General features: G+C 41.8%; 1 protein-coding gene across 1 annotated transcript; it reads right to left on the reverse strand.

Annotated features, from left to right (window-relative positions):
* Nucleotides 1-41,954: 41,954 nt before the first annotated feature.
* On the reverse strand, nucleotides 41,955-45,352 carry gdf5 (growth differentiation factor 5). The gene is made up of 2 exons (XM_021608266.2): nucleotides 44,286-45,352; nucleotides 41,955-42,958 (listed from the first exon to the last, which is right to left on the reverse strand). The coding sequence occupies exons 1-2, from the start codon at nucleotides 45,037-45,039 to the stop codon at nucleotides 42,096-42,098; spliced, it is 1,617 nt and encodes a 538-aa protein (XP_021463941.1). The 5' UTR covers nucleotides 45,040-45,352; the 3' UTR covers nucleotides 41,955-42,095.
* Between the last annotated feature and the right edge of the window lie 26,737 nt (nucleotides 45,353-72,089).

Below are 72,089 nucleotides of genomic sequence, written 5' to 3' on the forward strand. Positions count from 1 at the left end.
CTTCCTAGGAGTCACATGTATCCATTGTTCCAGGAGGAGACAGTAGTTATGGAGACATATGTTGCTCAAGCACTGGGACAGGGGTACATTCTGCCCTCCGCATTACCCGTCTCCTCAATCTTCTTTTTTTGTGAAGGAGGGAGGTCTGCATCCGTGCATTGATTATCGAGGTCTAAATTTCATCACAGTGGGGTTTAGTTACCCACTTCCTCTCATCGCTACGGTGGTGGAATCATTTCACGAGGTGCGGTTCTTCACAAAACTGCACCTGAGGAGTGCTTATAATCTGGTGCGTATCCGGGGAGGAGATGAGCGGGAAACCGAATTTAGTACTACATCTGGCCATTATGAGTACCGCGTCATTCCATATGGGTTGAAAAATGCTCCAGCCGTCTTCCAATCCTTCTTGGATGAGATTCTCTGAGACCTGCTCGGGCAGGGAGTGGTAGTGTACATCGACGACATCTTGATATATTCTGCCACACGTGCGGAGCATGTGTCTCTGGTGCGTAAGGTACTTGGGTGACTCCTGGAGCATGACCTGTATTGCAAGGCGGAGAAACAGGCCATTTCCTTCCTGGGTTATCGTATTTCCACCTCCGGGGTGGTGATGGAGTGTGACCGCGTTACAGCCGTGCGTAATTGGCCGGTGAAAGAGGTGCAGCGGTTTTTAGGGTTTGCCAATTACTACCAGAGGTTTATCCGGGGTTTTGGTCAGGTGGCTGCTCCCATTACCTCACTGCTGAAGGGAGGACCGGTGCGGTTTGGTCAGCAGAGGCGGGCAGAGCTTTCAGTCGTCTGAAGGAGCTGTTCACCAATGCGCCCGTGTTGGCGCATCCGGACCCCTCTTTAGCGTTCATAGTGGAGGTGGACACGTCTGAGGCGGGGGTTGGGGCCGTGCTGTCCCAGCGCTCGGGCGGGCCACCCAAGCTCCGACCTTATGCCTTCTTTTCGAGGAAGTTCGGCGGAGCGGAACTATGACGTGGGGGACCGGGAGTTGTTAGCTGTAGTCAAGGCTCTGAAGGTGTGGAGACATTGGCTTGAGGGGGCGAAACATCCTTTTCTCATCTGGACTGACCATCGTAATCTCGAGTATATCCGGGCAGCGAGGAGACTAAATCCGCGTCAAGCTAGATGGGCCATGTTTTTTTACCCGGTTTCGGTTCACCATCTCGTACCAGCCAGGCTCCCAAAACACCAAAGCTGACGCGCTGTCCCGCCTCTATGATACCGAGGAGCGGTCCGTTGAGCCAACTCCCATCATTCCACCTTCATGTCTCCTGGTACCGGTAGTATGGGAGGTGGACGCGGAGATAGAGAGGGCCTCACGGTTAGAGCCGGCCCCAGCCGGCTGTCCAGCGGGGGCTCAGTACGTGCCAAGGGGGGTCCGGGATAAGCTAATCCGTTGGGCTCATACTCTCCCCTCCTCGGATCATCCTGATATCGAGAGGAGAGTGCGGAGTCTTAGAAGAAGATACTGGTGGCCCACGTTGGCTAAAGATGTGAGATTTTGTCTCCTCCTGCTCGGTGTGCGCTCAGAGCAAGGCTCCTCGACACTTGCCTAGAGGGAAGTTTCAGCCCCTCCCCGTTCCACAAAGGCCGTGGACACACTTCGGTGGACCTTCTTACCGACCTACCCCCGTCCCAGGGAAGTTCTATGATCCTGGTCGTTGTGGATCGGTTTTCTAAGTCCTGCCGTCTCATCCCGTTGCCTGGTCTCCCTACGGCGCTGCAGACTGCGGAGGCCTCGTTTACCCATGTCTTCCGGTACTATGGGGTGCCTGAGGACATCGTTTCTGATCGGGGCCCCCAATTCACGTCCAGAGTTTGGAGGGCGTTTATGGAGAGACTGGGGTTCTCGGTCAGCTTGACCTCGGGTTTTAACCCCGAGAGTAAACCAGGATGTGGGCAGGTTTCTGCGGTCATATTGCTGGGACCGGCCTGGTGAGTGGGCAAGGTATGTTCCTTGGGCTGAGCTCGCTCACAACTCCCTCCGCCACTCCTCAACAAACATGTCCCCTTTTGAGTGTGTGTTGGGTTACCAGCCGGTCCTGGCCCCATGGCATCAGAGCCAGACCGAGGCTCCTGCGGTAGAAGAATGGGTACAGCGCTCAAAGGACACCTGGAAAGCCGTCCAGGAACCACTAAGACTAGCGGGAGAAAGGCAGAAGAGACCGCAGTGAGAGCCCCGTGTTCGTACCATGGGACCGGGTCTGGCTCTCGACCCGAAACCTGCCCCTCCGCCTGCCCTGTCGGAAGCTGGGGCCGCAGTGTGTGGGGCCGTTTAAAGTCCTGAGGAGAATAAACGAGGTGTGACAGGTTACAACTTCCTAGGTAGTACCGTATTAACCCCTCGTTTAATGTGTCTCTCCTCAGGTCGGTGGTGGCTGGTCCCCTGCAGGAAGGTAAGGTACCTGAGGTCCCTCCACCCCCTCTGGACATCGAGGGGTCCCTGGCGTACACAGTACGTGGCATTCTGGACTCGAGACGCCGGGTGAGGGGCCTATAGTACCTCGTGGACTGGTGGGGGTACGGTCCGGAGGAGAGATGCTGGGTTCCGGTGGGGGACATTTTGGATCCTTCTCTCCTGAGAGACTTCCACCGCCTCCACCCGGATCGCCCGGCGCCTCGCCCTTCAGGTCGTCCTCGAGGCTGGTGGCGGCGCACTACGGGAGCCGCGCATCAGGGGAGGTACTGTCACAACTTCCGCCGAAGTCGGCTCCCCTGCCTGTTCGGGCGGTGCTCGGCGGTCGTCATCACCGTCCTACTAGCCGCCACCGATCCCGTTTCCGTCTGTCTGTTTGTTTTGTCTTATTAGTTTCACCTGTGTGTCACGTTCTGACCTTTATTTCCTTTGTTTTGTCTTTATTTAGTATGGTCAGGGCGTGAGTTGGGGTGGGCAGTCTATGTTTGTGTTTCTATGTTTTTTCTATTTCTGTGTTTGGCCTGATATGGTTCTCAATCAGAGGCAGCCTTTTATCGTTGTCCCTGATTGAGAACCATATTTAGGTAGCCTGGGTTTCACTGTTGGATTGTGGGTGTTTGTTTCCATGTGAGTGTTTGTCGCCACATGGTACTGTTTCGGTTTGGTTATTTCACGTATTCGTTTATTGTTTTTGTATTTCATAGTGTTCAGTGCCCTTCTTATTAAAATCGTCATGAACACTTACCACGCCGCATCTTGGTCCGATCCTTCAGAAGAAGAGGAGGAAATCTGCCGTTACATTGTGTTCTGTTGTATGGCTTAATGATCTTCCCTATTTTAAATATGTGTACCCGCCCTTGTTTTGTGCGGGATTATCTTTATGTTACGTGTGTGCGTTTTAGGTAGAGGTGGATCTATTTTCGGAACTTGGCACCCTGTGTTTTTGGGTAGTCACTTTGTTGTCCGCGCCCTGTGTTGTTGGGCATATCATTTTTGTGTGCCGTATTAAAGAGCACTTTCCACAACTGGAACTCTCTGCGCCTGATTCCTTCACCCACCTAGTCCCGCGTGACACATATGACATCATGTTACACAATACATTTATGTTTTGTTCGATAATATGCATATTTATATCCACAAATCTCGGTTTACTTTGGCGCCATGTTCAGAAATGCCTCCAAAATATCCGGAGTAATTACAGAGAGCCACATCATATAACAGAAATACTCATCATAAACTTTGACGAAAGATACATGTTTTACATATAATTAAAGATACACTGGTTGTTAATGCAACCGCTGTGTCAGATTTTTTTTTTAAACGTTACGAAGAAAGCATACCATGCAATAATCTGAGACGGCGCTCAGAAGTAAATATATTTCTCCGCCATGTTGGAGTCAAGAGAAATACAAAATTATATCAAAAATATTCCCTTACCTCTGATCTTTCATCAGAATGCAGTGCAGGGAATCCTAGTTCCACAATAAATCGTTGTTTTGTTCCATAATGTCCATTACTAGTGTCCAATTAGCTATTTTTCCTAGCATGTTTAGTTCACATGTCCAAAAGCTGGCGCTGGTCCAGGCGAACTCGGACGAAAACTTCAAAAACTTATATTCCAGGTCGAATAAACTGGTCAAACTAAGTAGAGAATCAATCTTCAGGATGCTATTATCACATATATCCAATAACGTTCCAACCTGAGTATTAGTTTTTGTCTCCTGAGTAATGGAACGCAAGGCATATAATGACTACTGGGCGTAACCAGGAACTGGCATTCTGCCAGACCAGTGACTCAAATAGCTGCCATCCGGGCCCACATCACACTAGAGGCTTCATTCCACATTCTACTGACTGTTGACATCTAGTGGAAAGCGTAGGAAGTGCGAACAGATCCATATCTTATTTGGATGTGAATAGGCGATGAGTTGAAAATCAAGCAGCCCCAGAATTTCCACTTTCTGTTTGGAAGTTTGCCTGCCCTATGAGTTCTGTTATACTCACATACATAATTCAAACAGTTTTAGAAACTTCAGAGTGTTTTCTATCCAATAGTAATAATAATATGCATGTATTAGCATCTGGGACAGAGTAGCAGGCAGTTCACTATGGGCACGCAATTCATCCAAAGTGAAAATGCTGCCCCCTATCCCTATAAGGCTAAGTCAAAGGTTGTGAATACTTTATGAATCGACTGTAGTTTGTTTTACATGCAAACTGTAACGGTTAAACTAATAGAACAGGGTACATATACACATGACATAATTGTGTTCATGGACTTTAAGAAGTTACTCAACTACCAACGGGCAAGCATGGATTAAAATAGCATAACTCTCTATTTACCCCCTCGGCTTAAGTTTTATACTTCAGCCTAATGCAATAACATTTTACAAAACATACTGTATGAGCTCCAGTACAGTTCATTTGACAGTTGCTACTTTCCCGAGGAAGTCTATTTTCCCTGCTGACAATAAGTAATTGATCCCTGCTCTGCCATGGACTAGTTACTACAACAGGATCTATTACAGTGAGTACTCTATGGGTGCAATTGAACGTTTCTGTGTTATTGTTATGACCGGTGTCCCAAAGAATGTGGACTTCAAGGTTTAGGATGGGAAACTTGCCAGGCCTAAATAACCTAATTATTAACCTATGAGCACTGAAGCACATTTTATTTGCATTGTTATTGATGATTAGACAATTAGCTGATGTGAGACAAGTGATGCCATCTGCTCATCAATTAAGGGTGCCTAATATTCATTTAAACTTTAGTGCTGCAACCCATAACACAAACCCAACTATTCACGGCTTTCCCTATTTTGAGTTTGGCCAAAAGCAATCTATCATTTGTTCTGATGAACTGAAAAAGGCTCAAATTCTAGAAGAAAATAGTGCCATCCAGTAGCAAATAAGTAAACTTCACAACATTACAGTATTCATAGGCTGTGTCAAATAGAGAATGTCACCAATCACCCACATATCCACCAGTAGACCTACCTAGTGTTATTCTGCTTTCACTAAATGAGCTGACATGTTTGTTTTTTCCATTTATTTTCAAGGCAATATAGACTTGATGGTTTACGGAGTGGTCTTAGAATGGGGATTGAGAAACAAACGACTTGGCCGTGGTCATGACGAGTGTTACCCAGTTGCGTCCTTTTCTCATTATTACATTTGTTCTTTGAATACTGCAATTCTACTTTTAGCTGCCATTATGTACAAGATCAGATAATCCTTACTATACATGTAACACAAAATCCCAATTTTCCCATGAATGAGAAAAGGAGATATACAGTAGAAAGGGAAGGGAAAGGTGATGAGCCATCGGTGGAAGGTTCTTCAAAGGATTCTGAAGGCAATATCCACCTAATTGAATCCAACGTAGAAGTTGGTGGGTGAGGGGTTCTTGTTGTGGATGGTGCTGACGACGCAACTTAATAACACTCTTCATGACCAGAGCCTGACTATCATCTTGCAGTAGAGGGCAATTCACCCATTGTTAATTCACCCATTGCCTTTAGAGAGAAAAGTTTGGCTCCCTAACTCCCAGGATCAGAGAGTGGGTTCAGAGGAGATTTTCTACAGTATCAGTGCAGTACAGTAGCATTGGCTAGGTAGTGGTTGGTAGGATAAAGTGACTGGATTGGAACAGTAAACAATACAATAATAACAGAGTAGGTTGGGTGGGTACATTGCAGTTGAGTCAAGTACAGATGTAGGATCTTATTTTAAGCCAATTTGCTTCAAAAGGAAAACAATCCTGCAGCAACAGGAAATGTGAATTACTATGTGGATTATAATTAATAGACATACATGAAGACATACATCCAAGTTGGCCGTAACCGGTTTTGATTACCATTTGTGTGGTGGCTGTGATTAGCTAGCAGGAGCTCTCAGTGCCATTTTCCCACATCTGCATAAGATTTACACACTAAGTCTGCCATCCACCTCAAGCTCAACCTTGAAAAAAGGGAGCTCCTCCTCCTTCTGGGGATGGCCTGCCTGCTGAAAGACCTCTGCATCACGGTTGACAACTCCACAGTGTTGCCCTCCCAGAGTGCTAAGAACTTTGGCGTGACCCTGCACAACACCTTGTCTTTCTCTGCAAACATCAAAGCAGTGACTCACTCCTGCAGGTTCATGCTCTACAACATACTTAGAGTACAACCCTACCTCACACAGGAAGCGGCCCAGGTCCTAATCCAGCTGCAGCCCAACCTTCCCAAGTTCCCCCATGCCACCCCACTCCTCAGCACACTTGATTGGCTTCCAGTCAAAGCTTGCATTCACTACAAGACCATGGTGCTTGTCTACAGAGAAGCAAGAGGACCTGACCCTCCTTACCTTCAGCCTATCCTCAAACCTTACACCCCAACCCACTGCTGGTTTCTTTGCCCCTCCCTCTTCAAACAGTAACTTAAATAATCCCCCTCACCTCAACCCCCCCACCCCTAAATCTTACCCCCCCCCCCCCCCCCCCCCCCCAAAAAAAAAGCCAACACTTGCACTTGACCCTGTGATATGTCATTTATGGTGATTTGTGGTTACATCTGCAATTACACTGTAATAAGCATTGTAGTTCATTTTAATAGCACACAGTTACACTGTAATAACAACAGGTAACTGGTGGCAATTGCAGTCTGTAATTACAGAGGTGTAACAGCAAATGCTTTTTACCATGTGTTAGGTTCTTATTTTTCAGAGTAAATAACCCACGCACACTAGAGAAGCTTTAACAAAATGTAATTCTCCCCAAAGTTTCTGTACAGCTGTAATCAGGCAACCCAACATTTGTCCCATCCAGATATTTATATCCCACTTAAGACACTCCTCCTTCTCTCCAATCCTTACATTTTATGGCTCTACAAGAAGCTAATAAACCTCCTGACCTCAACCCCTCTTTCATCAATACACAGATGTCCATCTGTCTTTCCTGCATCAACACGTCGCTCTCCTCTCCTCCATCAAACACATTACACATTCCTTTTGGCTTTCTAGAGAGAACCCTTAACTTTCTCCTTAGATTCTATGCTTCTTCTCTATTTATTATCTCAATGGACCCAACACATGCTTGTTACAAATTTCTTCTCAGCTGCATCCGATTCAGTAATAACTGTCACAATTTTGTAATCTCTTGTGGACAGATGCGCTGGGTGTCCGAGATTGCAAAGGTTGGAAGATCAATAGGCTCTAATTACCTACCCATGCATGCGCACGCTTCAAAATCTCCACTCAATGTTGTTGCTAGCACTTGCTCCCAAAAAGTGTAACATTTGGGTTAACTTTGTTGAGTTTAAATAAACAGATCAGATACAGTATATCACAAAAGTGAGTACAGCGCTCACATTTTTGTAAATATTTGAGTATATCTTTTCATGTGACGCTTTGCTACAATGTAAAGTAGTGAGTGAACAGCTTGTATAACAGTGTAAATTAGCTTTCCCCTCTAAATAACTAAACACACAGCTAGTAATGTCTAAACCGCTGGCAACAAAAGTGAATATACCCCTAAGTGAAAATGTCCAAATAGGGCCCAATTAGCCATTTTCCCTCCCTGGTGTCATGTGACTCGTTAGTGTTACAAGGTCTCAGGTGTGAATGGGGAGCAGGTGTGCTAAATTTGGTGTCATCGCTCTCACACTCCCTCATACTGACGGGTCACTGGAAATTCAACATGGCACCTCATGGCAAAGAACTCTGAGGATCTGAAAAAAATAACTGTTGCTCTACATAAAGATGGCCTGGGCTATAAGAAGATTGCCAAGACCCTGAAACTGAGCTGCAGCACGGTGGCCAAGACCATACAGCGGTTTAACTGGACAGGTTCCACTCAGAACAGGCTTCGCCATGGTCGACCAAAGAAGTTGAGTGCACATGCTCAGCATCATATCCAGAGGTTGTCTTTGGGAAATAGACGTATGAGTGCTGCCAGCATTGCTGCAGAGGTTGAAGGGGTCAGCCTGTCAGTGCTCAGACCATACGCCGTACACTGCATCAAATTGGTCTGCATGGCTGTCATCCCAGAAGGAAGCCTCTTCTAAAGATGATGCACAAGCAAGCCCGCAAACAGTTTGCTGAAGACAAGCAGACCAAGGACATGGATTACTGGAACCATGTCCTGTGGTCTGATGAGACCAAGATACACTTATTTGGTTCAGATGGTGTCAAGCGTGTGTGGCGGCAACCATGTGAGGAGAACAAAGACAAGTGTGTCTTGCCTACAGTCAAGCATGGTGGTGGGAGTGTCATGGTCTGGTGCTGCATGAGTGCTGCCGGCACTGGGGAGCTACAGTTCATTGAGGGAACCATAAATGCCAACATGTACTGTGACATACTGAAGCAGAGCATGATCCCCTCCCTTCGGAGACTGGGCAGCAGGGCAGTATTCCAACATGATAACGGCCCCAAACACACCTCCAAGACGACCACTGCCTTGCTAAAGAAGCTGAGGGTAAAGGTGATGGACTGGCCAAGCTTGTCTCCAGACCTAAACCCTATTGAGCATCTGTGGGGCATCCTCAAATGGAAGGTGGAGGAGTGCAAGGTCTCTAACATCCACCAGCTCTGTGATGTCGTCATGAAGGAGTGGAAGAGGACTCCAGTGGCAACCTGTGAAGCTCTGGTGAACTCCATGCCCAAGAGTGTTAAGGCAGTGCTGGAAAGTGATGGTGGCACAAAATATTGACACTTTGGGCCCAATTTGGACATTTTCACTTAGGGGTGTACTCACTTTTGGTGCCAGCGGTTTAGACATTAATGGCTGTGTGTTGAGTTATTTTGAGGGGACAGCAAATTTACACTGTTATACAAGCTGTACACTCACTACTTTACATTGTAACAAAGTGTCATTTCTTCAGTGTTGTCACATGAAAAGATATACTCAAATATTTACAAAACTGTGAGTGGTATACTCACTTTTGTGATATACTGTGTAGGTCAAGCTCACTGACTGGGTCTACAGACGGGTGTAGAACATTACCCATCCTGACAACCTGGCACTCATTTTAAGGTTTCCGGAAGCACCGTCCAAGTGGGAGGATAAACACACTAGTTAGTACAAGACAGAGTACATGTAATATCTGCATAAGTACAATGCAATTACTAGGTGTTGTGCAGGATTTAGCTAGTTAAAATTAAGTGTATGTTGAGGGGTACTTACATGTGTACTTATATGTACATATATACATTATTACCTTACCCATGCTGACAACCTGGCCCTTTTTTTAAGGTTTCCAGAAAGGCCATCCAAGTACGAAAATAAACACACTACTACGCCACAGAGTACATGTAATATATGCATAAGTGTAATGTAATCAATAGGAGTTACACAGGATATAGCTAGTTAAAATGAAGTGCATTTCATTACCAAGTGAAAATATGTACAAACAAAATATAAGCTTCTACTTTAGTCAACTTTATTGCAACATGTAAAAATACCCTACATTTCTTGCAAAATAATAAGGATGTGTATTGTTAAACATTTTATGAATTAGATTAAACAAAGATATAGACTTAGCCAACAGTATAGTGAGTAGCCTAGATCATGTCCTGGATTATCCTCAACAGTTCACGTTTGTTGTAGCCCCAGACAAACACACCTGATTAACTCACAGATGTCTTGATGATTAGTTGAGTAATTGAATCAGGTGTGTTTGTCCTGGCTTCAATAAAAATGTGGCTTAGATAGCTCATTTAGAAAAACGAGATGGTCTTTTTCCTCCTTTTTAACATTACAAAATGGAAATCAACAACTGTGTCTGTCTTAATCTGTTTATTGCTTGTAAGCATTGTCCTAACCCAGAGTCTGAGACCTTGTACGAATCTGTGTTAGAGAAGAATACATGACAATTTAGCATAGACACTCTATTACCCTAGTTATTATCATCATGATTTCTATAGTTTAGGCATATAGCTAGGCCTACCTACCTACCTAGCTAGGTCATTGTTGTGCTATCCCGCTAACAATACTAGTTCACTAATAAATAAGTTAGCTATTGGTTAGATACATTGAAAAGGAACTAACATTACTCATAGTGTGTTGACACAAGTAGCTAGCTAGCTAATGCTAACATACTAGGTGTGTCTAACATAGTAGCCAGAGAACAGCTCTAGACTTTTGGGGACCCTGAACGAGATTGGTTGGCCGAATTGGTTGGCCCATCTTGACGGCCGAAAGAAAAATTTATGTTTTATTTTAAGTTTATTTCCCGCAATTCTACACATTGTATCATGGGGTGTACAGAAAATGTGCAGTTTTAAAGAACGTTTTCTGTAGTTCTAAACATTTTGCCATGAGGTGGAGAGAAATATGAAATGTTATAAAAAAATGAATGCTATTCTACTCAATTTGCCATGGAGCAGAGATACATTTCTGCAGTTTTAAAGTATGTTTTGTGTAGTTCTACACATTTTGCCAAGGAGTGGAGTGAATTTTTCTGCCATTTTAAAGCTAATTTCCTGCATTTCTAAAAGAAAATCCATGCACTTAAACCATGTTAATTATATATGAGTGAGCGTGATTAACAAAATCAATGGGTGGCCACTGGAGGTCAGGGCCCCTGGGTACACCCTGTGTAACCAGTCGGCATTCAGATAAGATTAGTACAAGTTTAAATATCTGCCTAGACTAATTTACCAATCTAAAAATTGTTAGCTGACATGGCTAATTGTGTGTCAGTCAGTGACTGACAAAACAATAGAAGAACTGCTGATACACCACCAAATTTTGAACTTGAAACTTGTGTATTCTACTATTCTAAATCTCAACAGTAAGTTATACATACTCAGTGCATTCTGAAAGTATTCAGATCCCTTGAATTTTTCCACAAATTGTTACATTACAACCTTGTCCAAAATGGATCTACACACAATAACCCATAATGACAACAGTGAAAACAGATTTTTATTTTGCTAAATTAATCATTACAAAACAATTATGTATGCACACAAGTAATCAGACCTTTGCTATGAAACTCGAAATTGATCTCAGGTGCATCCTGTTTCCATTGATCATCCTTGATGTTTTTACAACTTGATTTGAGTCCACCTGTGGTAAATTAAATTGATTGGACATGATTTGGAAAGGCACACACCTGTCTATATTTATTAAAAATACAATAAAAACATTACACTACACATTCATATACATAATAAAATACACATTATTATACACAACAATAAACAAAAAGAAAAACACAATCATAAAAAACAAACACATTCTTCAGTAAAAGGTCCCCTAGCAACTATCTGAAAAGCCCTAGAGGCACCAATTCCTCCAATTTTAAAGTGTGTTGTGGATCATTTCTAGGGGTGATTTTAGGATGTAAATCTTGTTTGGGCAAACTCTCCCATTTTCTTTTTTTAAATGCCAGCAAACACAACACTAAGCAACACTAAACAATTTGTTAACTGCACTATAACGGTGACAAACGGTACCCACAAGCTGTTAGGGCCTACATAAAACCCAACAGCAGATATTTATTTTCAGGACCTTGGAGTGAATCCTTACCATCGCTACACCTGGCTATCAGCGGAGCCTTGTCCGGCGGCGAAGCAGTTCTTTCAGTCACATTTCCTGTCTTTTAAAAAACATAGCTGATTTGGCCGACTTGCTTAAAAACAAATGTGGTTTCTATTGACAATTGAGATATACAATCTATGGCATAAAGGAAGCGGATAAGAGGAAACCTGTAATTTTGATTAAGACATTAATGAGCGCTCTAGGACGGGCGTAGTCAATAGAACTATTTGTTCAGCACTTTTGAAATGTACAGCAACAGAATTTAGAACATGGGCCGCCGATCTTACAGTATTCTCCGTATACACCTAGTCAGAACTGTAAGATAAATAAAGGGAGCATATTAGCAGACGAGGAAAGCTTATAGTATTAAATGATTACATTTCTCTAAAACAGGCTATAGGCTATACGTGCACCATCAAGTCAGAAGAGTTGGCTAAGTTATTATTTTATTTTTATTTTACCTTTACTTAACTAGGCAAGTCAGTTAAGAACAAATTCTTATTTTCAATGACGGCCTAGGAACAGTGGGTTAACTGCCTGTTCAGGGGCAGAACGACAGATTTGTACCTTGATTTCTATAGTTTAGGCATATAGCTAGGCCTACCTACCTACCTACCTAGCTAGGTCATTGTTGTGCTATCCCGCTAACAATACTAGTTCACTAATAAAGGGGAAAGTGACCCAATTATTAGGGTGAGGCACATGGGCAACTAACAGCTAACTAACACAACATACACTTAGTATTACTTTCTTAGTTACAGTATACATATCTCCCTGCCATATTACATACAGTTGAAGTTGGAAGTTTACATACACCTAAGACAAATACATTTAAACTCAGTTTTTCACAATTCCTGACATTTAATCCTAGTAAAAATGCCCTGTCTTAGGTCAGTTAGGATCACCACTTTATTTTAAGGATGTGAAATGCCAGAATAATAGTAGAGAGAATCATTTATTTCAGATTTTATTTCTATAATCACATTCCCAGTGGGTCAGAAGTTTACATACCACTCAATTCATATTTCGTAGCATTGCCTTTAAATTGTTTAACTTGGGTCAAACGTTTCGGGTAGCCTTCCACAAGCTTCCCACAATAAGTTGGGTGAATTTAGGCCCAATCCTCCTGACAGAGCTGGTGTAACTGAGTCAGGTTTGTAGGCCTTGCTCGCACATGCTTTTTCAGTTCTGCCCACAAATTGTCTATAGGATTGAGGTCAGGGCTTTGTGATGGCCACTCCAATACCTTGACTTTGTTGTCCTTAGGCCATTTTTCCACAACTTTGGAGGTATGCTTGGGTCATTGTCCATTTGGAAGACCCATTTGCGACCAAGCTTTAACTTCCTGACTGATGTCTTGAGATGTTGCTTCAATATATCCATATAATTTTCTTGCCTCATGATGCCATCTATTTTGTGAAGTGCAGCAGGCCCTCCTGCAGCAAAGCACCCCCACGAAATGATGCTGCCACCCCCACGAAATGATGCTGCCACCCCCGTGCTTCACGGTTGGGATGGTGTTCTACAGCTTGCAAGCCTTCCCCCTTTTCCTCCAAACATAACAATGGTCATTATGGCCAAACAGTAAAAAAATGGTTTCATCAGACCAGAGGACATTTCTCCAAAAAGTACAATCTTTGTCCCCATGTGCAGTTGCAAACCGTAGTCTGGCTTTTTTAATGTTTCGGAGCAGTGGCTTCTTCCTTGCTGAACGGCCTTTCAGGTTATGTCGATATAGGACTTGTTTTACTTCGGATATAAATACTTTGTATCTGTTTCCTCCAGCATCTTCACAAGGTCCTTTGCTGTTGTTCTGGGATTGATTTTCACATTTCACACCAAAGTACGTTCATCTTTAGGAGACAGAACGTGTCACCTTCCTGAGCGGTATGACGGCTGCATGGTCCCATGGTTTTTATACTTGCACACTATTGTTTGTACAGATGAACGTGGTACCTTCAGGCATTTGGAAATTTCTCCCAAGGATGAACCAGACTTGTGGAGGTTTTTCTGAGGTCTTGGTTGATTTAATTGGAAAATTTTCCCATGATGTCAAGCAAAGAGGCACTGAGTTTGAAGGTAAGCCTTGAAATACATCCACAGGTACACCTCCAATTGACTCAAATTATGTCAATTAGCCTAACAGAAGCTTCTAAAGCCATGAATTCATTTTCTGGAATTTTCCAAGCTGTTTAAAGTCACAGTCAACTTAGTGTATTTAAACTTCTGACCCACTGGAATTGTGATACAGGGAATTATAAGTAAAATAATCTGTCTATAAACAAATGTTGGAAAAATTACAAGTGTCATGCACAGAGTTGATGTTGTAACCGACTTGCCAAAACTATAGTTTGTTAACAAGAAATGTGTGAAGTGGTTGAAAAACAAGTTCAAGTGTATATAAACTTCCGACTTCAACTGTACATTATCATCAAGGTAGCCGCCACACTGTTTTCCAAACAATCCTGTTTGTTTTGGATTAATCTTAAAGTGTAGAAATGCCCTCAATGTTAAAAAAAATCAAGGACACAAAACCTTTAAGGAAGTGGATACATCCTGAGACCTTGGAAAACTGACCAGTGATAACTCAATTGATTTTAAGTTAATAACCCATGATAATGATCAGCACAGCAAAATGAAGTAGCATGTTTAAGGATCAGTAAAGGACAACTTTGTGTACCATCGACTGTTAGCCAATGTGTGTCTTGTTCTTAAGGAGCAGTCATACAGTTACTTAGTGATGAAGTCTTATGTGGCGATAGAAGAGTAACAGAGAGTAAGCTGTTGAAACTGCAAGTGTGTTTTGTGAGATATTGTGAAAATCCAATGCAATTGTATCATGGGGTGTACAGAAAATGTGCAGTTTTAAAGAACGTTTTCTGTAGTTCTAAACATTTTGCCATGAGGTGGAGAGAAATATGAAATGTTATAAAAAAATGAATGCTATTCTACTCAATTTGCCATGGAGCAGAGATACATTTCTGCAGTTTTAAAGTATGTTTTGTGTAGTTCTACACATTTTGCCAAGGAGTGGAGTGAATTTTTCTGCCATTTTAAAGCTAATTTCCTGCATTTCTAAAAGAAAATCCATGCACTTAAACCATGTTAATTATATATGAGTGAGCGTGATTAACAAAATCAATGGGTGGCCACTGGAGGTCAGGGCCCCTGGGTACACCCTGTGTAACCAGTCGGCATTCAGATAAGATTAGTACAAGTTTAAATATCTGCCTAGACTAATTTACCAATCTAAAAATTGTTAGCTGACATGGCTAATTGTGTGTCAGTCAGTGACTGACAAAACAATAGAAGAACTGCTGATACACCACCAAATTTTGAACTTGAAACTTGTGTATTCTACTATTCTAAATCTCAACAGTAAGTTATACATACACAGTGCATTCTGAAAGTATTCAGATCCCTTGAATTTTTCCACAAATTGTTACATTACAACCTTGTCCAAAATGGATCTACACACAATAACCCATAATGACAACAGTGAAAACATATTTTTATTTTGCTAAATTAATCATTACAAAACAATTATGTATGCACACAAGTAATCAGACCTTTGCTATGAGACTCGAAATTGATCTCAGGTGCATCCTGTTTCCATTGATCATCCTTGATGTTTTTACAACTTGATTTGAGTCCACCTGTGGTAAATTAAATTGATTGGACATGATTTGGAAAGGCACACACCTGTCTATATTTATTAAAAATACAATAAAAACATTACACTACACATTCATATACATAATAAAATACACATTATTATACACAACAATAAACAAAAAGAAAAACACAATCATAAAAAACAAACACATTCTTCAGTAAAAGGTCCCCTAGCAACTATCTGAAAAGCCCTAGAGGCACCAATTCCTCCAATTTTAAAGTGTGTTGTGGATCATTTCTAGGGGTGATTTTAGGATGTAAATCTTGTTTGGGCAAACTCTCCCATTTTCTTTTTTTAAATGCCAGCAAACACAACACTAAGCAACACTAAACAATTTGTTAACTGCACTATAACGGTGACAAACGGTACCCACAAGCTGTTAGGGCCTACATAAAACCCAACAGCAGATATTTATTTTCAGGACCTTGGAGTGAATCCTTACCATCGCTACACCTGGCTATCAGCGGAGCCTTGTCCGGCGGCGAAGCAGTTCTTTCAGTCACATTTCCTGTCTTTTAAAAAACATAGCTGATTTGGCCGACTTGCTTAAAAACAAATGTGGTTTCTATTGACAATTGAGATATACAATCTATGGCATAAAGGAAGCGGATAAGAGGAAACCTGTAATTTCGATTAAGACATTAATGAGCGCTCTAGGACGGGCGTAGTCAATAGAACTATTTGTTCAGCACTTTTGAAATGTACAGCAACAGAATTTAGAACATGGGCCGATCTTACAGTATTCTCCGTATACACCTAGTCAGAACTGTAAGATAAATAAAGGGAGCATATTAGCAGACGAGGAAAGCTTATAGTATTAAATGATTACATTTCTCTAAAACAGGCTATAGGCTATACGTGCACCATCAAGTCAGAAGAGTTGGCTAAGTTATTATTTTATTTTTATTTTACCTTTACTTAACTAGGCAAGTCAGTTAAGAACAAATTCTTATTTTCAATGACGGCCTAGGAACAGTGGGTTAACTGCCTGTTCAGGGGCAGAACGACAGATTTGTACCTTGATTTCTATAGTTTAGGCATATAGCTAGGCCTACCTACCTACCTACCTAGCTAGGTCATTGTTGTGCTATCCCGCTAACAATACTAGTTCACTAATAAAGGGGAAAGTGACCCAATTATTAGGGTGAGGCACATGGGCAACTAACAGCTAACTAACAGCTAACTAACAGCTAACATACACTTAGTATTACTTTCTTAGTTACAGTATACATATCTCCCTGCCATATTACATACAGTTGAAGTTGGAAGTTTACATACACCTAAGACAAATACATTTAAACTCAGTTTTTCACAATTCCTGACATTTAATCCTAGTAAAAATGCCCTGTCTTAGGTCAGTTAGGATCACCACTTTATTTTAAGAATGTGAAATGCCAGAATAATAGTAGAGAGAATCATTTATTTCAGATTTTATTTCTATAATCACATTCCCAGTGGGTCAGAAGTTTACATACCACTCAATTCATATTTCGTAGCATTGCCTTTAAATTGTTTAACTTGGGTCAAACGTTTCGGGTAGCCTTCCACAAGCTTCCCACAATAAGTTGGGTGAATTTAGGCCCAATCCTCCTGACAGAGCTGGTGTAACTGAGTCAGGTTTGTAGGCCTTGCTCGCACATGCTTTTTCAGTTCTGCCCACAAATTGTCTATAGGATTGAGGTCAGGGCTTTGTGATGGCCACTCCAATACCTTGACTTTGTTGTCCTTAGGCCATTTTTCCACAACTTTGGAGGTATGCTTGGGTCATTGTCCATTTGGAAGACCCATTTGCGACCAAGCTTTAACTTCCTGACTGATGTCTTGAGATGTTGCTTCAATATATCCATATAATTTTCTTGCCTCATGATGCCATCTATTTTGTGAAGTGCAGCAGGCCCTCCTGCAGCAAAGCACCCCCACGAAATGATGCTGCCACCCCCACGAAATGATGCTGCCACCCCCGTGCTTCACGGTTGGGATGGTGTTCTACAGCTTGCAAGCCTTCCCCCTTTTCCTCCAAACATAACAATGGTCATTATGGCCAAACAGTAAAAAAATGGTTTCATCAGACCAGAGGACATTTCTCCAAAAAGTACAATCTTTGTCCCCATGTGCAGTTGCAAACCGTAGTCTGGCTTTTTTAATGTTTCGGAGCAGTGGCTTCTTCCTTGCTGAACGGCCTTTCAGGTTATGTCGATATAGGACTTGTTTTACTTCGGATATAAATACTTTGTATCTGTTTCCTCCAGCATCTTCACAAGGTCCTTTGCTGTTGTTCTGGGATTGATTTTCACATTTCACACCAAAGTACGTTCATCTTTAGGAGACAGAACGTGTCACCTTCCTGAGCGGTATGACGGCTGCATGGTCCCATGGTTTTTATACTTGCACACTATTGTTTGTACAGATGAACGTGGTACCTTCAGGCATTTGGAAATTTCTCCCAAGGATGAACCAGACTTGTGGAGGTTTTTCTGAGGTCTTGGTTGATTTAATTGGATTTTCCCATGATGTCAAGCAAAGAGGCACTGAGTTTGAAGGTAAGCCTTGAAATACATCCACAGGTACACCTCCAATTGACTCAAATTATGTCAATTAGCCTAACAGAAGCTTCTAAAGCCATGAATTCATTTTCTGGAATTTTCCAAGCTGTTTAAAGTCACAGTCAACTTAGTGTATTTAAACTTCTAACCCACTGGAATTGTGATACAGGGAATTATAAGTAAAATAATCTGTCTATAAACAAATGTTGGAAAAATTACAAGTGTCATGCACAGAGTTGATGTTGTAACCGACTTGCCAAAACTATAGTTTGTTAACAAGAAATGTGTGAAGTGGTTGAAAAACAAGTTCAAGTGTATATAAACTTCCGACTTCAACTGTACATTATCATCAAGGTAGCCGCCACACTGTTTTCCAAACAATCCTGTTTGTTTTGGATTAATCTTAAAGTGTAGAAATGCCCTCAATGTTAAAAAAAATCAAGGACACAAAACCTTTACGGAAGTGGATACATCCTGAGACCTTGGAAAACTGACCAGTGATAACTCAATTGATTTTAAGTTAATAACCCATGATAATGATCAGCACAGCAAAATGAAGTAGCATGTTTAAGGATCAGTAAAGGACAACTTTGTGTACCATCGACTGTTAGCCAATGTGTGTCTTGTTCTTAAGGAGCAGTCATACAGTTACTTAGTGATGAAGTCTTATGTGGCGATAGAAGAGTAACAGAGAGTAAGCTGTTGAAACTGCAAGTGTGTTTTGTGAGATATTGTGAAAATCCAATGCAATTGTATCATGGGGTGTACAGAAAATGTGCAGTTTTAAAGAACGTTTTCTGTAGTTCTAAACATTTTGCCATGAGGTGGAGAGAAATATGAAATGTTATAAAAAAATGAATGCTATTCTACTCAATTTGCCATGGAGCAGAGATACATTTCTGCAGTTTTAAAGTATGTTTTGTGTAGTTCTACACATTTTGCCAAGGAGTGGAGTGAATTTTTCTGCCATTTTAAAGCTAATTTCCTGCATTTCTAAAAGAAAATCCATGCACTTAAACCATGTTAATTATATATGAGTGAGCGTGATTAACAAAATCAATGGGTGGCCACTGGAGGTCAGGGCCCCTGGGTACACCCTGTGTAACCAGTCGGCATTCAGATAAGATTAGTACAAGTTTAAATATCTGCCTAGACTAATTTACCAATCTAAAAATTGTTAGCTGACATGGCTAATTGTGTGTCAGTCAGTGACTGACAAAACAATAGAAGAACTGCTGATACACCACCAAATTTTGAACTTGAAACTTGTGTATTCTACTATTCTAAATCTCAACAGTAAGTTATACATACACAGTGCATTCTGAAAGTATTCAGATCCCTTGAATTTTTCCACAAATTGTTACATTACAACCTTGTCCAAAATGGATCTACACACAATAACCCATAATGACAACAGTGAAAACAGATTTTTATTTTGCTAAATTAATCATTACAAAACAATTATGTATGCACACAAGTAATCAGACCTTTGCTATGAGACTCGAAATTGATCTCAGGTGCATCCTGTTTCCATTGATCATCCTTGATGTTTTTACAACTTGATTTGAGTCCACCTGTGGTAAATTAAATTGATTGGACATGATTTGGAAAGGCACACACCTGTCTATATTTATTAAAAATACAATAAAAACATTACACTACACATTCATATACATAATAAAATACACATTATTATACACAACAATAAACAAAAAGAAAAACACAATCATAAAAAACAAACACATTCTTCAGTAAAAGGTCCCCTAGCAACTATCTGAAAAGCCCTAGAGGCACCAATTCCTCCAATTTTAAAGTGTGTTGTGGATCATTTCTAGGGGTGATTTTAGGATGTAAATCTTGTTTGGGCAAACTCTCCCATTTTCTTTTTTTAAATGCCAGCAAACACAACACTAAGCAACACTAAACAATTTGTTAACTGCACTATAACGGTGACAAACGGTACCCACAAGCTGTTAGGGCCTACATAAAACCCAACAGCAGATATTTATTTTCAGGACCTTGGAGTGAATCCTTACCATCGCTACACCTGGCTATCAGCGGAGCCTTGTCCGGCGGCGAAGCAGTTCTTTCAGTCACATTTCCTGTCTTTTAAAAAACATAGCTGATTTGGCCGACTTGCTTAAAAACAAATGTGGTTTCTATTGACAATTGAGATATACAATCTATGGCATAAAGGAAGCGGATAAGAGGAAACCTGTAATTTCGATTAAGACATTAATGAGCGCTCTAGGACGGGCGTAGTCAATAGAACTATTTGTTCAGCACTTTTGAAATGTACAGCAACAGAATTTAGAACATGGGCCGATCTTACAGTATTCTCCGTATACACCTAGTCAGAACTGTAAGATAAATAAAGGGAGCATATTAGCAGACGAGGAAAGCTTATAGTATTAAATGATTACATTTCTCTAAAACAGGCTATAGGCTATACGTGCACCATCAAGTCAGAAGAGTTGGCTAAGTTATTATTTTATTTTTATTTTACCTTTACTTAACTAGGCAAGTCAGTTAAGAACAAATTCTTATTTTCAATGACGGCCTAGGAACAGTGGGTTAACTGCCTGTTCAGGGGCAGAACGACAGATTTGTACCTTGATTTCTATAGTTTAGGCATATAGCTAGGCCTACCTACCTACCTACCTAGCTAGGTCATTGTTGTGCTATCCCGCTAACAATACTAGTTCACTAATAAAGGGGAAAGTGACCCAATTATTAGGGTGAGGCACATGGGCAACTAACAGCTAACTAACAGCTAACTAACAGCTAACATACACTTAGTATTACTTTCTTAGTTACAGTATACATATCTCCCTGCCATATTACATACAGTTGAAGTTGGAAGTTTACATACACCTAAGACAAATACATTTAAACTCAGTTTTTCACAATTCCTGACATTTAATCCTAGTAAAAATGCCCTGTCTTAGGTCAGTTAGGATCACCACTTTATTTTAAGAATGTGAAATGCCAGAATAATAGTAGAGAGAATCATTTATTTCAGATTTTATTTCTATAATCACATTCCCAGTGGGTCAGAAGTTTACATACCACTCAATTCATATTTCGTAGCATTGCCTTTAAATTGTTTAACTTGGGTCAAACGTTTCGGGTAGCCTTCCACAAGCTTCCCACAATAAGTTGGGTGAATTTAGGCCCAATCCTCCTGACAGAGCTGGTGTAACTGAGTCAGGTTTGTAGGCCTTGCTCGCACATGCTTTTTCAGTTCTGCCCACAAATTGTCTATAGGATTGAGGTCAGGGCTTTGTGATGGCCACTCCAATACCTTGACTTTGTTGTCCTTAGGCCATTTTTCCACAACTTTGGAGGTATGCTTGGGTCATTGTCCATTTGGAAGACCCATTTGCGACCAAGCTTTAACTTCCTGACTGATGTCTTGAGATGTTGCTTCAATATATCCATATAATTTTCTTGCCTCATGATGCCATCTATTTTGTGAAGTGCAGCAGGCCCTCCTGCAGCAAAGCACCCCCACGAAATGATGCTGCCACCCCCACGAAATGATGCTGCCACCCCCGTGCTTCACGGTTGGGATGGTGTTCTACAGCTTGCAAGCCTTCCCCCTTTTCCTCCAAACATAACAATGGTCATTATGGCCAAACAGTAAAAAAATGGTTTCATCAGACCAGAGGACATTTCTCCAAAAAGTACAATCTTTGTCCCCATGTGCAGTTGCAAACCGTAGTCTGGCTTTTTTAATGTTTCGGAGCAGTGGCTTCTTCCTTGCTGAACGGCCTTTCAGGTTATGTCGATATAGGACTTGTTTTACTTCGGATATAAATACTTTGTATCTGTTTCCTCCAGCATCTTCACAAGGTCCTTTGCTGTTGTTCTGGGATTGATTTTCACATTTCACACCAAAGTACGTTCATCTTTAGGAGACAGAACGTGTCACCTTCCTGAGCGGTATGACGGCTGCATGGTCCCATGGTTTTTATACTTGCACACTATTGTTTGTACAGATGAACGTGGTACCTTCAGGCATTTGGAAATTTCTCCCAAGGATGAACCAGACTTGTGGAGGTTTTTCTGAGGTCTTGGTTGATTTAATTGGATTTTCCCATGATGTCAAGCAAAGAGGCACTGAGTTTGAAGGTAAGCCTTGAAATACATCCACAGGTACACCTCCAATTGACTCAAATTATGTCAATTAGCCTAACAGAAGCTTCTAAAGCCATGAATTCATTTTCTGGAATTTTCCAAGCTGTTTAAAGTCACAGTCAACTTAGTGTATTTAAACTTCTAACCCACTGGAATTGTGATACAGGGAATTATAAGTAAAATAATCTGTCTATAAACAAATGTTGGAAAAATTACAAGTGTCATGCACAGAGTTGATGTTGTAACCGACTTGCCAAAACTATAGTTTGTTAACAAGAAATGTGTGAAGTGGTTGAAAAACAAGTTCAAGTGTATATAAACTTCCGACTTCAACTGTACATTATCATCAAGGTAGCCGCCACACTGTTTTCCAAACAATCCTGTTTGTTTTGGATTAATCTTAAAGTGTAGAAATGCCCTCAATGTTAAAAAAAATCAAGGACACAAAACCTTTACGGAAGTGGATACATCCTGAGACCTTGGAAAACTGACCAGTGATAACTCAATTGATTTTAAGTTAATAACCCATGATAATGATCAGCACAGCAAAATGAAGTAGCATGTTTAAGGATCAGTAAAGGACAACTTTGTGTACCATCGACTGTTAGCCAATGTGTGTCTTGTTCTTAAGGAGCAGTCATACAGTTACTTAGTGATGAAGTCTTATGTGGCGATAGAAGAGTAACAGAGAGTAAGCTGTTGAAACTGCAAGTGTGTTTTGTGAGATATTGTGAAAATCCAATGCCCATTCTTGTTGCATTTATGATATATCTAAGAGCTGTATATGTGACAATTTTTAAGAATAATTTCAGTATAACAAATAAACCTTTGTTGCTCTTGTTTCTATTCTCTCTATTCTACTTTTCTATTGTGTCCTCTTTATTGTTTCTCTTAGTGGTTGACTCTCAGTTATTCTTGCTGCTTATCAGCCCAATATGAACATTCAGCTCCATCTGTGGACTTGTAAATAAGACTGGCCAGTGATAAAAGGGGTTATCTGATTGTTGGGATTGATATAGGAAGGGGAACGCGGGCAAGGTTGGATTTTCTATAGTGTATTGAATACCTCTTGTATCATCTTTAATTCCGGATTTGTCAGTACCAGTTTGCATGACATCGTACTGTGGTAGAAAGTCCCTCTTTGAAGATTTGTTCACATTTTCCATGGTGACTGCATACAGCTAGTTCAGAGTTGGGGTCAATCCCCCCCCCCCCACACAAATGTTACGCTATTATACTCATTTTGCCATGAGGCCGAGAGAAAATGTTGCACTTTTAAAGCTAATTTTCTGCAATTCTACAGATATTGCAATGGGGGAAAGAGAAAAATGTTACGTTTTATAGCTAATCTCATGCTATTCAACAATTTATTTGCAATGAGGCTGAGAGAATTTTGCATTTTTAAAGCTAAGTTTCCCAAATCCTACAACAAAAGTGTGTGCTGTAGGAGGTACTCGAGGACTGGAGTTGGGAAACACTGATATAGACAACGTCACCATAATCTATAACCGATATGAATGTCGACTGAATTATTTGTTTTCTACTATTTAACCTTTCTGATCTCCCCATCCCGGATCCGGGATCGTGAATACAGACTCAAGCTCATTACCATAACGCAACGTTAACTATTCATGAAAATCGCAAATGAAATGAAATAAATATGCTAGCTCTCAAGCTTAGCCTTTTGTTAACAACACTGTCATCTCAGATTTTCAAAATATGCTTCTCAACCATTGCAAAACAAGCATTTGTGTAACAGTATTGATGGCTAACATAGCATTTAGCATTAGCATTCAGCTGGCAACATTTACACAAAAAAACAGACAAGCATTCAAATAAAATCATTTACCTTTGAAGAACTTCAGATGTTTTCAATGAGGAGACTCTCAGATAGCAAATGTTCAGTTTTTCCTGAAAGATTATTTGTTTAGGACAAATCGCTCCGTTTTCTGCGTCACGTTTAGTTATGAAAAAACCCCTGTATCCAGGATTGTGTAAATCTATCAGCAAGCTCATTAGCATAACACAACGTTAACTATTCATGAAAATCGCAAATGAAATGAAATAAATATGCCATCTCTCAAGCTTAGCCTTTTGTAAACAACACTGTCATCTCAGATTTTCAAAATATGCTTCTCAACCATAGGAAAACAATCATTTGTGTAAAAGTAGCTAGCTAGCGTTAGCATTTAGCGTTAGCATTTAGCGTTAGCATTTAGCGTTAGCATTTCGCGTTAGCATTAGCGTTAGCATCCAGCACGCAACATTTCAACAAAAACATAAAAGCCTTCAAATAAAATCATTTACCTTTGAAGAACTTCTGATGTTTTCAATGAGGATACTCTCAGTTAGATAGCAGATGCTCAGTTTTTCCAAAAAGATTCTTTGTGTATTAGAAATAGCTCCGTTTTATACATCACATTTGGCTACCAAAAAAAATCCGAAAATTCAGTCCTCAAAACGTGAACTTTTTTCCAAATTAACTCCATAATATCGACTGAAAACATGGCAAACGTTGTTTAGAATCAATCATCAAGGTGTGTTTCACATATCTCTTCATTGATACATCGTTCTTGGACACATGGTTTCTCCCCTATATCAAATGGAAAAGTACGAGCAGCTGGCAATTGCGCACCGAATTCCACGCAGGACACCAGGCGGACACTTGGAAAATGTAGTCTCTTATGGTCAATCTTCCAATGATATGCCTACAAATGCGTCACAATGCTGCTAAGACCTTGGGCGAACGACAGAAAGTGTAGGCTCATTCCTTGCGCAATCACAGCCATATAAGGAGACAATGGAAAACAGAGCTAATTCTGCTAATTCCTGGTTGATGCATCATCTTGGTTTCGCCTGTAGAATGAGTTCTGGGGCACTTACAGACAAAATCTTTGCAGATTCTGAAACTTCAGAGTGTTTTCTTTCCAAAACTGTCAAGAATATGCATAGTCGAGCATCTTTTCGTGACAAAATATCGCGCTTAAAACGGGAACGTTTTTTATCCAAAAATGAAATAGCGCCCCTAGAGATCTAACAGGTTAATGAAAGGCATGCCCTATTCCTAGAACGGAAGCCATAAATATAAAGAAAGGGAATCTGAATCTGAGAAAAAGTCCTTTCAAATTAAGTTGTATCAATTTCAAGTACTGCCATATTGTTTACAGTGGAGTTGTCATGACTCCCACCGAAGGTGGCTCCTCTTCCTGTTCGGGCGGCGCTCGGTGCTCGGCGTCACCAGTCTACTAGCTGCCACTGATCCCTTTTCCCTTTTCTGTTGGTTTTGTCTTATTGGTTACACCTTTTTCTTGTTTAGGTTTTAGTTGGGCTATTTAAGCCGGTGATGCCCGCCTGCTTTTGTGCGGGCTTATTTCCTCTGTTCGTGTTTGTGCGATTTTCTTGTTTTTCTCCGGAATGTTGGGTCCTGTTTTTGGGACGGTCTTTGTTATGCTTTTGGTGGTTTTTTTTATTTTTATTCCTGCGCCGGAATAAAAAACAATTGTCCTTTACCCTCTGTTCCCTGTGCCTGACTCCGCACCCACTACTTCATAGTAGTTACAGAAGCCCGCACCACCATGGAGTCAGCAGGAGCAGCGGCCACCCCCCGTCCATCTATGGAGGAGCGCGTCCTCCATCATATGGCCATCCTCCATCGGATTGGGTCGGCGCTGGACCAAATGATGGAGAGAATGGACCGATGGAAGAGGAGTGGTCTCCCTACCTCGCCTCCAGCTCCTCCGAGGAGCTGGGCACTTCGTCTCGTGCCCCTGAGGGAGTACGATGGAGCGGCGTCTGGGTGCCAGGGATTTTTGCTCCAGCTCGAGCTGTACCTGGCTACCGTGAGGCCGACTCCCTCGGGTGAAGAGAGTGTGAGCGTCCTCGTCTCCTGCCTGACGGGCCGAGCCCTGGAGTGGGCCAACGCAGTTTGGAATGGCCCAGACTCGGCTAGGGACCACTACCCAGAGTTCACCCTCCGTTTCTGGGTGAACGGCTGTTCCACCTTAGGCAGGAGACGAGGAGCGCGTCTGGGAGTCGAAAGGGCAGGCAGAACACTTCTCGGTCACCCCAGGTGAGTCAGTACCAAACCTACCCAGAGCTCACTGTTGGTCACATGTTTGTATTAATTTCTTTTTCTGACTTTTCTCCCTCTCTCCAGCATAAGGCACTAGTCGATTCAGGCGCAGCTGGGAACTTTATGGATCGCGGACTCGCCTGTAAACTGGGGATTCCGCTGGTGCCGATAGATCCACCCTTCCCCGTGCACTCCTTAGATAGCCGACCGTTAGGGTCCGGGCTGGTCAGGGAGGCCACAGTTTCACTGGACATGGTAACATAGGGGGATCATAGGGAGCGGATTAGTCTCTTCCTTATCGATTCACCTGCGTTTCCAGTGGTGCTGGGCGTTCCCTGGCTGGCTAGTCACAATCCCAGGATTTCATGGAAACAGGGGGCTCTCCAGGGGTGGTCAGAGGAGTGTTCAGGTAGGTGTATAGGAGTTTCCATCGGTGCCATGTCGGTGGAGAGTCCAGACCAGGTTTCCACTGTGCGCATTCCCTCAGAGTATGCTGATTTGGCTTTCGCCTTCTGTAAGAAGAGGGCAACCAAATTACCACCTCATCGACAGGGGGATTGAGTGATAAACCTCCAGGTAAATGCTGCACTTCCCAGGAGTCACGTGTACCCATTGTCACAGGAGGAGACGTTGGCTTTGGAGACATATGTCACGGAATCTCTGGGACAGGGGTACATTCGGCCCTCCACGTCACCCGTCTCCTCAAGTTTCTTTTTTGTGAAAAAAAGGAGGGAGGTCTGCGTCTGTGCATTGATTATTGAGGTCTCAATTCCATCGCAGTGGGGTTTAGTTACCCGCTACCTCTCATCGCTACTGCGGTAGAATCATTTCACAGAGTGCGTTTTTTAACGAAACTGGACCTCAGGAGCGTGTATAATCTGGTGCGTATTCGGGATGGAGACGAGTGGAAAACCGCGTTTAGTACCACATCTGGCCATTATGAGTACCTCGTCATGCCGTATGAGTTAAAGAATGCTCCAGCCGTCTTTCAATCCTTTGTAGACAAGATTCTCAGGGACCTGCACGGGCAGGGTGTGGTGTTGTATATTGATGATATCCTGATCTATTCTACACGCGCCGCACATGTGTCTCTGGTGCGCAAGGTACTTGGGTGACTGCTGGAGCATGACCTGTATGTTAAGGCTGAGAAATGTGTGTTCTCCAAACCTTCCTGGGTTATCGTATTTCCACCTCGGGGATGGTGATGGAGTGTGATCTCGTTAACGCTGTGCGTAATTGGCCAACTCCGACCACGGTAAAGGAGGTGCAGTGGTTTTTAGGGTTTGCCAATTAGTACCGGAGGTTTATCCGGGGTTTTGGCCAGGTGGCGGCTCCCATTACCTCACTGCTGAAGGGGGGGCCGGCGCGTTTACGGTGGTCGGCAGAGGCGGACAGAGCGTTCAATCGTTTGAAGGCGCTGTTTACTGATGCTCCCGTGTTGGCACATCAAGACCCCTCTTTGGCGTTTATAGTGGAGGTGGACACGTCCGAGGCTGGGGTTGGAGCCGTGCTATCACAGCGCTCGGGCACGCCACCGAAGCTCGCTTTCTTTTCGAAGAAGCTCGGTCCGGCGGAGCGAAACTATGATGTGGGGGACCGGGAGTTGTTGGCTGTGGTAAAGGCCCTGAAGGTGTTGAGACACTGGCTTGAGGGGGCCATGCACCCTTTCCTCATCTGGACTGACCACCGTAATCTGGAGTATATCCGGGCAGCGAGGAGACTGAATCCTCGTCAGGCAAGGTGGGCCATGATTTTTTCACCAGATTTAGGTTCACTGTCTTGTATAGACCAGGTTCCCTCAACACGAAGGCCAACGCGCTGTCTCGTCTCTATGACACCGAGGATCGGCCCATCGATCCGACGCGGACATTGAGCGGGCGTTACGGTTGGAACCTGCGCCTCCACAATGTCCTACATGTCTTAAGTACGTGCCGCTTGGTGTCCATGATCAATTGATTCGGTGGGCTCACACGCTACCCTCTTCGGGTCATCCTGGTGTGGCGAGGACAGTGCGGGGTCTTAGGGGGAAGTACTGGTGTCCCACCTTAGTTAAGGACGTGAGGTTCTATGTCTCTTTCTGTTCGGTGTGCGCTCAGAGTAAGGCTCGTAGGCTCGATCCCTTTTCCCTTTTATTGGTTATACCGATTTCTTGTTCAGGTTTTAGTTGGGCTTTTTAACACGGGGATGCCTGCCTGCTTTCGTGCGGGCTTATTTCCTCTGTTTGTGTTTGTGCGATTTTCTTGTTTTTCTCCGGACTGGTTGGGCCCTGTTTTTGGGCCGGTCTTTGTCATGCGCCTGGCATTTTGGCGTGACCGTTTTCCTGCGCCGGAATAAAAAACAATTGCCCTTTACCCTCTGTTCCCTGCGCCTGACTCCGCACCCACTACTCATAGAAGTGCGTTACAGGAGTGTAGTGAGACACATTTGTTTTCCCACCAGAATTGTTTTCTTCCCCTTGGTTAGCTTTTTCTGTCAGGGACTGTATTAGTTACCCTATTGCATGTGTGACATATTTTGGGAATTGACCTGTTGCTAGGCAACAGTCCAAGGCCAGAGAGGGGAAGAGAACGGACTTGAGTTAGATATTTTTGCTAGCTAATCAAAGACTGACAGTCTGATTTCGTAGAGACCATCTAGTCTAATAGTACTCTCACACACCTAAATAATAGGTCCATTAGACTAGGTAGTCTGTAAGTAGTCAGCATGTGACAGTTAATGTGTGTAAACATGTATAGGCATAACCATAAATAATGTAGAGCAGTGCCTACACCTAATATGTAAGGCACTCCTAAAGATATGTATTTACTTAATAGGAAATATAATAAACCCACACAGTATGGAGAACTGCTCAATGATGAAATATCCCTTGAAGATAAGAATTAATTACCAGTTACAAATTATTATTAAAAGGAAGACATGTCAACTCAAAAGTACACTCAATAAATGCTCAAGCTTGAAACAAAGTGTAAATCAAACAATTATTATCTCATTTCAATCACATCTAAACTACCGTTTGTCACGTTCGTTATAGCGATGAGACCAAGGCGCGGTTGGGATGGTGTTCTACAGCTTGCAAGCCTTCCCCTTTTTCTTCCAAACATAACGATGGTCATTATGGCCAAACAGTTCTATTTTTGTTTCATCAGATCAGAGGACATTTCTCCAAAAAGTATGATCTTTGTCCCCATGTGCAGTTGCAAACTGAAGTCTGGCTTTTTTCTGGAGGTTTTGGAGCAGTGGCTTCTTCCTTGCTGAGCGGCCTTTCAGGTTATATCATTATAGGACTCGCTTTACTGTGGATATAGATTGTTTTGTACCTGTTTCCTCTAGCATCTTCACAAGGTCCTTTGCTGTTGTTCTGGGATTGATTTGCACTTTTCTCACCAAAGTACGTTCATCTCTAGCAGTCAGAACGCGTCGACACCAAAGGAGTCTCCAGAGTTAACCTACCCTGTGAACGGGTTTTATAACTTGTCATTTTAAATCTAAAACAGAGATGTCAGAAGTTAGTGGAGCAGGGCTTTGAAAACAAAAAGAGAGTAATGATGTGATCTATGTGACTTCAAAAGAGGTAAAGAATACAATAATGAGTAATAAAACTTATAACTGGACCTCGTCGAAACGGGTACCCAGCTACAGGACTAGAATTATACAGGGGATAAGTAAAAGCGCCCCAAGCCGTCTAAAATTGCAAACTACATGTTTTGTAGAATTAAATAACAATAGCAAAGCACAAAACAACCTCAGTATTTCTCCTTGCGTCAGTGATGTTTGATACTTTATTATCTAGCTAGCTTCATATCATATCTCTTACCAATTTCTGCTGGTCCTTGACAGGCGCAGTGACGTCCTTCAATGGTTGGTATAGCTGTTTTCTTCAAATATTTTTTTTTACCAAGGATTTTTCTTGTTGGTGGTGGTTTACAGAAGTTGTCAGAGAAATGCTAGCTACAAACCTGTTGATCCAACGCAAGAAATCTGTTGATGGGAGTGTTTATGCGTCTTTGCAGAACAACTAGCCAAGGGAAGTCTGTGAAAAGTTATTGGACTAGCTATGTTTTTTCATTGCATTGTCGCATGTTGGGATTGCACATCTGCAAACCATTTTCATCAATATTCAGCAAATAACCGAACAAAAATTACTTCAGTGCCCTTGTCGTCACCTGGCTGATCTGAGTGTAAGTGACTGACAACGTAACTAGCTAGCTCGCAATTTAGTACCTGTGCCAGTAGCACGCCCCGTACTTACGCGCGCGCAGTAGTGAGAGGAATGAGGAAGTGCACGCATGCACGCCAATATGCACACCTTGAAAATGATTGCTTGTTTTGAACAAAATTGATTATATCATTGCAGATCCAGTTCGGTATTACATAATTTAATGTTTACAATGTCTAAAGACCTGTATCACGATACTGAGAGCTTTGTCATTTGTAAAACAACATATTTCTGTGTTTTTGGAGACTTTGTTCATGTTTTTGGACACCCTGTAACTCCAGAATGAGGCCCTGGAAGTAAATTGCTGGTGAAATTGCTAAAGTGAAATTGCAAAAAGAAGTGTCTGGATCCTTGTATAACATGCCATTTACATCAAACATACAGATTAGGGTCCTAAATAGTGAAATTCTCCTTTACGTCATATGGAGAGTGGGCTGTAGCACCTATTACATCAATTTATTTTAAACTGTGTCCATGTTTAAGAAATGCATTGAAGCATGTGCCCGGGTCAAATTTCCAGGTTCTGTTCCCGTACATTTATAAAATGTAGGTGGTTCTAAGCCCCATTCACACTCAACCTATAAACTTTTAAATAAAAAGAGTCCCTCTTGCCAATATATTATATTATAACGATTGCACAATTGGCATACTACAATAAATACAACAAAACTATATAAATCACCAAATAAATATTCCCCAGGGTGGCCTGCAAATATTATGAGACTCAATTGTCATTGAAAACTGGAAATATCTGCGTATTTCTGCAGGTGTTCGCCACATTGGAAACGAAGAAGGAAAGCAAAGTCAGAGAGACAGGTACTTGGCAGTGAATACAGAGTAATGCAGTTTAAATATACCACACCAGTTTGCTCCACACAGATGTGAAGCACAGATTTATTACAAAAGCTGAAACATCTCCATTAATATGTCTAGCCATGAAGATGCACCCTTATTATTCTGTTGTCACGCAGAGAATGCAAATAGAAGGAAACAGAACATGTATCTGTCTCACAATGCAAGGAACTGTGGGCCAAATTCGGTAACCGGAGACCAGAAACTATGCATACCATTGATAGCTTGCCTCTCATTTTCAGGAATATGTCATGGTAACAATGAAAATACTGTAGACAGTTGTATATACTCATGTATGTCGAATAAACTAAAAGTGTTGCTACAAACTGAAAAACTTCTAATCGAGCACTTCACAAGTTTTATGTTCAAATGTGTGCGAGTATGTGATAATGAGTATATGTGAGTGAAAGAGTGTGAGAGTATGTTTCAGACATGGGGTTTATGATCACTATTCTTATCAACTGTCTAGGTCTACACAAGTTAATAATAATTGCTCTTAGAAAAATGTGTCCCCTTGCCAACACCTAGGAGTTGTGCAACTCAGGGATGAGTTGTGCTGTGTAGGTTCCAAACAGGGGATCAAAAACAAGGTGGAAAAATATGCACCTACAGCATGGAACATTTTTACCGTTACAGAGTATGTGTGTTTAAGAATTCATACATCCTGGTGCAGCAAATCCGGGAAACAGCTTAAAACATAGGTGTCATACTCAATGCCAGATATAACTTGTCTGTTTTCCTTATGCAGCTATTTTTTTTATTTTATTTAACCTTTATTTAACTAGGCAAGTCAGTTAATAACAAATTCTTATTTACAATGACGGCCTACCCCGATCAAACCCGGATGACGCTATTGGCCAGCAACATGATCAAATTCCTACATCTGTCAAGGAAATTCATTTACTAAATGTTAAACATTGGTCAGGGAAGCCAAGCCAGATCTGCTAGTAAAACCAACAAAAATGCAAAGCTGTAGAAAATACCTTTAGGACATGGAACACTTACTCTGGACAAATCCACAAAAGTCTATAAACGTAATCACAGGAACTGCTGATCCGGGTTTGTCCTCCTGCTGGTGTTAACACAGACATGCTTTCATAAGGTTTACCAAAATGTCAGCGTTACACAGTGTAATGAACCTGTAATTAACATTGCTTTCAATTAAGTTACTCTGTAAAATCTTTGAATACCATGGTGCATATGTTTCTGATTACTTCGGGAAACACAATACCTTTCTCTGTACAATTGGATTCAGTTTGCCACTTTGCCACAATTCCAGGCCACAAATAGTGACAACGACACCTGATTCAGTAAATAATTAATGATTCTGTTAAAACACACATTTCTAAACATATATAGGAAACTTGACAGTTCATAGAGAATAATCTGATTAGAGTTTGGAGTGTAGGGGAATGTACTATATACTGCATATTTAAATCCATTCTTTCAGAGTTCAAAAGACAAATTATATTGTAAAGGCAACTGTTCTATATTTTTAACATTGTAAATCATTGAGATTGAAATCTCTTTTTCAAGAGCCCCCTGGCCAAGATAGGCAGCACCAAGTCATTACAAAAAAATTACAGACAGACAACATGAAAAACTACAAGTAATCTAGTAAAAACCATTGAATTCACAAGAGCATAAAACAGAAAATTAAAAACATTGACAGGTCAGGGAAACAGCCTCAAAATCCTTCATCAGCGATTTAAAAACACCAATCGGGACAAGTTCTTCCAGTTTAAAAGTATTTTGTAAGGTGCCCCAAGACGATGGCGCAGAGTACATAAAAGCCCTTTTACCAGATTCAGTTCAGACATTTGGAACAGTTAGCAGGATAATGTCCAGCGAACGAAGAGAGTACCCACCACATTTCTGAACAATAAAAATGCACAAATAAAAAGGTAGTAAACCCAAATTGGCTTTGTAAATAAAAGTATACCAGTGACTGAGCCTACGAGTGACTAGTAAAGCCCAGCTCTGTGGAGTGTACGGCTTAAAGTGGTCCTATGGACAGATACGCCAATCTCCGCTGTGGAGCTTTGCAGCTCCTTCAGGGTTATCGTTGGTCTCTTTGTTGCCTGTCTGATTAATGCCCCCCTTGCCCGGCGTTTTGGTGGGCAGCCCTCTATTGGCAGGTTTGTTGTGGTGCCATGTTGTGGTGCCATTCCATTTTTTAATAATGGATTTAATGGTGCTCCATGGGATGTTCACAGTTTTGGATATTTTTTTATAACCCAACCCTGATCAGTACTTCTCCACAACTTTGTCCCTGACCTGTTTGGCAAGCTCCTTGGTCTTCATGGTGCCCCTTGCTTGGTGGTGCCCCTTGCTTAGAGGTGTTGCAGACTCTGGGGCCTTTCAGAACAGGTAAGATCATGTAACAGATCATGTGACACTTAGATTGCACACAGGTGACTTTATTTAACTAATTATGTAACTTCTGAAGGTAATTGGTTGCATCAGATCTAATTTAGGGGCTTCATGGAAATATGCACGCACCACTTTTCCTGAATTTGGATCATTTATAATTTTTTGAAACAAGTTATCTTTTTCATTTAACTTCACCAATTTAGACTAGTTTGTGTATGTCCACTCCCTGAAATCCAAAGACAAATCCATTTAAATTACAGGTTGTAATGCTACAAAATAGGCAAAACACAAAGGGGATGAATGCTTTTGCAAGGCACTGTACATGGGCTATTAACCCCAACATTAACAAAACACCAAATGTAAATACCGTTGTATTTACGCATTTACGCTCTCATCAGTGACAGAACCAATATCCATTCTATCAGTTGGACCCGCCAAAGAGCGCGTTACATTATTCAAACTTGGAATATTGTTTGAGGTCCAATATTATTCATTTGGAACTGTCAGATTGTTTTAGCTAGCTAGCTAGCTAGCTAGCTTTGTTCAGTTCAAGGGATGCGGGATGCGATCATAGGATAAAAGGCCAAACTATGTAGACATTCCCGGATGTGCTCAGCTTACCCCAGGCAATATGTTGAGGCAATACACATGTACAAAATATGAAATTGTCTCAATGTAACAAATTAAGGCTAGGCAAAGCAGCGAGTCCTATGCTGACCCTGTACAGTGGGGCAAAAAAAGTATTTAGTCAGCCACCAATTGTGCAAGTTCTCCCACTTCAAAAGATGAGAGAGGCCTGTGATTTTCATCATAGGTACACTTTAACAATGACAGACAAAATGAGAAAAAAAAATCCATAAAATCACATTGTATTATTTTTTATGAATTTATTTGCAAATTATGGTGGAAAATAAGTATTTGGTCAATAACAAAAGTTTATCTCAATATTTTGTTATATACCCTTTGTTGGCAATGACAGAGGTCAAATGTTTTCTGTAAGTCTTCACAAGGTTTTCACACACTTTTGCTGGTATTTTGGCCCATTCTTCAATGCAGATCTCCTCTAGAGCAATGATGTTTTGGGGCTGTTGCTGGGCAACACGGACTTTCAACTCCCTCCAAAGATTTTCTATGGGGTTGAGATCTGGAGACTGGCTAGGCCACTCCAGGACCTTGAAAGGCTTCTTACGAAGCCACTCCTGCCCGGGCGATGTGTTTGGGATCATTGTCATGCTGAAAGACCCAGCCACGTTTCATCTTCAATGCCCTTGCTGATGGAAGGAGGTTTTCACTCAAAATCTCACGATACATGGCCCCATTCATTCTTTCCTTTACACGGATCAGTCGTCCTGGTCCCTGTGCAGAAAAACAGCCCCAAAGCATGATGTTTCCACCCCCATGCTTCACAGTAGGTATGGTGTTCTTTGGATGTAACTCAGCATTCTTTGTCCTCCAAACACAACGAGTTGAGTTTTTACCAAAAAGTTATATTTTGGTTTCATCTGACAATATGACATTCTCCCAATCTTCTTCTGGATCATCCAAATGCTCTCTAGCAAACTTCAGACAGGACTGGACATGTACTGGCTTAAGCAGGGGGACATGTCTGGCACTGCAGGATTTGAGTCCCTGGCGGCGTAGTGTGTTACTGATGGTAGGCTTTGTTACTTTGGTCCCAGCTCTCTGCAGGTCATTCACTAGGTCCCCCTGTGTGGTTCTGGGATTTTTGCTCACCGTTCTTGTGATCATTTTGACCCCACGGGGTGAGATCTTGCGTGGAGCCCCAGATCGAGGGAGATTATCAGTGGTCTTGTATGTCTTCCATTTCCTAATAATTGCTCCCACAGTTGATTTCTTCACACCATGCTGCTTACCTATTGCAGATTCAGTCTTCCCAGCCTGGTGCAGGTCTACAATTTTGTTTCTGGTGTCCTTTGACAGCTCTTTGGTCTTGGCCATAGTGGAGTTTGGAGTGTGACTGTTTGAGGTTGTGGACAGGTGTCTTTTATACTGATAACAAGTTCAAACAGGTGCCATTAATACAGTTAACGAGTGGAAGACAGAGGAGCCTCTTAAAGAAGAAGTTACAGGTCTGTGAGAGCCATAAATCTTGCTTGTTTGTAGGTGACCAAATACTTATTTTCCACCATAATTTGCAAATAAATTCATAAAAAATCCTAGTGTGATTTTCTGGATTTTTTTTCTCATCTTGTCTGTCATAGTTGAAGTATACCTATGATGAAAATTACAGGCCTCTCATCTTTTTAAGTGGGAGAACTTGCACAATTGGTGGCTGACTAAATACTTTTTTCGCCCCACTGTATATTAGAATTGACTGGAGTCAGGAATGGCCGCGGCGTCAAAGATTTGAATGTATTTGAATGGCTGGCGCCTTTCTGAGATTTTGATGCAGTTTTAGCCAGGGGTTGGAACCAAAATTATTTTCTTATCTTTCGATCTGAACAGAACAACTATTTTGTTTGTTCCGTTCCACTGTTCCGACCAGCAAAATGAAGTACAGAACTGGTTCTAACACCCCAAAAAGTAACGGTTTATATAATTTATTTTGTGAAATCAACAGTTTTTTACATTTAGATCATTAAATTAATTCACCAATCAGCGCGAATACAGAAAGCAAACTAGATGTTTACATGCATGATTGACAGACAAGTGTAGCCAACGGCGCAATATGCGACTGAAATTTGGGGATAGATCCAGAGATGGTTGAGGAGTAGACTTGAAGCGCTGGTCATCTTGTTATGACAGATCCAGTCACTCTGGTGAGTTCCTGTCACTCTGATTATAAAATGTTCTTTCCGGCTGTATGTAATAACACAAAAAACTTTCTGGGGTAATAATGTAAGAAATAACACACGAAAAAAGAGTACTGAAAAGTTGCTTAGGAGCTAGAAGCAGAGCTGCCAAGTCTGTCAGTGTCATTTTTGCTAGGGTTGGGTTGGAACCGATTAATCCAACTGCACTATCCAATATATAGTAGCTATGACAGTGAAAAAATATAATGCTATTGTTTGAGGAGAGTGCACAACAACAAAAAACTTTTATCATGGCAACTGGTTTGGTACATTCACCTTTGATTTGTCATCCTGAGCATCCTAGAGATAAAATGTAGCATAGTTTTGTTTGTTAAAATACATTTTCATATTCAAATGTAGGAACTGGGTTCTAAAGTTTGATCCCATGTTGTTTATGGAAAACCGAAAAAGCTATCAAAGTTATATCAACACATTGCCTGTGGTACTTGTACTTCCAAAACGCTTGACCATTTCTACATTCCCTTTGGAGATGACTACAAGGCCCTCCCCCGCCCTCCCTATGGCCAATCAGATCACGACTCCATTCTGCTCCTCCCTTTCTATAGGCACAAACTCAAACAGGAAGTACCCGTGCTAAGGTCTATTCAACGCTGGTCTGACCGATCGGAATACATGCTTCAATAATGTTTTGATCATGCAGACTGGGATATGTTCCGGGTTGCCTCTTAGAATAACATTGATGTATACACTTACACTGTGTCTGAATTCATCAGGAAATGTAAAAGGGATGTTGTTCCCACAGTGACTATTAAAACCTACCCAAACCCCAAAATATGGATAGATGGCAGTATTTAACCACGGCAAGGTGACTGGGAATACAGTTGAATACAAACAGTGTAGTTATTCCCTCCCAAAGGCAATCAAACAGTCAAAACTTAAGTGCAGAGACAAAGTTGATTTGCAATTCAACAGCTCCTACATGTGGCAGGATCTATAGACAATCCCGGATTACAAAGGGAAAACCAGCCAAGTCGCAGACACCGATGTCTTGCTCCCGGCCAAGCTAAACACCTTCTTTGCCTGCCTTGAGAATAACACATTGCCACCAACGCGGTCTGCTCCCAAGGACTGTGGGCTCTTTTTCTCCATGGCCGACGTGAGTAAGACATTTAAACATGTCAACCCTCGCAAGGCTGCAGGCCCATAAGGTATCCCTAGCATGCACAGACCAGCTGGCTGGAGTGTTCACAGTCAAATTAAATATTTCCCTATCCCAGTCTGCTGTCCCCACTTGCTTCAAGATGTCCACAATTGTTCCTGTAGGTAGCTGAACTAAATGACTATCGCCCTGTAGCACTCACTTGTGTCATCATGAAGTGCTTTGAGATGCTAGTTAAGGGTCATATCACCTCCACCTCACCTGACTCTCTAGACCCACTTCAATTTGCATACCAACCCAATAGATCCACAGATCCTGGGTTCTATCTCAAGGCCATCAGGCTGTTAAATAGCCATCACTATCCGGCTACCACCTGGTTACTCAACCCTGCACCTTAGAGGCTACTGCCCTATATACATAGACATGAAACCACTAGTCACTTTAATAATGGAACGCTAGTCACTGAATAATGTTTACATACTGTTTTACTCATTTCATATGTATAAACTGTATTATACACTTATAAGAAATACCACTATGCCCTCAGACGAACCATCAAACAGGCAAAGCCTTAAAATAGGACTAAAAATGAATCCTACTACATCGGCTATGAAGCTCGTTGCTTGTGGCAGGGCTTGAAAAATATTACGGACTACAAAGGGAAACTACTCCAATTCGCATTCTGCCCCAACAGATCCACAGATGACGCGAACTCAATCACACTCCACACTGCCCTTCCCCACCTGGACAAAAGGAACACCTATGTGAGAATGCTGTTCATTGATCACAGCTCAGCGTTCAACAGCATAGTGCCCACAAAGCTCATCACTAAGCTAAGGACCCTGGGACTAAACCCCTCCCTCTGCAACTGGATCTTGGACTTCCTGACAGGCCGCCCCCAGGTTGCAAGGGTAGGCAACAACACATCTGCCATGCTGATCCTCAACAGTGGGGCCCAGGGGTGTGTGCTTAGTCCCCTCCTGTACTCCCTGTTCACCCATGACTGCGTGGACAAGCACGACTCCAAAACCATCATTAATTTTGCTGACAATACAACAGTGATCTTCTGATCACCGACAATGATGAGACAGGATATAGGGAGGAGGTCAGAGACCTGGCAGTGTGGTGCCAGGATAACATCCTCTCCCTCAATGTGAGCAAGACAAAGGAGCTGATCTTGGACTAGGAAAAGGAAGCCGAACAGGCCCCATTAACATCAACGGGGCTGTAGTGGAGCGGGTCGAGAGTTTCAAGTTCCTTGGAATCCACATCACCAACAAACTATCATGGTCCAAACACATCAAGATAGTTGTGAAGAGGGCACGACAACACCTTTTCCAACTCAAAGATTTGGCATGGGTCCCCAGATCCTCAAAAAGTTCTACAGCTGCGCCATCAAGAGCATCCTGACCAGCATGACCGCCTGGTATGGCAACTTCTAAGCATCTGACGGTAAGGCACTACCAGGGTAGTGCGTATGGCCCAGTGCATCACTGGGGCCAAATTTCCTGACATCCAGGACCAATATACTAGGCGGTGTCAGAGGAAGGCACAAAAAATTGTCAAAGACTCCATTCACCCAAGTCAAAGACTGTTCTCTCTGCTACCGCACGGCAGGTGGTACCGGCCCACCAAGGAGCTTCTACACCCTAGCCATAAGACTACTGAACAATTCATCAAAGGACCACCCGGACTATTAACATTGACATCTTATTATCATCTGAAATTGTGGAAGCCATCACCCAAGCCTAAGCCTAAATACGTTCACGAGTAAAATTGCACTTAACAAGTCACATAAAAAATTGCATGGACTCTGTGTGCAATTTTAGTGTATAACGTGATTTTTTAATGACTACATAATTTCTCTACCCCACACATACAATGATCTGTAAGGTCCCTCAGTTGAGCAGTGAATTTAAAACACAGATTCAACCACAAGACCAGAGAGGTTTTCCAGTGCCTCACAAAGAAGGGCATCAATTGGTAGATGGGTAGAAATGTCAAAAGCAGACCTTGGTTATCCCTTTGAGCATGGTGAAGCAATTAAATACACCAAGTCACTACGAAGATACAGGCCTCCTTCCTACCTCAGTTGCCGGACAGGAAGGAAACCACTGAGGGATTTCACCATGAGGCCAATGGTGACTTTAAAACTGTTACATATTTTAATGGATGTGACAGGAATAAATTGAGGATGGATCAACAACATTGTAGTTACTCCACAATACCAATCTAATTGACTGAGTGAAAAGAAGGAAGCCTGTACAGAAAACAAATATTCCAATGCATGCATCCTGTTTGGAACAAGGGACTCAAGAAATACTGCAAAAAATTTTAGCAAATTCAATTCACTTTTTGTCCTGAATACAAAGTGTTATTTTGGGGGAAAATCCAATACAACACATTACTGAGTGTCACTCTCCACATTGTCAAGCATAGTGGTGGCTGCATCATGTTATGGCTTTGCAATGGATGTAAGCACAGGCAAAATCCTAGGGGAAAACCTGGTTAAGTCTGCTTTGCACCAGACACTGGGAGATGAATTCACCTTTCAGCAGGACAATATCCTAAAACACAAGGCCAAATCTACACTGTTTACCAAGAATACAGTGAATGTTCCTGAGTGGCCGAGTTACAGTTTTGAGTCAAATCTTCTTCAAAATCTATGGCAAGAACTAAAAATGGTTGTCTAGCAATTATCAACAACCAATTTGATAGAGCTTGAAGAATTTTGAAAATAATAATGGGCAAATGTTGCACAATCCAGGTGTGGAAAGCTCTTATAGACTTACCCAGAAAGACTAACAGCTGTTATCACTGCCAAAGAGCTTCAACAAAGTATTGGCTCAGGGGTGTGAATACTTATAGTACCATTCAAAAGTTTGGACACACCTACTCATTGAAGGGTTTTCTTTATGTTTGTATTTGAGATTCTTCAAAGTAGCTTTGCCTTGATGACAGCTTTGCACACTCTTGGCATTATCTCAACCAGCTTCATGAGGTAGTCACCTGGAATGCATGTCAATTAACAGGTATGTCTTGTTAAAAATATATTTGTGGAATTTCTTTCCTTCTTAATGCATTTGAGCCAATCAGTTGTGTTGTGACAAGGTAGGGCTGGTATACAGAATATAGTCCTATTTGGTAAAATACCAAGTTCATATTATGGCAAGAACAGCTCAAATAAGCAAAGAGAAATGACAGTCCATCATTACTTTAAGACATGAAGGTCAGTCAATGCGGAAAATGTCAAGAACTTTGAAAGTTTATTCAAGTGCAGTCGCAAAAACCATCAAGCGCTATGATGAAACTGGCTCTCAGAAAAGGAAGACCCAGAGTTACCAGCCTCAGAAATTGCAGCCCAAATAAAGGTTTCACAGAGTTCAAGTAACAGACACATCTCAACATCAAATGTTCATAGGAGACTGTGTGAATCAGGCCTTCATGGTCGAATTGCTACAAAGAAACCATTACTAAAGGACACCAATAAGAAGAAGACACTTGCTTGGCCCAAGAAACACAAACAATGGACATTAGACCGGTGGAAATCTGTCCTTTGGTCTGGAGTCCAAATTTGAGATTTTTGGTTCCAACCGCCGTGTCTGTGTGAGATGCGCTGTGGGTGAATGGATGATCTCCACATGTGTATTTCCCACCGTAAAGTATGGAGGAGGAGGTGTCATGGTGTGGTGGTGCTTTGCTGGTGACACTGTCTGTGATTTATTTAGAATTCAAGGCAAACTTAACTAGCATGGCTACCACAGCATTCTGCAGCGATACGCCATCCCATCTGGTTTGGGCTTAGTGGAACTATCATTTGTTTTTCAACAGGACAACGACCCAGCACACCTCGAGGCTGTGTAAGGGCTATTTTACCAAGAAGGAGAGTGATAGAATGCTGCAGCAGGTGACCTGATGCAGCACTCAACCAAATTGAGATAATTTGGGATGAGTCAGACCACAGAGTGAAGGAAAAGCAGCCAACAAGTACTCAGCATATGTGGGAAATCCTTCAAGACGGTTGGAAAAGCATTCCAGGTTCAGCTGGTTAAGAGAATGCCAAGAGTGTGCAAAGCTGTCAATAAGGCAACGGGTGGCTATTTGAAGAATCTCAAATACAAAATATATTCTTATTTGTTTAACACTTTTTTGGTTACTACATGATTTCAGATGTGTTATTTCATAGTTGTGATGTCTTCACTAGTACAAATAAATTAAAACCCTTGAATAACTCAGTGTTCTAAAACTTTTGAGTGTTTAACAATCTGTTTACTCAAAAGATTTAACTCAAACTCTTCAGGCTGAACTATAAAACCAAGACCTCAGCTGGGTCTTTCGTCCATTGCTACCTGCAGCCACAGGACTCCACCACCATGTCCTCATACTGTTTGTAGACCACATTATTGGCCGAGTCAATGTAGAGGATGCTGATTGGGCTGAGGCGAGTGGGCACGCAGCAGGTGGGCGGAGTCGAGTCGGGGTCCATGGAGTTCATGAGCGTCTGGATGATGGCGTGGTTGGTGGGCTCGAGGTGCGAGCGAATAGGGAAGTCACATACCCCGTCGCAGTGGTAGGCCTCATACTCTAGTGGGGCAATGATCCAATCGTCCCAGCCCATCTCCTTGAAGTTGACGTGCAGCTGCTTCCTGTGGCAACGAGGCTTGGGGTTCTTGGCCAGCTTCTTGCCGCGGTTGGTTGGAGCTCGGCGCATGCGCCGCTGAGTGAACAGGTATTCGTACACAGTCTTGTTGTCGTGGCCAGACCGAGCTTTGATCTCGTTGTAGAACAAGTCATTTTTCTTGGTGCGCCCGAACATGAGGAAAAAGGCCTTCTCTTTGGTTTGCCTGCCCAGACGACTGAAGCCCAGTGCCCTGAGGTCCACGGGGCGTCCCCGTTCTAAACCCTCCAGCTCAAAGCAAAGCTGGACGGTGTTCTTGAAATTCTTGAATAGTTTCCAAATGTCAAACACTTCCCATTTGGGTGAATTGTGGTCCTTGATGGTTTGAGTTTGGAGCAGTGTAGCTTTCTGCTTACCTGCTACACAAGTGAAAAGCTTCAGGCAGAAAACTCTGTCAGTGGAAAGTGCTTTGTGTGGATCAGCCAGTCTTTTCCTGAGTATACGCAGCTCAGCACCCAGTAACCCCTCCTTCTCCAGGGAACTGATGTTGAAGTAATACTTCTGTCTTCTCAACTGGGGAATACGGGCATCTGTAAAAGAAGATAACAGAGTCAAGGGCAAGAATAACCATCATATTGACATGTTTCTTTACATGTTAATGTGGCTTCTCGGGTAAGACACAGGTGGTAAGAGTTATGTGTAATGTTTTTCTTTGGTGAGGGAAAGCATGTCCATATAAAAATGAGAGGCAGCATTTTCTTCCAGGCACATTATGTGTTTGAAATTACATTAAAACCAGACATTTGCAGACTACATACCACATTGAACTGTAAACAGACCATTATTATCGTCCTGCAGCTGTTTATGAGTGGATCTACCACCACGTCATATGGCATTTGCTAAGAGTGGACCAGACAATACCTGAACAACACAACATTTTAGGAGATTTAGGAGCCCAACCAGAGATAAAAACACATCTGAAACTGATAAATTAAGGAAGAGGAGGAGAGGAGGAAAAATAGGTGATGGGGAAGAAGAAAAAGAAGAGGTGTGTACTGTTTTACAGATTTAAAAAATGTAATGTCTGGCAAGGGATCAGTTAGGGATCACTTCTTAGTCATACAAAGGGGAAGGTCACCAACCTGTTATACAAATAAAGGGCAAAATTAAAGTACATTAATTGCTTGAAATGTAAACCTTTAGCAGCTAGAAATATAAGTAAACCAAGGTCATTTAAACATTATTTTAAAGAGCTTTAATTTTTGTTTACACTTTAGAGGTTTTAAATAACTGAGGGAATTGTTTATTTTACTAGGCAAGTCAGTTAAGAACACATTCTTATTTTCAATTATTGTTTAGGAACAGTGTGTTAACTACCTTGTTCAGGGCCAAAAGGACAGCGTTTTACCTTGTCAGCTCGGGGACTTGATCTTCCAAACTTTTGGTTATTAGTCCAACGCTCTAACCACTAGGCTACCTGCCACCCCAATCATGACTATGCACATGGCTACTGACAGTGTGACAGACCCATAACCAAGAGTTTTAAAAACTATTATGTCAAACACCAAGAAACCTTTTGACTTAAGCTTCAAGTTTGCTTCGACTTTAGCTTGACTTTACCTCTGTAATAAAGAGGTTGGTTTGATGAGCATAGGCCTACAACTGTCTCTTGGATATGTTTAATTTATCAACTTAACAAAATTCTACAATTAAAGATAAGTAAGCATATTCAGAATTGATTATAATGATTATATTTTCTTTGGCAAAGGTGAAAAGTTACTTTTATTGGACCACTTATCCATTATTTATAAGCCTTATTTTGACTTTGCAAGCAGTAAAGCAGATTTTTGTGTTTTATGAGACACCACTGTTATTATTTTTGAATTACTCATTGTTTATATGGCATCAAAAGTTTACCTTGTCCTTTATCCACAAAGCTTGTGATGGTGTTGGCCATGCCAGCCTCGTGCAGCACACTAGTGTTCACCCCTCCCGTGGATAGTGACCAATAGAGTGACAACATGTAGTCATGCGGAGTTACCAATAGAAGCTTTGGAGAGTATCTGCCGTTAAGTTTGCCCGTTGCTTTGACACTCATTTGGGCCAACCGAACGATGTGCTTTTGCACATCAACGACCTTTTGCTGTGCAGTTCGTGCTGGTGTTGCAGCTCTGGGGACAGTGTTTCCTTTGCTCTGTCCAGGCCTGCCTGAGCCTTTGCCTGTTTGTATGCTCAACGCCACGGGAGCAGGCGCAGCTGCTGCTTTAGTAGCATCCCCGCCGGGTACCCAATAGCGCACAGCCTCCTCGGGCCCCAAATTGACAGCTCCACGAGCACGGCTGACTGTTACGCTGTGCGGTGATGACACTGATGTCACAGCTTTCGCTTTGGCTGCCTCGCCCTTTATCAGGGGGGGTCCTGTTCTAATGCGCGTGATCCTCGCAGCACTTAGAGACTTCCAACCCCCTGCGCCGTAGTTTCCTACCGTTGACCTGGCAGTTGAGCCAATTCCCGGGTTGGCTCCTTCACCTGCCCCGTCTGTGTGCTCCTTTCCTCCGCTCTCGGGTGCGCACTCTGCAATGCCGGTATGGCTCAGTGACGCTGGGATAAAGTCCAGGTATAAGAGAGTCCAACACCCCAATAAAAGAGGGACACTTTTAAGTACTTTCATCCTCTGATCTTCCTTTGAATTTTAGCAGGGAGAAATGCGCACAGGCTTTTCCCGTTTGAAATAAGTAAACATGAACAAGTTTGGAAATGTGAAAATGTGGACTAGAAGTTAGTGTTCTATGGTAAATTACACTGTGCAAACCTTTACTCCCAGAGCCGCTATTCAGTACCATAGTGATGCAAATGTCCTGTTGCTGGTCTTGCTTTCCAATATGCAGTAGATGTCCGACAAGGTTTGCATTGAGAGGAGAAAACTTGACTTCTCTTAAACTCCAACTCCAACTATTCTGCTCGATATCTTGTAAGAGACTTGTTTAAATCCCATTTTTTTCCAAGAGGGGAGAATGGCGTAATGCTGCCACAGTTTTTTCCCCTCAAAGTTTGAACCCCATCCAATGTAAATATTTCACACACAGAAACCTGCAGGTGCTCTGAAATCTCTACAAACCTGAACTAAGGAATTGGAAAAGGAATTCCAACTAACCAGTTTAATTACTCTATGATGTCATGCTGTCTAAACTAATTTAAGTGCAATATTTATTCTCAAATCTTCTTTGCTCTTCCCACCACTGTGAGTCATACTCTACATAAAAAGTCACTGAAACACAAAGCTTTGCATTATGTCATTTAAAATGACAGTTTACTCAAGCTCCTAACAGTGGGGTAAAGAGTGGGGTAAAGAGGGCAGACTAGATAGGAAAGATGCTTGGGAACTTGTATTACTTGTGCTAAATAAATTATGCAACACCAATAATCTCACTGTTTCTGTTGATAAACCATTTATAATGGATAAAAAAAAGTTTGAGACATCTGTTTACATGACAAAAAGAGGATTTGAAGCTCATTCTTTTATACTACTTATTCCCCCCACAAAATTGCGACTGCTAGCAAATATCTCATAGTTTGTATTTTATTTATAGATCACATACAATGGATGTTCATTGTCTCCATAGTGTTTCTTTATAGGATATACTGTAAAGACTGGAAATATAATTCTGTGAAATAGACGTGTGATAATATCTTTTAACGTCTTTACTTTTCCATGTGTATAGAGAGCTATGTTGTCCGTATGACCTAATATCCATTTCATTCTAAGTGAATTATGGGACATGTCAAAACCATTTATTCTAATTTCAGGATAGCAATTTGTCTCTTATTAACATGGCTAAATACAATCCTAACAATGTCTCAATCCAGGATTCAATGGGGGAGAATAGGAAGAGAGCCCAGACTGCATACCAATGGTTTGATGATCGTCTTCTGTCCAAGTATTATTAACAACTCCACAGAGGGCCCCACTTGAACTCCTCAGGTTTTGACTCCAACCCTGGAGCATTGAAGTAGCTGTGCCAGAGACAGTATATAAGGAATCCAATAAGTATCCTGAAGGTTAGCCTGAAGGTTTAAGTTCAGGACACAGAGACATACATATAAACACACTCACGGTGGGATGAATTCCACAGTGCTTTGCCACCCCTTTAAAAATAAAAGGTGTGCACAGCACATTTTGAGTCCAACTGTCATGGATGTATTCTGTTCTCAGGATGTTTGAAAAAGCCCAGATGAAATCTCTCTCAGCTTGTGGTTTACCTCATACTACACTGGCTTGCAGTAGCAAGAGAACATTGCTTTTGTGTGAATATGCCACTGTGCTTGTGCTAGCCATTGCCATGTGACGGTAATAAATAACTTTGATGGGGTAAATGTGTACACTACTGCTATTGAGACAGGATGACTTTCAAAAACCACAGAAAAATCTCTGTCATAAACGTGGCCCAATAAAATAAAGAGTCAATTTGTTACCAACTAGCTTACATAACTTTGGGTCAGTGCTTGGAGACTTGTATGTTACTCTGAATAACTTTCCATTTAAAATATTACTCAGCAAAAAACACGATGTTCAAAATGTCAGGACTGTGGAACACTGCAATATTCGACACATTGTAAATGTAAATGTATCAAATGTATTTATAAATCCCTTTATACATCAGCCGATGTCACAATGTGCTATATAGAAACCCAGCATAAAACCCCAAACAGCAAGCAATACAGCTGTAGAAGCACAGTGGCTAAGAAAAACATAGCCTAAAGGGCATTAACTCTCTTTTACAAGGTAACAATTCCAAACCAAATCAAATTTTATTTGTCACATACACATGGTTAGCAGATGTTAATGCGAGTGTAGCGAAAATGCTTGTGCTTCTAGTTCCAATAATGCAGTAATAACCAACGAGTAATCTAACCTAACAATTCCACAACTACTACCTTATACACTAAAGGGATAAAGAATGTGTACATAAAGATATATGAATGAGTGATGGTACAGAACGGCATAGGCAAGATGCAGTAGATGGTATCGAGTACAGTACATACATATGAGATGAGAAATGTAGGGTATGTAAACATTAGTGGCATTGTTTAAAGTGGCTAGTGATACATTTTTTAGATCAATTTCCATCAATTTCCATTATTAAAGTGGCTGGAGTTGAGTCAGTATGTTGGCAGCAGCCAGTCAATGTTAGTGGTGGCTGTTTAACAGTCTGATGGCCTTGAGATAGAAGCTGTTTTTCAGTCTTTCGGTCCCTGCTTTGATGCACCTGTACTGACCTCGCCTTCTGGATGATAGCGGGGTTGCTCGGGTGTTCAACTAGTGCTATCTAGTTGAACATAAGCTTAATTGTCTGTGCCCTAACCCGATCTGTATAACATTTGGTTGCAGATTTTATCCTGTGCTTTGTGGTGAGCCCATAATTGACAAAAAGTTCACCCAAAGCAGTTTAAAACAAAATGCACCAGTGCCCCCTTTAGGCTATGTCCTGTCTCATGGTGTAACAAATTGATAACATGCAATCCAGGAGGAAGGTCTAAAGGTTCCAGGTGGACAGAATGTCATGCCAATCACTGGTACTTTGCGTTTATTAGTTGCATACTGTCAGAGATTGTCCATCAAGTATCCTTATTGCCTGGTAACGATAGAATTTCTCTGGAATATTGAAAATAGAAATAATGACAACCTCCATATATGGTTCTTAAAACTAAACCTGACCTTCAAGGGAAACAGGATAAACTTTTTCACTAAGTAAGTCTAGATTTGGCTGCCTGGAAAATTTCAACTGCAGTCATTTTGCCTGGATTTATTTGGTTATCCTGAGTGAACATATATTACAGCTTCAGGTCCTTGTGGCATTAATCCAATGGCTGACCTGGTCACACCCAACTCCCTAACACACCCGCTTATAGATAATGAGCGTGGCTTGTTTAAACTCTGTTAACTGTGCAGCCATGCTTTGAGCTTGACGGCGAGAAGAAAGAGACTTCTATGCCCGGGCCAATGCCTTTCCACCTGAGCTGCAGGTGTTTGCTTTTCGTGCCTGTGGCTTTGAGTGGTCAGGCTCCATTCATTTTACATTTGGGATGGAAATGTTTACCTATTCCAAAATGTCTAATGCTTGCCAGGAAAAGGTAGTTTGATGAAGTGTTTGATAATTGCAACCTATTGATTTCTACATGAATCTTTGACTTTGTGAAACAGTATTATATCAGGGGGTAGGCTAAAATATACTGATAGATAACAAATACGAAGTTACAGTATATGAGAGTGCATTGAAAGAGAAAATGCTATTTTGCATTGCTAAGACATCAACAATGATGATAATAAATTATTCTACTCCTATTCCTATTTGAGTCCTATTCCAGTATGATGCATATTTAAATCCATGCACTGAATGAAGCAACACTTACAATATGAAAAATAAATGACATGTTATATAAAGTCAAATATGCTTTCTTGGTGCATGGGGAAAATAGTTACTTACCCTCAGAAATCCAGTTGAGTTCAGTAAACACACGAGACTAGGGAATTCATCTCAGCGCGCTAAATGTAGATGTTAAAGTACAGTGCCTTCAGAAAATATTCATACCCTTTCCCTTGATTTATTCCACATTTTGTTGTTTTACACCCTGAATTCAAACTGGATTAAATATTGTTTTCTAACCCATCTAAACACAATACTCTAACGACGAAATGAGAAGAGGTTTTTCAAAATTTTAGCAAATGTATTGAAAATGAAATACAGAAACATCTTATAAGTAATCACACCTCTGAGTCACTATATGCTAGAATCAACTTGCGCAACAATTACAGTTGTGTGTCTTTCTGGGTAAGTCTCTAAGTGCTTTGCACACGTGGATTGTATAATATAACATTTTTATAATTTAAAAAAAATGTTTTAATTGTTGATCATTGCTAGACAACCATTTTCAAGTCTTGCCATAGATTTTCAAACAGATTTAACTTAATAAGTCAAAGCTCCATCCCAGTTTTTTTATCCTGAAAAAAAAACCCAGTCCTTAACGATTACAAGCATACCCATAACATGATGCAGCCACCACTATGCTTCGAAATATATAGAGCGGTACTCAGTAATGTGTTGTATTGGATTTGCCTCAGAAATATAACTTCGTATTTATGAAAAAAAATGAATTGCTTTGCCAAATTTTTTACAGTATTACTTTAGTGCCTTGTTGCAAACAGCATGCAAGTTTTGGAATATACAGTGGGGCAAAAAAGTATTTAGTCAGCCACCAATTGTGCAAGTTCTCCAACTTAAAAATATGAGAGAGGCCTGTAATTTTCATCATAGGTACACTTCAACTATGACTTACAAAATGAGAAGAAAAAAAAAAATGAATTTATTTGCAAATTATGGTGGAAAATAAGTATTTGGTCACCTACAAACAAGCAAGATTTCTGGCTCTCACAGACCTGTAACTTCTTCTTTAAGAGGCTCCTCTGTCCCCCACTCGTTAACTGTATTAATGGCACCTGTTTGAACTTGTTATCAGTATAAAAGACACCTGTCCACAACCTCAAACAGTCACACTCCAAACACTACTATGGCCAAGACCAAAGAGCTGTCAAAGGACACCAGAAACAAAATTGTAGACCTGCACCAGGCTGGGAAGACTGAATCTGCAATAGGTAAGCAACTTGGTTTGAAGAAATCAACTGTGGGAGCAATTATTAGGAAATGGAAGATATACAAGACCACTGATAATCTCCCTCATTCTGGAGCTCCACGCAAGATCTCACCCCTTGGGGTCAAAATGATCACAAGAACGTTGAGCAAAAATCCCAGAACCACACGGGGGACCTAGTGAATGACCTGCAGAGAGCTGGGACCAAAGTATCAAAGCCTACCATCAGTAACACACTACGCCGCCAGGGAGTCAAATCCTGCAGTGCCAGACGTGTCCCCCTGCTTAAGCCAGTACATGTCCAGGCCTGTCTGAAGTTTGCTAGAGAGCATTTGGATGATCCAGAAGAAGATTGGGAGAATGTCATATGGTCAGATGAAACCAAAATATAACTTTTTGGTAAAAACTCAACTCGTCGTGTTTGGAGGACAAAGAATGCTGAGTTGCATCCAAAGAACACCATACCTACTGTGAAGCATGGGGGTGGAAACATCATGCTTTGGGGCTGTTTTTCTGCACAGGGACCAGGACGACTGGTAAAGGAAAGAATGAATGGGGCCGTGAGATTTTGAGTGAAAACCTCCTTCCATCAGGGCATTGAAGATGAAACGTTGCTGGGTCTTTCAGCATGACAATGATCCCAAACACACCGCCTGGGTAACGAAGGGGTGGCTTCGTAAGAAGCATTTCAAGGTCCTGGAGTGGCCTAGCCAGTCTCCAGATCTCAACCCCATAGAAAATCTTTGGAGGGAGTTGAAAGTCTGTGTTGCCCAGCAACAGCCCCAAAACATCACTGCTCTAGAGGAGATATGCATGGAGGAATGGGCAAAAATACCAGCAACAGTGTGTGAAAACCTTGTGAAGACTTACAGAAAACGTTTGACCTCTGTCATTGCCAACAAAGGGTGTATAACAAAATATTGAGATAAACTTTTGTTATTGACCAAATACTTATTTTCCACCATAATTTGCAAATAAATTCATTAAAAATCCTACAATGTGATTTTCTGGATTTTTTTCCCCCTCATTTTGTCTGTCATAGTTGAAGTGTAGCTATGATGAAAATTACAGGCCTCTCTCATCTTTTTAAGTGGGAGAACTTGCACAATTGGTGGCTGACTAAATACTTTTTTGCCCCACTGTATTTACTAAGCTAACATATTGTATTTGATACCTTTTGTATTGGATTTGGCCTGCTAGTATAGCTTATAGAAACACATTATAAACAGTCAACAAGTAAATCATGAGGAATAAGGTTTTGAAGTGTCTGTCCTATATAGGAGATATAAGAAAGCGCAAGAAATATTTATATTTTTTGAGACACATATTTAACCCCTTATTTTTGTTGGCACAGAACTACCTCTAAACTTCCATTTGTTTGTATGGGTTACATTCAGACCAGTCACGTGTTACTTGTGGAGTCATAGAGCAAAACAGAAAACACCATCATGTTCGAGAGAGTCTCCCCTTTCCATAGAGAGTTCCTAATAGTTTGGACGCTACAGACGTTTGTGAGAAGACCGATTTGCGGGATGTCTCATGGTCTGACAAACATCACTGTAGCTTGGCCACCTTCCACCTCAGATGCAAAAGGCCGCCATATGCGGATGCGGTGGATTGAGACAGCCCATGCCAAACCTGATATCTCTGGCTTAAACTGATGGATTTTTATGGGGATTTTTTAAATTATGTTACTTAGATTGATGCATGGTTGCGCACATTTTTATTCCTGAACTTATTTAGGCTTGCCATAACAAAGGGTTGAATTTTTATTAACTCAAGATATTTCAGCTTTTAATTTGAATTCATTTGTAAAAATTTCTAAAAACATAATTCCACATTTGTGTATGCCAGTGACCAAAAATCTCAGTTTAAGCAGTTTTAAATTCAGGCTGTAAGACAACAAAAGTCACGGGGTGTAAATACTTTAAGGCACTGTAGTATTGTAGATATACCAGGGAGGGGCAGATTAATGTATTAACCGGTTTGATAAATCAACTAAGATTAACTGGTTTACTATAATAACAGTGGATAGCAGACATACAAAATACCCAATTGTCATATTTGAGTAAAAGTATAGATAACTTAATAGAAAGTTACTCAAGGTAAAGTAAAAGTCACCCAGTAAAATACTACTTGAGTAAAAGTCTAAAAGTATTTGGTTCTAAATATACTTAAGTATCAAAAGTAAATGTAATAGCTAAAATATACTTAAGTATCAAAAGTACATGTAAAAGTATAAATCATTTCAAATTCCTTCTATTAAGCAAAGCAGGCTGCACCATTTTGTTGTTGGTAAAATTGATGGATAGCCAGGGGCACACTAACACTCAGACATAATTTACAAAAGATACATTTGTGTTTAGTGAGTCCGCCAGATCAGAGGCAGAAGGGATGACCATGTGTTGTCTTGATAAGTGCATGAATTGGACCATTTTACTGTTCAGCTAAGCATTAAAAATGTAAGGAGTACTTTTGGGTGTGTGGGCAAAAATATAAATAGTAAAGTAAAGCACAGATACCCCAAAAAACTACTTAAGTAGTACTTGAATGTATTGTTACTTGAGTAAACCGCTGTCTGTCGCCCACACTAGATTGTTTTGGATGTCTATTTCGGCTTCTTAAAAACACACAGGATTGAAGGACAGATGTACTAACGCTCCGCTTCCAATTAATTTGTAGAATAATCAGCTATAATTTCTGTATCAACTGGCAGCTCTAATACATACTATTTGCAAGTTGTTGATCTCTAGTTAGTTTTATCACTACGAACATGGGCTATCCTACTGATCTTTTGGGCTATAGGCTACTTCCTGACCTTACCATTTTGCAGGTAGACCTTGTAGCACTGTTTTGTGTGTCATTGCCCCAGAGGTCATACTGGCCTTCATAGCCCTCTCATTCCGTATTTCTGTTCACTGATTCCCCCCCCCCCCCCCGTCCCCCGTCCCCCCTCCCATCACCACTCATTCCTAACTGCACATGGCCCTCATATTACTTGACGTGCGGACATCAAGGTTTATTTTTGTGAGGATACATTTTCGAATATTCTCTGCCAGAGACAATATTATGTTGGAAATATACAGGTATTAACTGTTAGATTTAAGATGATAAAATAAACCCAAGTGCTAGGCATTGGCACAGTGAAACAGAGGGGAGATTGTGTGTACAGCCCTACTAATGAAACATACGAGGGAAGCTCAATCACTAATAATTACTCCCACACCCCTCTATTCCAGGTGATTTGCACCCTTTCATTTATCTTCCGCTCAACGCAACATTCATTTCAAGATCATTTCCCGCACTGTGACACTTAGTGCCTCTAAACAGATGCTTGAAGTGAAGTATTTTTTAATCTATTTTTTTTTCATATGGTTCCAGATTAACTGTATGCTGTATAGTTTCCTGCATAATTCTGAAAATCAAATGAACAAATCAAGCAAGAAAACAGTAAATAAATGTTGTTCTTGAATAAAACAAGTTATCCTATTTTGTTTTATGAACGCAGAACAGTTCAAGTGTTATCTTTACAAGCACTGATAAATGTGCTATGTAAAAAGAGGAAATATCTAAAACGAACCCATTTTTACCAGTGCCATTTTTACCACTTAAATAAAAAATACTTAAATGTACTACTTAAGTAGTTTTTGGGAGTATCTGTACTTTACTTAACTATTTATATTTTTGGAAACTTTTACTTTTACTTCACTACATTCCTAAAGAAAATTATGTACTTTCTACTCCATACATTTCCCTGACACGCAAAAGTACTTGTTACATTTTGATAGGAAAATGTACACACAAAAAAATATCCCTGGTCATCCCTAATGCCTCTGGGATGATCTGGAGGACTCACTCAAGACAAATGCTTCATTTGAAAATGATGACAGTGTTGGAGTGTGCCCCTGGCTATCAGTAAATTTAAAAAACAAGAAAATTATGCTGTCTGGTTTGCTTATTATAAGGAAGTTGAAATTATTTATACTTTTACTTTGAGACTTCAGTACATTTGAGCAATTCCATTTACTTTAAAATCAAAATCAATCAAATTTATTTGACACATACACATGATTAGCAGATGGTAATGCGAGTGTAGCGAAATGCTTGTGCTTATAGTTCCGATAATGCAGTAGTAGCCAACAAGTAATCTAACCTAATAATTCCACAACTACTACCTTATACACACAAGTGTAAAGGGATAAAGAATATGTACATAAAGATATATGAATGAGTGATGGTACAGAACGGCAAAGGCAAGATGCAGTAGATGGTATAGAGTACAGTATATACATATGAGATGAGAAATGTAGGGTATGAAAACATAAAAGTGGCATAGTTTAAAGTGGCTAGTGATAAATGTTTTACATCAATTTCCATTATTAAAGGGGCTGGAGTTGAGTCAGTATGTTGGCAGCAGCCACTCAATGTTAGTGGTGGCTGTTTAACAGTCTGATGGCCTTGAGATAGAAGCTGTTTTTCAGTCTCTCGGTCCCTGCTTTGATGCACCTGTACTGACCTCGCCTTCTGGATGATAGCGGGGTGAACAGGCAGTGGCTCGGGTGGTTGTTGCCCTTGATGATGTAGGTGGTGTAGGTGTCCTGGAGGGCAGGTAGTTTGCCCCCGGTGATGCATTGTGCAGACCTCACTACCCTCTGGTCTGTGATGTGTACGCCAAGGAACTTAAAACGTACTACCCTCCTCCACTACTGTCCTGTCGATGTGGATAGGGTGCTCCCTCTGCTGGTTCCTGAAGTCCACGGTCATCTCCTTTGCTTTGTTGACGTTGAGTGTGAGGTTATTTTCCTGACACCACACTCCGAGGGCCCTCACCTCCTCCCTCTAGGCCATCTCGTCGTTGTTGGTAATCAAGCCTACCACTGTAGTGTTGTCTGCAAACTTGATGATTGAGTTGGAGGCGTGCATGGCCACGCAGTCGTGGGTGAACAGGGAGTACAGGAGAGGGCTCAGAATGCACCCTTGTGGGGCCACAGTGTTGAGGATCAGCGGGGTGGAGATGTTGTTACCTACCCTCACCACCTGGGGGCGTCCCGTCAGGAATTCCAGTACCCAGTTGCACAGGGCGGGGTCGAGACCCAGGGACTTGAGCTTGATGACGAGTTTGGAAGGTACTATGGTGTTAAATGCTGAGCTGTAGTCGATGAACAGCATTCTCACGCAGTTATTCCTCTTGTCCAGATGGGTTAGGGCAGTGTGCAGTGTGGTTGCGATTGCGTCGTCTGTGGACCTATTGGGGCGGGTCTAGGGTGTCAGGTAGGGTGGAGGTGATAGTCTAGTCTCTAAAAGCACTTCATGATGACGGAAGTGAGTGCTACGGGGCGGTAGACGTTTAGCTCAGTTACCTTAGCTTTCTTGGGAACAGGAAAAATGGTGGCCCTCTTGAATGTGGGGATGTGGGGACAGCAGACTGGGATAAGGATTTATTGAATATGTCCGTAAACACACCAGCCAGCTGGTCTGCGCATGCTCTGAGGACGCGGCTGGGGATGCCGTCTGGGCCTGCAGCCTTGCGAGGGTTAACACATTTAAATGTTTTATTCACGTCGGCTGCAGTGAAGGAGAGCACGCAGGTTTTGGTAGCGGGCCGTGTCAGTGGCAATGTATTGTCCACAAAGTGAGCAAAGAAGTTATTTAGTCTGTCTGTGAGCAAGACATCCTGGTCCGCAACGGGACTAATTTTCTATTTGTAATCCGTGATTGACTGTAGACCCTGCCACATACCTCTTGTGTCTGAGCCGTTGAATTGCAACTCTACTTCGTCTCTATACTGACGCTTAGCTTGTTTGATTGCCTTGTGGAGGGAATAGCTACACTGTTTGTTTACACTAGTGTGGAGTAAATAAAAATATGTGACAGAAGCCTACCATCAATTAGACAATGATGAATTGAGTTACCTTCAACCCTACAGACAACCTAGAAACTGAATTGAAAGGGATCCACACAGAAGCTAAGGAGAATGGCTACATTTCAGACAATGAGTTCAAATTTATTTTCATTGGCAAGTCCACATACAGTGCCTTGCGAAAGTATTCGGCCCCCTTGAACTTTGCGACCTTTTGCCACATTTCAGGCTTCAAACATAAAGATATAAACATTTATTTTTTTGTGAAGAATCAACAACAAGTGGGACACAATCATGAAGTGGAACGACATTTACTGGATATTTCAAACTTTTTTAACAAATCAAAAACTGAAAATTTGGGCGTGCTAAATTATTCAGCCCCCTTAAGTTAATACTTTGTAGCGCCACCTTTTGCTGCGATTACAGCTGTAAGTCGCTTGGGGTATGTCTCTATCAGTTTTGCACATCGAGCTGTAAAGCACCTCAGCTGTAGATCTCTGCAGTTCATCCAGAGTGATCATGGGCCTCTTGGCTGCATCTCTGATCAGTCTTCTCCTTGTATGAGCTGAAAGTTTAGAGGGACGGCCAGGTCTTGGTAGATTTGCAGTGGTCTGATACTCCTTCCATTTCAATATTATCGCTTGCACAGTGCTCCTTGGGATGTTTAAAGCTTGGGAAATCTTTTTGTATCCAAATCCGGATTTAAACTTCTTCACAACAGTATCTCGGACCTGCCTGGTGTGTTCCTTGTTCTTCATGATGCTCTCTGCGCTTTTAACGGACCTCTGAGACTATCACAGTGCAGGTGCATTTATACGGAGACTTGATTACACACAGGTGGATTGTATTTATCATCATTAGTCATTTAGGTCAACATTGGATCATTCAGAGATCCTCACTGAACTTCTGGAGAGAGTTTGCTGCACTGAAAGTAAAGGGGCTGAATAATTTTTCACGTCCAATTTTTCAGTTTTTGATTTGTTAAAAAAGTTTGAAATATCCAATAAATGTCGTTCCACTTCATGATTGTGTCCCACTTGTTGTTGATTCTTCACAAAAAAATACAGTTTCATATCTTTGTTTGAAGCCTGAAATGTGGCAAAAGGTCGCAAAGTTCAAGGGGGCCGAATACTTTCGCAAGGCACTGTAAAGGTAACCATTGCAACCATTGCAGAAATATTGCACAGAATAATTATTTTGTTGACACAGCTTCCAAAATGGAGTATTACGTCAAGCATTTCATTAACTGCAAAACCACTCATGTCATTTATAGATTGGAATGTCCACAGTGCAAGGTGTTCTACATTGGACGGACGAAGAGACGCCTTCAAGACCGCTTAGCGGAACACAAGTACGCCATACGGGTAGGCAAGGAAGACTACCGCATAGGCAAGGCACTACAAGTCCTTACACCATAGCAACCCTGCCTCCCTACAACCTATGGGTATTGATCATGTTCCGGCCTCTATTAGAAAAGGGGACCGTCTTAAACAGTTAAACCAAAGGGAAAGTTTTTGGATTTACAAACTACAGGCCACTAAATAACCTGGTTTAAATGAAGATATGGATTTCTCACCCTTCCTGTAGGGTCGTGATAGGTCCCTTTGCTGTCATCTAGTGGACATTTTGCTCAATTGCCCTCAGCTATGTTTAGACTGTTCATGTTTTGCTGTGTTCTCGTGTACTAGGGAATATATTGCTTGCTTATTTTTGACACTTCTCCCAGTCATATTTAAGGTTAGAACTACCTTTCTAAGTGTTCTGATACTTCTAGCTTGGAGTTGTATCTTTATGATAACATAGCTACAGCATTTAACCTTTTAATGTGTATATTATTGCTTACTAGGTGTGTCCAATCAATTTTGTAACCACTCCTTCTTTCAATTAGGGTTAATTAGAAAAGCTGTTCAAAAGAGGACATTGTATTCCTTTTTTTTTTTCGGCCATGCAGCCGAAACAAGTCGTTTTTTTAACTTTGTTTCTATTGAACATGCCATACTAATAAAGGCATTTTAATTAATTATATGAAGAGTGCCTTGGTCCTCCTTTCTTTTTGATGACCAATTTACCCCTTTTACCAAAGAGCACCTTCTATCTACCAAAATGTACTATTGTGTACCTTAGTAGCGCATCCCTCCCTCCCTCTTCCTACTAGCTACACTGTTTGTATTCGGTCAGGTTTCCGGTAACCTTGCCCTGGTTAAAAGCAGTGGTTCAAGCTTTCAGTTTCTCACGAATGCTGCATCAATCCAAGGTTTCTGGTTTGGGAATGTTTTAATAGTTGCTGTGGGTACGACATCACCGATGCACTTTCTAATGAACTCGCTCACCGAATCAGCGTATTCGTCAATGTTGTTGTTGTTGGACGCAATGCGGAACATATCCCAATCCACGTGATCAAAGCAGTCTTGAAGCGTGGAATCAGATTGGTCGGACCAGCGTTGAACAGACCTGAGCGCGGGAGCTTCCTGTTTTAGTTTCTGTCTATAGGCTGGAAGCAACAAAATGGAGTCGTGGTCAGCTTTTCCAAAAGGAGGGCAGGGGAGGGCCTTATATGCATTGCGGAAATTAGAATATCAATGATCCATGGTTTTACCAGCCCTGGTTGCACAATCGATATGCTGATAGAATTGAGGGAGTCTTCAGATTAGCCTTGTTAAAATCCCCAGCTACAATGAATGCAGCCTCAGGATATGTGGTTTCCAGTTTACATAGAGTCAAATAAAGTTTGTTCAGGGCCATCGATGTGTCTGCTTGGGGGGGGGGGGGAATATATACGGCTGTGATTATAATCGAAGAGAATTCTCTTGGTAGATCATGCGGTCTAATTGATTGTGAGGAATTCTAAGTCAGGTAAACAGAAGGACTTGAGTTCCTGTATGTTGTTATGATGACACCACGTCTCGTTAATCATAAGGCATACCCACCCGCCCCTCTTCTTACCAGAAAGATGCTTGTTTCTGTCAGCGCGATGCATGAAGAAACCAGCTGGCTGCACCAACTCCGATAGCGTGTCTCGAGTGAGCCATGTTTCCGTGAAGCAAAGAACGTTACAGTCTCTGCTACCCTTGCTCGGATTTCATCAACCTTTTTGTCAAGAGACTGGACATTGGCGAGTAGTATGCTAGGGATTGGTGCGCGATGTGCCCTTCTCCGGAGCCTGACCAGAAGACCACTTCGTTTGCCCCTTTTACGGCGAGGTTGTTTATGTTCGCCGGCTGGGATGCGATCCATTGTCCTGGGTGGTGGGCACAACACAGGATCCGCATCGGGAAAGTCATATTCCTGGTCGTAATGATGGTGAGTTGACGTTGCTCTTAGGCTCTGTATGTAATGAAACCTAAGATTACCTGGGCTACCAATGTAAGAAAATAACACGTTAAAAAACAAAATACTGCATAGTTTCCTTGGAACGTGAGAGAGGCGGCCATCTCTGTCGGCGCCGGAAGTCATAGATTTTGTCACTGATGATCACATTTGCATAAAGGTCGTTTGGACTCCGCCCAAGTCTCAGGTATTGATGAAAGACGTTCACTCAACTTCTGTTCTTTCGAGGTAAAATTAGCTAGCTTGTTAACAATGGCTGCCCAATTCCTCAAATTGTAAATCTACCATCTCTGATTGCACCAGACTGCTGCTCACGGACGGAAGAGATGAACTTCAACCATCAATAGCCAGGTAACGTTAACTTAATGTTAGCTGAAGTTAATTTGTTCTTAATGTAGAACATCAAATTATCAGATTTGGATGAGTTGGCTGCAATATGGCAGCAGTACTTCAGTCAATATCAGCAAAGGATATTGGTTATTAGTGAAGTGTCAGTAAAGTGTTTCTAACAAAAGTATACCTTAACACCAAGACAAGCAATATGGATTGTATATTTAAATTTTAATGATCATTAAGTGAACAATAATAGCCAATATGGAAATACAGTGCATTTGGTAAGTATTCAGACCCCTTGACTTTTTCCACATTTTGTTACATTAGAGCCTTACTCTAATGTCATACCCAAGAAGACTCAATGGTGTAATGGCAAAGTACTGAGTAAAGGGTCATAAATGTAATATTTCCTTTTTTTATACATTTGCAAAAATGCAACCTGTTTTTGCGTTGTCATTATGGGGTATTGTGTGTAGATTGATGAGGGGGGGGAATTATTGTATCCATTTTTTGAATAAAGCTGTAACGTAATAAAATGTGGAAAAAGTCAAGGGGTCTGAATATGTTCCAAATGCTCTGTACAAACAATACAGATATAAGTAGATTAAATGTTGATGTGCAGTTACATTTTCAAACACTCAATTGCTACTGTAGTTTAGTGCTACTAGATGCAATTATGTATTGTAAAAATGTTTTTATGCAACACCGAAATGTGGAGAATTCACAATACCGGAGGTCATGAATTCCCTAAAGGCATTGTAGGTGCTATGAAGAGAAAGCCTTAGTGTCACAGCACACGTGTTTGCCTCTGGGTACGTTTTCTTCTGCTGCCCAGCGAGACGTCCTCGCACTGTATGGAGGAATTGGATGGTCGGGTTGTCCTCAAACCCAAGGCGGTGGCACCACCGTTGCCCCAGTAGCAAACTCCACCACCATCGCCACTGTTAGAGGAGGACATTCTCCATCTGAGGAGTACACAGTAAAACATTTAAAATCTACATTTAAATCACAAAATGTAATAATATGCAGTTACCGATAAACTTGAACAATTTACTATTTTACCTTGCACCTCAGCCAGCCAGTTGAACCAGTGGCAGATGGTGTCGTTCTCCAAACACCGCCGGTTGCCACCAGGTATGGAATAGGTTACTTTAAATAGGTCCCGCAGGTCCTTGGCAGTGGGAGGCTTTATGGAGTCCACAAAAAGTGCTCGGAAGCTGTCTGGGTGGTTCCCTAATGCTTCGAGCAGTCCAAGAGAGTTGAGACGATATTTGAACCTGTTATAGTTTAGAGACAGTATTTATATTTAAAATAAGTGTTAAGGACATTATAGTGATGTGTATTGATTTAGGGGGGTGGACTGATTAAAAATACTTATGTTAGAGGAGGTAATGACAAGTACTTCACAGATTTATGACAGAGTTGACTTACTGCTCCAAGGCCACCTGCATGCTCCCTTGGACAAATTGTTGAGCCACCAATTCAACCACACCATCTCTGTCCTCCATTGTCTTGACACCAGTCCTTTTTTTGTAGGGGAACAAGCCTCCTCCTGTCTGTCTTAAAGGCCTCTAGATTTGGATTCATCTGGGGGAATGTTTCCGCCAAAACCTTCAAAAAGCTGCTCTCCTGACCATAGGGCACTTTGATCTGCCTTACAGGATATGGAAACATGATTTAAATCTAACAAAAAGTATCCTAATATAAAACAGGGAAATAGTCCATGATCTTTAAATTAGTAAAATAACCTACAATAAGTCTATGTTAAAATCACAAGATAGATTCACCTAGCTTACTTACAAAGCAAGCACTGTGCATTGCACTGTGTCCTCATGTACTACATGGATATTGGGAAAATATACCTATCCTGTTCAGCTGCCGGATGGTAGGGTCAGCGATCAGGCAAACACTCATAGTTATCAACCTGCTTCTCCCGGTTTGCCACCTTTGGACTCCAGCATTATTCCATCTCCTGGACGATTGAAATCTGACAAGGGCAAACGTTATAAAAGTTTCAATAATGACACTCAGCATATTCGACACCACCCATACTTGCTCATCCCACGGTAGCTGTTGCAATCATTAGCAAGCTAACGCTACTAGGTAGTTGTGCCGGTTAATGTTGACTTTTGCCAGGTATTACCTAACCTACCAGAATTAATCCCACCTTTGAACCACCCGATGGTTGGAAAGGTGGTTGCACTTGGCTGGCAAAACTTAAAAAACGGTCTCTCATGTTTTCAAGGTTCGACATGTCGTTTGTTGGTGATGATGAATGATACGTTTTTCATATAGTGATTGGCCAACATTTGAATATAGTTTACATATTGTTATTTGACGTGTTAAATAGTGTTATTTGATGTGTATCATTTTGACACGCAAAGACCCAAACGGTGTTCGATAGTCATCAGCCCTGCACCCCCCACAGCAACTTGCCCAAGCCTCCCCCATTTCTCCTTCACCCAAACCCAGATAGCTGAGGTTCTGAAAGAGCTGCAAAATCTGGACCCCTACCAATCAGCCTGGCTAGACGATCTGGACCCTTTCTTTCTAAAATGATCCGCCACCATTGTTGCAACCTCTATTACTGGCCTGTTCAACCTCTCTTTCGTGAAAGTCTGAGATCCCCAAAGATTGGAAAGCTGCCACGGTCATCCCCCTCTTCAAAGGGGGAGACCCTCTAGACCCAAACTGCTACAGACCTATATCTATCCTACCCAGCCTTTCTAAGGTCCTCAAAAGCCAAGTTAACAAACAGATCACCCACCATTTCGAATCCCACAGTACCTTCTTTGCTATACAATCTGGTTTCCGAGCTGGTCATGGGGATGAGGGGGATGACCTGACAGTTGAGGTATGAAGTGTCTCACATCGTCCTTGTTCTTCAGGTGCGCCACGTTGATGGCTGATGTTTTCCTCGGGTCTGGTTTGATCCTCAAAGTACGTCTCCCACGAAGGTTAGTGTTTTCACACACCTTGCATTTGTCCTCGTTTAGATTTAGGTTGACTTTCCATTCCAGCACTAGTCTCACTCTCGTGTCGTGTACCTGCCCTCAGGTGTGTTGAATGTGCATAGCCTTGAGCTTGCATCATCTAGCTTAATTTGCCAGAATCCTGATGAGGCATCAAGCTTACTGAACCACATTGCTCCAGCAAACTGCAAACTGCGACATTGGTTGGCAACTTGAAATGCTCTTTTGATTGCTCCTTGTTCTTCAGGCGCGCCACGTTGATGGCTGATGTTTTCCTCGGGTCTGGTTTGATCCTCAAAGTACGTCTCCCACGAAGGTTAGTGTTTTCACACAACTTGCATTTGTCCTCGTTTAGATTTAAGTTGACTTTCCATTCCAGCACTAGTCTCACTCTCGTGTCGTGTTCTTTTGTGAACCACCAGACTGTCATCCATCAGTCTCCAATCTTGGAATGTGCTCGAAGATCATGTGGCTTGTCTTGTGGTAGAGCTCTGGTGCTGAGAGAATCCCATAAGGTAGACAAATCTGTACCTGCCCTCAGGTGTGTTGAATGTGCATAGCCTTGAGCTTGCATCATCTAGCTTAATTTGTCAGAATCCTGATGAGGCATCAAGCTTACTGAACCACATTGCTCCAGCAAACTGCAAACTGCGACATTGGTTGGCAACTTGAAATGCTCTTTTGATTGCTCCTTGTTCTTCAGGCGCGCCACGTTCATGGCTGATGTTTTCCTCGGGTCTGGTTTGATCCTCAAAGTACGTCTCCCACGAAGGTTAGTGTTTTCACACAACTTGCATTTGTCCTCGTTTAGATTTAGGTTGACTTTCCATTCCAGCACTAGTCTCACTCTCGTGTCGTGTTCTTTTGTGAACCACCAGACTGTCATCCATCAGTCTCCAATCTTGGAATGTGCTCGAAGATCATGTGGCTTGTCTTGTGGTAGAGCTCTGGTGCTGAGAGAATCCCATAAGGTAGACAAATCTGTACCTGCCCTCAGGTGTGTTAAATGTGCATAGCCTTGAGCTTGCATCATCTAGCTTAATTTGCCAGAATCCTGATGAGGCATCAAGCTTACTGAACCACATTGCTGATGTTTTCCTCGGGTCTGGTTTGATCCTAAAAGTACGTCTCCCACGAAGGTTAGTGTTTTCACACAACTTGCATTTGTCCTCGTTTAGATTTAGGTTGACTTTCCATTCCAGCACTAGTCTCACTCTCGTGTCGTGTTCTTTTGTGAACCACCAGACTGTCATCCATCCAAACTGCAAACTGCGACATTGGTTGGCAACTTGAAATGCTCTTTTGATTGCTTTGCTGAAATCTCTCGGGTCTGGACATATCCTGAGATCGCCGTTCTTTTTCACCACAATAACCAGTGAGCTTACCCAAGTCTGTAGGTTCAAAATATCCTCTCCTGTTGTCCTGGTTTGCAGAGGATGTATTTTCTTAATTGACCCCTCCCCCCATAAACATAACGGACATATAACAAGAGCTGTGCCAGGCCCACCACGTCTGACTCATCCAGCTGTAACACATAGAATTCACTGGCTTGTATGCGAATCAGTAATTGCTTCAAAACATCTCCTGCCATTTTTAAATTGGCATGTTTTGTTTCTAAATGTCTACGCAAGCTTGACGGTTTCATCGAGTTGAGTACTTTTGCACATTTAACACTGTGGCTGAGGAAAGGCACTACTGCCAATATAAGTGAACCCCAAATCAATGTAGTTATCACATTTGCGCCTATTCGATGGTCCAACCCTGTCTGTTGTTCGGTGCTTTTCCGGGTTAGGGGGCAGTAGCTCTTCAGCTGCATCATGCTAGCTGGGCTAACAACAAGTCTAGAATTACTGATGCTAGCATTGGATGTGCAACGTGGTAGCAGAACAACTTGTCATTGACAGATGCAGGTGTAGTACTGCTGGTAGTAGCAGTACATTCAGTAGAGATGGTATGTGTGTCTTTGGACGAAGGCCTCACTAAATGGACTGTTTTAAAATGTATTATACATTTTTATTTAAAAAAAATGTGAATCACATTTTTATTTGTCTTATCCCTGAAGGCATTGCGCGTACTGGGGGTACACCATCCCAACCGTGAAGCACGGTGGTGGCTGCATGTTTTGGGGGTGTTTTGCTGCAGGAGGGACTGGTGCACTTCACAAAATAGATGGCATCTTGAGGGAGGAAAATTGTGGATATATTGAAGCTACATCTCAAGACATCAGTCAGGAAGTTAAAGCTTGGTCGCAAATGGGTCTTCCAAATGGACAATGACCCCAAGCCGACTTCCAAAGTTGTGGCAAAATGGCTTAAGGACAACAAAGTCAAGGTATTGGAGTGGCCATCACAAAGCCCAGACCTCAGTCCCATAGAACATTTGTGGGCAGGACTGAAAGAGTGTGCGAGCAAGGAGACCTATTAACCTGCCTCAGGTACACCAGCTCTGTCAGGAGGAATGGGCTAAAATTCACCCAACATTTTGTGGGTAGCTTGTGGAAGGCTACCCACAATGTTTGACCCAAGTTAAACAATTTAAAGGCAATGATACTAAATACTTATTGAGTGGTATGTGAACTTCTGACCCACTAGGAATGTGATGAAAGAAATAAAAGCTGAAATAAATCACTCTCTACTATTATTCTGACATTTCACATTCTTAAAATAAAGTAGTGCTCCTAACTGACCTAAAATAGGGAGTTTTTACTTGGATTAAGTGTTCGGGAATTGTGAAACTGAGTTTAAATGTCTTTGGCTAAGGTGTATGGTGACTTTAACTGTATGTATGCATATTCATTTACACTATTAAACAAATGCAAGTGCGTAATTTTGTTTTTTACATGTATTTCTTTCTCAACGGTATATAAGGTAACCAGATATTTGTTCCTGATGCTGTGCGCCCATCAACCCAGAAGTGGGCCCACTCCTCCAGGCTTACCTGCTCCCTGGCTCCCATTGGACACTGGCCTTTGTGCAGCAACCTTTTTGATGGCCTACCATGATCCCGGGCGTCTCCGCGTTCGTCACCCCTTGCACGGTATGTGCGCAGAACAAGACTCCTTGACAAGCTCAGGCTGGTCTCCTTCAACCACTCCCTGTCCCTCACCATCCCTGGTCTCACATATCACTGGACTTAGTCACGGGTCTCCCCCGTCTGATGGCAACACCACCATCCTGACAGTAGTGGACCGGTTTTCCAAAGCCGCCCACTTAATTTCTCTCCCCAAGCTACACTCTGCCAAAGAGACGGCCCAGCTCATGGTGCAGCACGTCTCCCGGAGGACATGGTCTCCGACCGGGGTCCTCAGTTCTCATCCCGGTTCTTGAATGAGTTCTGCACACTCATTGTGTCTTCGGTCAGCCTGTCCTCCAGGTTCCACCCTCAGTCCAACGGCCAGTCGGAGCGAGCCAATCTAGACCTGGAGACATCTCTTCACTGCGTTGTTTTCGCCAACCCAACCAGCTGCTGCCAGCAATTTGTGTGGGTTGAATACGCCCACAACACCCTCCACTGCTCTGCTACTGGGCTCTCACCTTTTGGGTGTTCAATGGGTTATCAGCCCCCACTCTTCCTGGAGCAAGAGGAAGAGGTCGGCATACCCTCTGCCCAGATGTTTGTCAGCCGCTGTCGCCGTACCTGGAAGAGAGTCCAGTCGGCTCTTCTCAAGACCACCTCCAGGTATCGATGACAAGCAGACCACCACCAGACCACAGCAATTTAAATCACTATAACACTTAACAAAGGCCTGCAGTCCGTTTTAGAATGGGTGGCAAGACATATGCTAGTCCTAAATATTTCAAAAACTAAAAGCATTGTGTTTGGGAAAAACCATTCACTAAACCCTAAACCTCAACTAAATTGTAATGAATAATGTGGAAATTGAGCAGTTGAGAAGTTGAGAAGAGTAAACTGTACCCCAGGTAATCTTAGGTTTCATTACATACAGTCGGGAGGAACTACTGAATAAAAGAGCAACGTCAACTCACCATGTTTACGACCAGGAATACGACTTTCCCGAAGCGGATCCTGTGTTTTAACCACCACCCAGGATAATGGATCGGATCCCAGCCGGTGAATCTAAACAACGTCGCAGTAAAAGGGGCAAACGAGGCGGTCTTCTGGTCAGGCTCCGGAGACGGGCACATCTCTCACCACTCCCTAGCATACTACTCGCCAATGTCCAGTCTCTTGACAACAAGGTTGATGAAATCCGAGCAAGGGTAGCATTCCAGAGAGACATCAGAGACTGTAACGTTCTTTGCTTCACGAAACATGGCTCACTCAAGAAACGCTAACGGAGTTGGTAAAGCCAGCTGGTTTCTTTACGCATCGCGCTGACAGAAACAAGCATCTTTCTGGTAAGAAGAGGGGCGGGGGGGTATGCCTTATGATTAACGAGACATGGTGTGATCATAACAACATACAGGAGCTCAAGTCCTTCTGTTCACTTGAATTCCTCACAATCAAATGTCGACCGCATTATCTACCAAGAGAATTCTCTTCGATTAAAATCACAGCCGTATATATTCCCCCCCAAGCAGACACATCGATGGCCCTGAACAAACTTTATTTGACTCTAGGTAAACTGGAAACCACATACCCTGAGGCTGCATTCATTGTAGCTGGGGATTTTAACAAGGCCAATCTGAAAACAAGACTCCCTAAATTCTATCAGCATATCGATTGTGCAACCAGGGCTGGTAAAACCCTGGATCATTGATATTCTAACTTCCGCGGTGCATATAAGGCCCTCCTTTTGGAAAAGCTGACTACGACTCCATTCTGTTGCTTAGAACTTACAGACAGAAACTAAAACATGAAGCTCCCGCGCTCAGCTCTGTTCAACGCTGGTCCAACCAATCTGATTCCACGCTTCAAGACTGCTTTGATCACGTGGAATGGGATATGTTTCGCATTGCATCCAACAACAACACTGATGAATACGCTGATTCGGTGAGCGAGTTCATTAGAAAGTGCATTGGCGATGTCATACCCACAGCAACTATTAAAACATTCCCAAACCAGAAACCGTGGATTGATGGCAGCATTCGCGCGACACTGAAAGCGCGAACCACTCTTTTAAACTAGGGCAAGGTGACCGGAAACATGACAGAATACAAATAGTGTAGCTATTCCCTCCGCAAGGCAATCAAACAAGCTAAGCGTCAGTATAGAGACAAAGTAGAGTTGCAATTCAACGTCTCAGACACAAGAGGCATGTGGCAGGGTCTACAGTCAATCATGGATTACAAAAAGAAAACCAACCAGGTACTGGACTTCCTGACGGGCTGCCCCCAGGTGGTGAGAGTAGGTAACAACATCTCCACCCCGCTGATCCTCAACACTGGGGTTCCACAAGGGTGCGTTCTGAGCCCTCTCCAGTACTCCCTGCTCACCCACGACTGTGTGGCCATGCACGCCTCCAACTCAATCATCAAGTTTGCGGACGACACTACAGTGGTAGGCTTGATTTCCAACAACGACGAGACAGCCTACAGGGAGGAGGTGAGGGCCCTTGGAGTGTGGTGTCAGGAAAATAACCTCACACTCAACGTCAACAAAACAAAGGAGATGATCGTGGACTTCAGGAAACAGCAGAGGGAGCACCCCCCTATCCACATTGACGGGACAGTAGTGGAGATGGTAGTAAGTTTTAAGTTCTTCGGCGTACACATCACAGACAAACTGAATTGGTCCACCCACACAGACAGCGTGGTGAGGCTGAAGAAATTTGGCTTGTCACCAAAAGCACTCACAAACTTTTACAGATGCACAATCGAGAGCATCCAGTCGGGCTGTGCCTGGTACGGCAACTGCTCCGCCCACAACCGTAAGGCTCTCCAGAGGGTAGTGTGGTCTGCACAATGCATCACCGGGGGCAAACTACCTGCTCTCCAGGACAACTACACCACCCGATGTCACAGGAAGGCCATAAAGATTATCAAGGACAACAACCCCGCTATCATCCAGAAGGCGAGGTCCGTACAGGTGCATCAAAGCAGGGACCGAGAGACTGAAAAACAGCTTCTATCTCAAGGCCATCAGACTGTTAAACAGCCACCACTAACATTGAGTGGCTGCTGCCAACATACTGACTCAACTCCAGCCACTTTAATAATGGAAATTGATGTAAAAAATGTATCACTAGCCACTTTAAACTATGCCACTTTTATGTTTTCATACCCTACATTACTCATCTCATATGTATATACTGTACTCTATACCATCTACTGCATCTTGCCTTTGCCGTTCTGTACCATCATTCATTCATATATCTTTATGTACATATTCTTTATCCCTTTACACTTGTGTGTATAAGGTAGTAGTTGTGGAATTGTTAGGTTAGATTACCTGTTGGTTACTACTGCATTATCGGAACACAAGCATTTCGCTACACTCACAATAACATCTGCTAACCATGTGTATGTGACAAATAAAATTTGATTTGATTTGATTCGTAGCATACGTATCGGTGAATCGTTGTGACATATGAATTACGAGTGAGAGTGCAATCAATGTGTAATAACTACGTACAAAATTCAATTAAATTATTGTGTGACGTGGAGGAATATTCAGGTCCTGATTGGTAAAGATGCTTATTTGATGTATCAAATAGTATTATTTGATTTGTTCAACACCTACCCAAGATCTGGCAGCAATAAAAAAAAAAGTGATCCATCCCCTTACTGACCTGCTAAGAAACCAGCTAGGAAAGGAGGAAAGGGAACTATCAATGAAAATGAGGAAAGCTAAGAATGAAATAGATTTTCCATGTAGGGATTCAACACAGCCAGTAGATGGCAATAGTATTGGTCTAAAGCAACTGTCAAACGTTCAACGGAGGGAGGGCTGTGTATCTTCTGGTTTTCGCTCCACCTGTACTTGATTGATGATTTAAGGTCACTAATTATTAAGGAACTCCCTTCACCTGTTTGTCGAGGTCTTAATTGAAAGTAAAACAAAAACCTGCAGACACTGCCCTCCGTGGAACGAGTTTGACATAAAATATGTAAGGAAAGGAGGAAAGGAAAGATAGCTAGGAAAGGAAATTAGATACGTGAGATAGGAAACCAGAAAAGGAAGCCAAGAAAGGAAGGATTAGGAAATGAAAGGATGAAAAGGAGATATGAAGCAAGGAAAGGAAAGGAGGAAAGGGATTTAGGAAAGGAGGGAAATAAAGTATGTAAGGAAAGGAGGAAAGGAAAGATAGCTAGGAAAGGAAATTAGATATGTGAGATATGAAACCAGAAAAGGAAGCCAGGAAAGGAAGGATTAGCAAATGAAAGGATGAAAAGGAGATATGAAGCAAGGAAAGGAAAGGAGGAAAGGAAGTGAGGAAAGGAGAAAGGGAAGCCAGACACATTAGGCATTTATTTGTTTTTACTTTTAGCATGTTTTCTTACCTCTTTAATAATCATATTTGGTCATCCACAAAAACAGGAACATCTACGTGAAAACAGACATAACAGCCAGCATCTCTCTCTATTGAAAACTACTGGCTGCAATATCATTATTTGAATAGTATGAGGCATCAGATTATGGAAATAGCAATGTAAATAAAACTCCATTTATCCAATAGTTCCTCCCTCCCAAGGGAATTATTTACTCCTTTTTGTTTCAGTGATTATGACAGCTATCAGCCTCCTATGCAAATATGATGACGGTGACTCTGTTTCCAGACGTCATAGATGGGACCAGTCTAGTACTCAGAATGTACTTCCTCCACATTTCATATTCACCTCCAGCATCTCTTTTGGTTCTTCATTTCATCCCTGTGGGCGAAACTGCATATAACCCAGAGGAACTTTCTAAATGTCAAAGCGTATCAGACTGCCTCGGTTTTACCTTAACAAAAAGGGGAATTCCCCCGTTATTTACTTCACTTCCCTTTCTCTAAACTCTGGAGTTATCATTCAGTGAACGTGAATAGATTTTTGGAAATTCCCTTCCTTCCCCAAAGTCATGTTTCACACAGCTGTTCATATCTTGCGCTCTAAGTGTAGATATTATACATGTTGTTTACCCAGGTATGACAGGGTCATTTTCCTGACATTTACCTGACAAGTCATAGGAGGCAAATTCTCTAGGCTAATACAGTTGACCGTATCCATTCATGACGAGTATTTGTAATATTGTAATCTTGTTATAATTCTACACATTAGAACAACATTCAGTTGCATAGCATTTAGACAATTCTGAGAACTGTTGTTGGTAAATAATGTAAAAAATGTCTGTCTCTGTTATATCTCATTCATTTGTTGGCCCAAACAAATCTTACATATTGTAGGCAACTGTAGCCTACTCAAAATTATAAATGTCATTTTATAATGCCATTTACAGTGCCTTCAGAAAGTTATCATACCCTTTGACTTGTTCTACACTTATTTTGTTGTGTTACAGTCATTTACATATGCATTCACACCACTGAGTCAATACCTTGTAGAAGCACCTTTGGTGGTTTTATTTTTTTATTTCACCTTTGTTTAACCAGGTAGGCTAGTTGAGAACAAGTTCTCATTTGCAACTGCGACCTGGCCAAGATAAAACGAAGCAGTTCGACACATACAACAACAGAGTTACACATGAAATAAACAAACATACAGTCAATAGTACAGTTTAAAAAGCCTATAAACAGTATGTGCAAATAAAGTAGGATAAGGGAGGTAAGGCAATAAATAGGCCATGGTGGCGAAGTAATTACAATATAGCAATTAAACACTGGAATGGTAGATGTGCAGAATATATATATATATATATATATATATATATATATATATATATAGTGGGGAGAACAAGTATTTGATACACTGCCGATTTTGCAGGTTTTCCTACTTACAAAGCGTGTAGAGGTCTGTAATTTTTATCATAGGTACACTTCAACTGTGAGAGACGGAATCTAAAACAAAAATCCAGAAAATCACATTGTATGAATGTAAGTAATTAATTAGCATTTTATTGAATGACATAAGTATTTGATTAATCAGAAAAGCAGAACTTAACCTCTTGAAGCTAGGGGGCACTATTTATGTTTGGAAATATAATGTTCCCAAAGTAAACGGCCTATTTCTCATGACCAGATGTTAGAATATGCATATAATTGACAGATTAGCATAGAAAACACTCTAAAGTTTCCAAAACTGTCAAAATATTGTCTGTGAGTATAACAGAACTGATATTGCAGGCGAAACCCTGAGAAAAATATTTTCCAGGAAGTGGCTTCTATTTTGAAAACTCCATGTTCCATAGCCTCCCATTGCTAGATTTAAAGGGATATCAACCAGATTCATTTTCCTATCGCTTCCTCGAGGTGTCAACTGTCTTCAGACATAGTTTAAGGCTTTTATTTAGAAGAATGAGCGTGAACGACCACATTGCGTAAGTGGATAGGTGGGGGCTCTCAGAGTTAATTGTGCGCAAAAGAGAAAGGTGGCCATTGTTACTTCCGGTCCTAGTGAAAAGCCAACTGTCCTGGTTGATATATTATCTAATACAGTGCCTTGCGAAAGTATTCGGCCCCCTTGAACTTTGCGACCTTTTGCCACATTTCAGGCTTCAAACATAAAGATATAAACATTTATTTTT

The sequence above is a fragment of the Oncorhynchus mykiss genome, chromosome 7 (genome assembly GCF_013265735.2).
Source record: "Oncorhynchus mykiss isolate Arlee chromosome 7, USDA_OmykA_1.1, whole genome shotgun sequence".
Classification (NCBI taxonomy): domain Eukaryota; kingdom Metazoa; phylum Chordata; class Actinopteri; order Salmoniformes; family Salmonidae; genus Oncorhynchus; species Oncorhynchus mykiss.

What these genes read in the sequence shown, in the direction of transcription:
- gdf5 (XM_021608266.2), bottom strand. Translation starts at nt 45,039, where the DNA reads ATGAAAGTACTTAAAAGTGTCCCTCTTTTATTGGGGTGTTGGACTCTC. An exon ending in CTTTGTGGATAAAGGACAAG is followed by an intron (nt 42,959 to 44,285) that starts GTAAACTTTTGA and finishes CTTCTTTTACAG; the next exon opens with ATGCCCGTATTCCCCAGTTG.